Below are 65,842 nucleotides of genomic sequence, written 5' to 3'. Positions count from 1 at the left end.
ACAGTCTTCCGTATATGTGGCAGGGTAGCCTATTTCAGGTAGCCTAGCCTAGCCTAGGGTAGCCTATTTCAGGGTAGCCTATTTCTACCATTCTTAACCCCATGTTTTCGGCAGCAGGGTAGCCTAGTGGTTAGAGCGTTGGACTAGTAACCGGAAGGTTGTTCCTAGACCAGTTAACCCACTGTTCCTAGACCAGTTAACCCACTGTTCCTAGACCAGTTAACCCACTGTTCCTAGACCAGTTAACCCACTGTTCCTAGACCAAGTTCTTAACTGACTTGACCAGATTTAAAAAATGACAGTCTTCTGGGTTTCATTGGGTCTGTCTTTGACTCTGCGTTTCAATGTTAATTAACCTGTCCACTACTTTTCAATAACAAGAAATTCAAAAATAGCAAGCATTTGAAACAATGCTCAGTTGCACAGTCTTGTCCTGTGCCCCCTGGTTAGAGAAGTTGCTCTATAATTAGAGGTCTTGTCCTGTGCCCCCTGGTTAGAAAGGTGGATCCATAATTAGAGGTCTTGTCCTGTGCCCCCTGGTTAGAGAGGTAGCTCTGTAATTAGATAGATCTTGTCCTGTGCCCCCTGGTTAGAGAGGTGGCTCCATAATTAGAGATCTTGTCCTGTGCCCCCCTGGTTAGAGAGGTGGCTCCATAATTAAAGAGATCTTGTCCTGTGCCCCTGGTTAGAGAGGTGGCTCCATAATTAGAGAGATCTTGTCCTGTGCCCCTGGTTAGAGAGGTAGCTCCATAATTAGAGAGATATTGTCCTGTGCCCCCTGGTTAGAGAGGTGGCTCCATAATTAGAGGTCTTGTCCTGTGTCCCCTGGTTAGAGAGGTGGCTCCATAATTAGAGATCTTGTCCTGTGCCCCCTGGTTAGAGAGGTGGCTCCATAATTAGAGAGATCTTGTCCTGTGCCCCCTGGTTAGAGAGGTGGCTCCATAATTAGAGAGATCTTGTCCTGTGCCCCCTGGTTAGAGAGGTGGCTCCATAATTAGAGATCTTGTCCTGTGCCCCTGGTTAGAGAGGTGGCTCCATAATTATAGGTCTTGTCCTGTGCCCCTGGTTAGAGAGGTGGCTCCATAATTAGAGGTCTTGTCCTGTGCCCCCTGGTTAGAGAGGTGGCTCCATAATTAGAGAGTCCTGTCTTGTCCTGTGCCCCCTGGTTAGAGAGGTGGCTCCATAATTAGAGAGATCTTGTCCTGTGCCCCCTGGTTAGAGAGGTGGCTCCATAATTAGAGGATCTTGTCCTGTGCCCCTGGTTAGAGAGGTGGCTCCATAATTAGAGATGTCTTGTCCTGTGCCCCCTGGTTAGAGAGGTGGCTCCATAATTAAAGAGATCTTGTCCTGTGCCCCTGGTTAGAGAGGTGGCTCCATAATTAGAGAGATATTGTCCTGTGCCCCTGGTTAGAGAGGTAGCTCTGTAATTAGAGAGATCTTGTCCTGTGCCCCCTGGTTAGAGAGGTGGCTCCATAATTAGAGAGTCTTGTCCTGTGCCCCCTGGTTAGAGAGGTGGCTCCATAATTAGAGGTCTTGTCCTGTGCCCCCTGGTTAGAGAGGTGGCTCCATAATTAGAGAGATCTTGTCCTGTGCCCCCTGGTTAGAGAGGTGGCTCCATAATTAGATAGGTCCATAATTAGAGAGATATTGTCCTGTGCCCCTGGTTAGAGAGGTGGCTCCATAATTAGAGAGATATTGTCCTGTGCCCCCTGGTTAGAGAGGTGGCTCCATAATTAGAGAGGTATTGTCCTGTGCCCCTGGTTAGAGAGGTGGCTCCATAATTAGAGGTCTTGTCCTGTGCCCCTGGTTAGAGAGGTGGCTCCATAATTAGAGAGTATTGTCCTGTGCCCCTGGTTAGAGAGGTGGCTCCATAATTAGAGAGATCCATTGTCCTGTGCCCCCTGGTTAGAGAGGTGGCTCCATAATTAGAGGATATTGTCCTGTGCCCCCTGGTTAGAGAGGTGGATCCATAATTAGAGGTCTTGTCCTGTGCCCCCTGGTTAGAGAGGTGGCTCCATAATTAGAGAGTCTTGTCCTGTGCCCCTTGTCCTGTGGTTAGAGAGGTGGCTCCATAATTAGAGAGATCTTGTCCTGTGCCCCTGGTTAGAGAGGTGGCTCCATAATTAGAGAGATCTTGTCCTGTGCCCCCTGGTTAGAGAGGTGGCTCCATAATTAGAGAGATCTTGTCCTGTGCCCCCTGGTTAGAGAGGTGGCTCCATAATTAGAGATCTTGTCTTGTCCTGTGCCCCTGGTTAGAGAGGTGGCTCCATAATTAGAGAGATCTTGTCCTGTGCCCCTGGTTAGAGAGGTGGCTCCATAATTAAAGAGATCTTGTCCTGTGCCCCCTGGTTAGAGAGAGGTGGCTCCATAATTAGAGGATCTTGTCCTGTGCCCCCTGGTTAGAGAGGTGGCTCCATAATTAGAGAGATATTGTCCTGTGCCCCTGGTTAGAGAGGTGGCTCCATAATTAGAGAGATCTTGTCCTGTGCCCCCTGGTTAGAGAGGTGGCTCCATAATTAAAGAGCTCTTGTCCTGTGCCCGCTGGTTAGAGAGGTGGCTCCATAATTAGAGAGATCTTGTCCTGTGCCCCCTGGTTAGAGAGGTGGCTCCATAATTAGAGAGATCTTGTCCTGTGCCCCCTGGTTAGAGAGGTGGCTCCATAAGAGGTATTGTCCTGTGCCCCCTGGTTAGAGAGGTAGCTCTGTAATTAGAGATATATTGTCATGTGCCCCCTGGTTCGAGGGGTGGATCCATAATTAGAGGTCTTGTCCTGTGCCCCCTGGTTAGAGAGGTGGCTCCATAATTAGAGAGATCTTGTCCTGTGCCCCCTGGTTAGAGAGGTGGATCCATAATTATAGGTCTTGTCCTGTGCCCCCTGGTTAGAGAGGTGGCTCCATAATTAGAGAGATCTTGTCCTGTGCCCCCTGGTTAGAGGGGTGGCTCCATAATTAGATAGGTCTTGTCCTGTGCCCCCTGGATAGAGAGGTGGCTCCATAAGAGGTATTGTCCTGTGCCCCCTGGTTAGAGAGGTAGCTCTGTAATTAGAGAGATATTGTCCTGTGCCCCCTGGTTAGAGAGGTGGCTCCATAATTAGAGAGATATTGTCCTGTGCCCCCTGGTTAGAGAGGTGGCTCCATAATTAGCGAGATATTGTCCTGTGCCCCCTGGTTAGAGAGGTGGCTCCATAATTAGAGAGATATTGTCCTGTGCCCCCTGGTTAGAGAGGTAGCTCTGTAATTAGAGAGATATTGTCCTGTGCCCCCTGGTTAGAGAGGTGGCTCCATAATTAGAGAGGTATTGTCCTGTGCCCGCTGGTTAGAGAGGTGGCTCCATAATTAGATAGATATTGTCCTGTGCCCCCTGGTTAGAGAGGTGGATCCATAATTAGAGGTCTTGTCCTGTGCCCCCTGGTTAGAGAGGTGGCTCCATAATTAGAGGTCTTGTCCTGTGCCCCCTGGTTAGAGAGGTGGCTCCATAATTAAAGAGATCTTGTCCTGTGCCCGCTGGTTAGAGAGGTGGCTCCATAATTAGAGGTCTTGTCCTGGTTAGCCCCCTGGTTAGAGGGTGGCTCCATAATTAAAGAGATCTTGTCCTGTGCCCGCTGGTTAGAGAGGTGGCTCCATAATTAGATAGATCTTGTCCTGTGCCCCCTGGTTAGAGAGGTGGCTCCATAATTAAAGAGATCTTGTCCTGTGCCCCCTGGTTAGAGAGGTGGCTCCATAATTAGAGAGGTATTGTCCTGTGCCCCCTGGTTAGAGAGGTGGCTCCATAATTAGAGAGATATTGTCCTGTGCCCCCTGGTTAGAGAGGTGGATCCATAATTAGAGGTCTTGTCCTGTGCCCCCTGGTTAGAGAGGTGGCTCCATAATTAGAGGTCTTGTCCTGTGCCCCCTGGTTAGAGAGGTGGCTCCATAATTAGAGAGGTATTGTCCTGTGCCCCCTGGTTAGAGAGGTGGATCCATAATTAGAGATACTGTCCTGTGCCCCCTGGTTAGAGGGTGGATCCATAATTATAGTCTTGTCCTGTGCCCCCTGGTTAGAGAGGTGGCTCCATAATTAGAGAGATATTGTCCTGTGCCCCCTGGTTAGAGGGGTGGCTCCATCTTCATAATTAGAGAGGATCCATACTATTGTCCTGTGCCCCTGGTTAGAGAGGTGGATCCATAATTAGAGGTCTTGTCCTGTGCCCCTGGATCCATAGAGAGTAGCTCCTGTAATTAGAGAGGTGGATTACACACTCAAGATCTTGTCCTGTGCCCCCTGGTTAGAGAGGTGGCTCCATAATTAGCCCTGTGCCCCTGGTTAGAGAGGTGGCTCCATAATTAGAGATAATATCTGTCCTGTGCCCCCTGGTTAGAGAGGTGGCTCTGTAATTAGAGAGATATTGTCCTGTGCCCCTGGTTAGAGAGGTGGCTCCATAATTAGAGAGGGTATTGTCCCACTGTGCCCCTGGTTAGAGAGGTGGCTCCATAATTAGAGGATCTTGTCCTGTGCCCCTGGTTAGAGAGGTGGATCCATAATTAGAGGTCTTGTCCTGTGCCCCTGGTTAGAGAGGTGGCTCCATAATTAGAGGTCTTGTCCTGTGCCCCCTGGTTAGAGAGGTGGATCCCATAATTAGAGAGATCTTGTCCTGTGCCCTGGTTAGAGAGGTGGCTCCATAATTAGAGGTCTTGTCCTGTGCCCCTGGTTAGAGGTGGCTCCATAATTAGAGGTATTGTCCTGTGCCCCCTGGTTAGAGAGGTGGCTCCATAATTAAAGAGATCTTGTCCTGTGCCCCCTGGTTAGAGAGGTGGCTCCATAATTAGAGAGGTATTGTCCTGTGCCCCTGAGAGGTTGTCCATAATTAGCCCTGTCCTGGTTAGAGAGGTGGCTCCATAATTAGAGAGATATTGTCCTGTGCCCCCTGGTTAGAGAGGTGGCTCCAGGTAATTACATTTCAGACATTTCATTATAGTACAACGGTTTGTCCTAATCTTAGCCCCTGGCTAGACATAGAGGTTGGATCCATAATTGAGGTCTCCTCGCAGTCTGTGCCCCCTGGTTAGAGCTAGCTAACGTCCCACCGTCTCATTAGACAACTATTACATCCTTGTCCTGTTAGCTAGCTACCTTTGCTGGTGTAGTTTAGAGTGTGTAGTTTTATGCTCTCCTAACATAGAGAGATCTGCCTGTGCCAACAGGTTAGAAGGTGGCAGAACTCTGCATAATCCGGTCTTCCCTCCCAGGTAGTATCCCCCTGGCTTTCAGAGGTTACATCCATTTGTTTGATCGTAATTAGCTAGCTAGCCGTCTTTGTATCAAAGATAATTGTGTAGTCTAGCCCCCTAGGTTAGCTAGCCAGCTATTGTCGTGGCTCCATCAACTGCTAGCTAGCTAGCTATAGTCTTGAAACTCCTGTACTCCTGGGAACGACTTGATTAGTGTAGTGTCAGGCCACTTAGTCAACAACGCCAGCTCCTAGTAACAACGCAGCCTTAGAGAGGTACTGTCCTGTGCCCCTGGTTAGAGAGGTGGCTCCATAATTAGAGAGATATTGTCCTATGTGTCCCCCTGGTCTGACCATACAAACGAGGTGGATCCAAATCTGGTGGTCCCAGAGAGGTCTCCGTCCTCTGGAACTGCCCCTGGTTAGAGAGGTCTCCCTCCAGTCCCTCGATCTTGGCACTGAAAACATGGAGGTACTTGTCCTGTGCCCCGTGTTGGTTCTGGTCAGCTCGGATCCTCATCTCTCCCAATTCATTCTCTCTTTCTCCCCTTACCCATCTGATCGCCTCCTTTGAATCCATGCTGTCACAGTTACCAGCCCTTTCAAGACTAATCCTTATCATTTATCGCCCTCCAGGTTCCTCGGAGAGAGAGCTTGATCCATAAGCTCCTTTCCTGGGTCTTCACAGTCCTGGGCGACTTTAACCTCCCCTCGCCTCCTTGACTCATCCTCTCTGACTCCTGACCTCACCCTCTCACCTTCCCCCTACTCACAAGGCAGGTGGCTCTGACCTCATCTTTACTAGACTGTTCTTCCATTCAAGTCTCTCCAAGTGACCACTTCTGGCTCTCATCCAACACTTCCCACACTGACTCATGGTGGCCGTCCAACCTTCGCCTCTCTCCCCCGCTATCCTATCATCTCTTCCCTCTGCTCAGATTCTGCCTCCTCATCCTCTCCTCCCTTCTGCATCCTTTGACCCTGTGCCCCTATCCTCCAGGTTCCTCCCCTCCCGCTCCGTGGCTCGGCGACTCAAGCTAGATTCAGGGCTGGGCAGCCTGATGGGAATCGCACTCCAAGAGGACTGACATCTTTCACTCCTCTGCCTCTACATTTTCCTCTTCTCTCTCTGCTTAGAGACTTTCTACCACTCTAATTCCAGATCTGGGAAGCTCTTGGCCTCCCTGCCTCCCCTCTGCCATTAAAAAGAGGTGATCCTGGCATCCTACCTTCTCGTTTGCGTAATTAGAGGTCTGTTCTCCCTTATCACCTGCATACACCTGTCTGTGCCCCCTGGTGATGAGCGTGGATCCACCCAATTGTGTCTTCTCCAGACCATTTCCGGTCTTGCTCCTCCGCTCCCTTCCGTCTTCATTGCACCCCTTCTGAAAAAACCTCCTGGATCCGATGTCAACAACTACAGACCAGTATCCCTTCTTTCTTTTTCTCTCCAAAACTCTTGAGGTCTTTGGCCAGCTCATCTCAGCCTTCTTGATCCAAATGTCAGTTTCAGACTAGTCATTCAACTGAGACTGGCCATGGCTAAAGCTAACTTGTCCTACCTATCGGCTGCCTTGATACTGTGAGAGAGCATCTCCGGCGCGGCCCACGCTGGCGTCCTACCTGACAGGTTCCTAAGGTCTTGGCGAGAATCCTTTCCTCACCACTGGTGTCCCCCAGGGCTCTGAGAGGTCATAACCTCACATGGTCTCTCCTATCATTGCTATGCAGATATTAATCCTCCAGGTGGCGAGCCTCTCTGCATGTCTGGCAGACATATCCGTGTGGATGACGGATCACCACCTCAAGCTGAACCTCGGCAAGACGGAGCTGCTCTTCCTCCCGGGGAAGGACTGCCCGCCCATGATCTCGCCATCACGGTTGACAACTCCATTGTGTCCTCCTCCCAGAGCGCCAAGAACCTGGCGTGATCCTGGACAACACCCTGTCGTTCTCAACTGGCGGTGGCCCGTTCCTGTGGTTCATGCTCTACAACATCCGCAGAGTACGCCCCCTCACACAGGAAGCGGCGCAGGTCCTAATCCAGGCACTTGTCATCTCCCGTCTGGATTACTGCAACTCGCTGTTGGCTGGGCTCCCTGCCTGTGCCATTAAACCCCTACAACTCATCCAGAGAGCCCGTCTGGTGTTCAACCTTCCCAAGTTCTCTCACGTCACCCCGCTCCTCCGCTCTCTCCACTGGCTTCCAGTTGAAGCTCGCATCCGCTACAAGACCATGGTGCTTGCCTACGGAGCTGTGAGGGGAACGGCACCTCAGTACCTCCAGGCTCTGATCAGGCCCTACACCCAAACAAGGGCACTGCGTTCATCCACCTCTGGCCTGCTCGCCCCCTACCACTGAGGAAGTACAGTTCCCGCTCAGCCCAGTCAAAACTGTTCGCTGCTCTGGCCCCCAATGGTGGAACAAACTCCTCACGACGCCAGGACAGCGGAGTCAATCACCACCTTCCGGAGACACCTGAAACCCCACCTCTTTAAGGAATACCTAGGATAGGATAAAGTAATCCCTCTCACCCCCTCTCCCTGAAAAGATTTAGATGCCTAGGATAGGTAATGCAATGCTGCTCCACCTCTTTAGACCCCCTTAATCCCTCTCATCCTTAAAGATTTAATTACTGTTCCAGGTCATAAGGTGAATGCACCAATTTGTATTGGATAAGAGCGTCTGCTAAATGACTTAAATGTAAATGTAAATGTAAAGGTGGATCCATAATAAGAGGGAAAGGATGTGGAGGGGGAGACAACATGTTCCTCCTGTAATTTACTTAAACACACACACACCATAAGATCATATGACTTGTTTGTGCTCGCCATTTGTCTATGTTCTACTGGTACAGACCGTAGTGCATCTCCCCACAGTCAATGACCACGGCAATGTGAACTGAATCCACTCTGTGAGAGATTGATTTCCATAGCCTACTGCGCTCTCATAACCCGGCGCCGCATACATTTTATTTTATTTATTTTAAATTGAATGACTTGTTAGTTTGTGTTTTCTCCAGTTGAATGAGAAGACGAAAATGTCCCAAATATATGTTGTTGTATTTTTTTGCTCCCAGATAGCGTGTATAGTGCCGTGAGGTTTTCCTGGTGGAAATCCGACCTCCACGTGGTTGGTTGTTTACGTCTTCCAGGAACCGGCCGCAGCGGAACAGCGCTGATTGGGAAACATCATTCCTGGATACAATTTCATTGCAACAAGTTTGGACGGCTGGAAAATATATCCGCTGCCTCATCCACAAAGAGGTGCTGGAAGAAAAAAAACACTGACTCCTGTTTTCAACTTTCTCTGGCTTTATTAAAGTAAGAGCTCGACGTATGTCTCCGTCTTTTGTTCTAACGCTAGTATTAGTCTCCGTCTTTTGTTCTAACGCTAGTATTAGTCTCCGTCTTTTGTTCTAACGCTAGTATTAGTCTCCGTCTTTTGTTCTAACGCTAGTATTAGTCTCCGTCTTTTGTTCTAACGCTAGTATTAGTATCTTTTGTTCTAACGTATTAGGCTGCTCCGTCTTTTGTTCTAACGCTAGTATTAGGCTCTCCTAACGCTTTTTTGTTCTAACGCTAGTATTAGGCTCCGTCTTTTTTGTTCTAACGTTCTAACGCTAGTATTAGTCTCCGTCTTTTGTTCTAACGCTAGTATTAGTCTCCGTCTTTTGTTCTAACGTTCTAACGCTAGTATTAGTCTCCGTCTTTAGTGTTTTAACGCTAGTATTAGTCTCCGTCTTTGTTCTAACGCTAGTATTAGTCTCCGTCTTTTTGTTCTAACGCTAGTATTAGTCTCCTTTTGTCTTTTGTTCTAACGCTAGTATTAGTCTCCGTCTTTTTTTTTTCACTGCTAAGTCACGTTCATTTTCGAGTGTTTTTGTCGTGAACAAACACGTTTGTTGACATTGGCAATATAGAAGTTGTAGCTAAAATACAGCGAGAAAATGTAACGTAAATGACGTGTTGTCCAAAGATAGTTTTAATTATCTAGGACATGCTGTGCCTGCTTCCTCCAAGTCGCACAGTCAAAAACGGCTGGGAATAATGTGCAACAGGAATCTCTATTCAATAACAACGTTTCCAACATACAACAGAGTTGTTTATCGGCAGAATAAGATACCAGGTAGGGAAGTGGGCTACGTGGTGAGTTGATGCCTTTTCGACAGCTAGTTTAACTAGGTGAACTGATCATGCTACTTTGTATACGTTGTTTTTTTTCGGCATCCTTGTTATTTACGAAGTTTTTGGATACAGATTCCGGTTGGAACGTAAACACAAATTATACCCAGCCGTCAAAAACACGTTTTCTAAATGTTTTTTTTTTTTTTAAATTTACTTAGCTATATAGTCTTGTTGTTTTAAGATGTTGCTGTCTAAATGAGCTTTTAGTTTCCTGTAGTGTGATGCGGTTTGATGTCAACATATAGCTACACCTCTCCGTTTCTATAGTTACATACACAATCCATTAGCAACACCTTCCTGATATTGAGTCGCTGCATCCCCTCCCCTCCATTTTGCCCTCAGAACAGACTCAGTTCGTCGGGTCATGGACTCGACAAGGTGTCTTAAAGAGTGACACAGGGATGCTGAGCCATGTTGACTCCAATGTTTCCCCCACAATTGTGTCAAGTTGGCTGGATATTCTTTGGGTGGTGGACCGTTCTTGATACACACAGGGGAAACTGTTGAGTGTGGAAAAACCCAGCAGCGTTGCAGTTCTTGACACACACAAACCGGTGCGATTGGCACCTAATTACTACCACACCCCCTTTCAAAGGCACTTAAATCTTTTGTCCTTCCCCATTCACCCTCTGAATGAGACACATACACAATACACTTCTCGAGGATTATAAATCCTTAATTAACCCCGTCTCCTCCCCTTCATTTACACTGATTTGAAGTGGATTTAACAGGTGACATCAATTAGGGATCATAGTTTTCACCTGGCCAGTCCTATGTTCCTAATGTTTTATACACTCAGAGTTGTTCCACTTATTTTCAAGTTTGATTCTGGTTGTTTCAGATCCACAAGAAGAATGTTTCAGCTTGGGAGCCAGCTGGCCCAGTTTCACTTCTCCACAGGACCCAGTACTGCTATTGCAGGTGCCACAGGAGACAGTACACAGCCTACCCTAACAGTGCAGGACTTTATCCAACGTGTCAGGTAGGCCTGAATGATTGATTTAACACGTCAGGGACTTATACAAGTGTGTTCTGTACGTATGGTGAGGTCGTATGGTGAGGTCGTATGGTGAGGTCGTATGGTGAGGTCGTATGGTGAGGTCGTTGGCTCAGGTTGTACGTAGCTAGCTAGACTACATTATGGGGGGGGTCAGGTTGTACGTAGCTAGCTAGACTACATTATGGGGGGGTCAGGTTGTACGTAGCTAGCTAGACTACATTATGGGGGTCAGGTTGTACGTAGCTAGCTAGACTACATTATGGGGGGTCAGGTTGTACGTAGCTAGCTAGACTACATTATGGGGGTCAGGTTGTACGTAGCTAGCTAGACTACATTATGGGGGGTCAGGCTGTACGTAGTTAGCTAGACTACATTATGGGGGGTCAGGTTGTACGTAGCTAGCTAGACTACATTATGGGGGGGTCAGGCTGTACGTAGTTAGCTAGACTACATTATGGGGGAGGTCAGGCTGTACGTAGCTAGCTAGACTACATTATGGGGGGTCAGGCTGTACGTAGCTAGCTAGACTACATTATGGGGGGTCAGGTTGTACGTAGCTAGCTAGACTACATTATGGGGGGTCAGGCTGTACGTAGCTAGCTAGACTACATTATGGGGGGGGTCAGGTTGTACGTAGCTAGCTAGACTACATTATGGGGGGTCAGGTTGTACGTAGCTAGCTAGACTACATTATGGGGGTCAGGTTGTACGTAGCTAGCTAGACTACATTATGGGGGAGGGTCAGGTTGTACGTAGCTAGCTAGACTACATTATGGGGGGTCAGGCTGTACGTAGCTAGCTAGACTACATTATGGGGGGGGTCAGGCTGTACGTAGCTAGCTAGACTACATTATGGGGGGGTCAGGTTGTACGTAGCTAGCTAGACTACATTATGGGGGGTCAGGCTGTACGTAGCTAGCTAGACTACATTATGGGGGGTCAGGCTGTACGTAGCTAGCTAGACTACATTATGGGGGGGTCAGGTTGTACGTAGCTAGCTAGACTACATTATGGGGGGGTCAGGTTGTACGTAGCTAGCTAGACTACATTATGGGGGGTCAGGTTGTACGTAGCTAGCTAGACTACATTATGGGGGGTCAGGCTGTACGTAGCTAGCTAGACTACATTATGGGGGGGGTCAGGCTGTACGTAGCTAGCTAGACTACATTATGGGGGGGGGGGTCAGGTTGTACGTAGCTAGCTAGACTACATTATGGGGGGTCAGGTTGTACGTAGCTAGCTAGACTACATTATGGGGGTCAGGTTGTACGTAGCTAGCTAGACTACATTATGGGGGGTCAGGTTGTACGTAGCTAGCTAGACTACATTATGGGGGGGTCAGGTTGTACGTAGCTAGCTAGACTACATTATGGGGGTCAGGTTGTACGTAGCTAGCTAGACTACATTATGGGGGTCAGGCTGTCCGCTAGCTAGACTACATTATGGGGGGTCAGGTTATATAGCTCTTTACTACTTTATGGGGGGTCAGGTTGTAAGAAAGCTAGACTACATTATGGGGGGTCAGGTTGTAAACGTAGCTAGCTTACATTATGGGGGGTCAGGTTGTACGTAGCTAGCTGTGACTACATTAAACTAACAGGGGGTCAGGTTGTACGAGCTAGCTAGACTAATTATGGGGGTCAGGCTGTATAGCTAGCTAGACTGTCCATTATGGGGGTCAGGCTGTACGTAGCTAGCTAGACTACATTATGGGGGGTCAGGCTGTAACCTAGTAAAAACACAATGACCTTGGATTATATCCCTCTTTATTGTCTTTAGGAAACTTGGCGGACTGAAGAAAGAGAACATTTTCTGCGACCTACGAGTCCCGACCCAGTTTCAAACCACTGGCAGACGACATCGACCTCGTCATCCTCACAGGTGCCTGTGTACGATTATTAAACTAACTGGGCCTATGTACTGTCCAGTATTAAACTAACTAGGCCTATGTACTGTCCAGTATTAAACTAACTGGGCCTGTGTACTGTCCAGTATTAAACTAACTGGGCCTGTGTACTGTCCAGTATTAAACTAACTAGGCCTATGTACTGTCCAGTATTAAACTAACTGGGCCTGTGTACTGTCCAGTGGTATTAAACTAACTGGGCCTGTGTACTGTCCAGTATTAAACTAACTGGGCCTGTGTACTGTCCGGTATTAAACTAACTGGGCCTGTGTACTGTCCAGTATTAAACTAACTGGGCCTGTGTACTGTCCGGTATTAAACTAACTGGGCCTGTGTACTGTCCAGTATTAAACTAACTGGGCCTGTGTACTGTCCGGTATTAAACTAACTGGGCCTGTGTACTGTATTAAACTAACGGTATTAAACTAACTGGGCCTGTGTACTGTCCGGTATTAAACTAACTGGGCCTGTGTACTGTCCAGTATTAAACTAACTGGGCCTGTGTACTGTCCGGTATTAAACTAACTGGGCCTGTGTACTGTCCAGTATTAAACTAACTGGGCCTATGTACTGTTCGGTATTAAACTAACTAGGCCTATGTACTGTGTGGTTGACTCGACTCCCAACCAATGTTCCTTCTCTTTTCTTTTTTTTTGAGCACTGAGCAAATTTCACTTCTTCTGAGCGCAAACTTGAAAATTCTGTGCAGCTTCCAGCTCTCGTTCACTGTGAACACTGAGGCTGTACCTGCTTTAAGTTAGTTTTAATAGTGGCCAAGTAGGCTACTGTGGCTATGTGATCATAATGTAGGTCTACCAGAGTGGCCTGCCATCAAAAACAATGGCGAAAACCTGTAGGTGTTCACTCCAACCCTGTTCCTGGAGAGCTACCGTCCTCTAGGTGTTCACTCCAACCCTGTTCCTGGATTAAGCTACTGTCCTCTGGTGTTCACTCCAACCCTGTTCCTGGAGTACTGTCCTGTCTAGGTGTTCACTCCAACCCTGTTCCTGGAGAGCTACTGAGTCAGCTCAACTGTCCTCTAGGTGTTCAGCTCTTTTCAACCCTGTTCTTGGAACAGTGTAGCTGTCCAGGAACTAGGTGTTGGCCGACTCCAACCCTGTTCAGGAACAGGACAGTAGCTCAACAGGACAGGGTTGGAGTGAACACCAAGAGGACAGTAGCTCTCCAGGAACAGGGTTGGAGTGAACACCTAGAGGACAGTAGCTCTCCAGGAACAGGGTTGGAGTGAACACCTAGAGGACAGTAGCTCTCCAGGAACAGGGTTGGAGTGAACACCTAGAGGACAGTAGCTCTCCAGGAAACAGGGTTGGAGTGAACACCTAGAGGACAGTAACTCTCCAGGAACAGGGTTGGAGAGCCCTGTTGTAAACTCAAAGCTCTTCTCACAACTCAAAGCTCTTCTCACAACTCAAAGCTCTTCTCACAACTCAAAGCTCTTCTCACAACTCAACCCTCTTCTATCTGTCTTCTAAGGTCACGGGGTGTTCTGCATCGACGTGAAGCCCTGGAGAGGAACGGTGTCTTCCCAGCGGCAGCAATGGCACGTCCAGCTCAAAGAACAGCACCACAACTTTACCAACACCTCCGTAGAACAGGTGGCTGACCCCATTGAGGCCGTCATGGTAAATATGTCATAACATCTTTTTAGTTAATAAAATAAATCCATATCAAATGTCGCCAAGTCTTTCACATGGACCAGTGGTCCAAAAGACTACAGTATGACGTCTAGATCAGGGGGTTATCACTTAATGGGGGGGGGGGGCCCCAATAACCTGATTGAGATAATAAATGGCCTATAGTTTTACTATGACTGTGGCAGGGCATGGTCGGACAAGTCTAAGGCCCTGGAAGGAACATTTTTAAAGGCCCACCTCTTAGGCATAGGAAAACACATTTCCTGCAATTCTATAAATGTATCATTGGGCAAAGCAATGTTATTTAAATGGGGGCAAAGCAATGTTATTTAATGGGGGCTCTCCAGGCAAAGGGTTGGGGAATGTTATTTAATGGGGGGCAAAGCAATGTTATTTAATGGGGGCAAAGCAATGTTATTTAATGGGGGCAAAGCAATGTTATTTAATGGGGGGGGCAAAGCAATGTTATTTAATGGGGGGGCAAAGCAATGTTATTTAATGGGGGCAAAGCAATGTTATTTAATGGGGGGGCAAAGCAATGTTATTTAATGGGGGGCAAAGCAATGTTATTTAATGGGGGCAAAGCAATGTTATTTAATGGGGGGGCAAAGCAATGTTATTTAATGGGGGGGGCAAGCAATGTTATTTAATGGGGGCAAAGCAATGTTATTTAATGGGGGCAAAGCAATGTTATTTAATGGGGGCAAAGCAATGTTATTTAATGGGGGGCAAAGCAATGTTATTTAATGGGGGGGCAAAGCAATGTTATTTAATGGGGGGGCAAAGCAATGTTATTTAATGGGGGGCAAAGCAATGTTATTTAATGGGGGGGGCAAAGCAATGTTATTTAATGGGGGGGCAAAGCAATGTTATTTAATGGGGGGGCAAGCAATGTTATTTAATGGGGGGGCAAAGCAATGTTATTTAATGGGGGGGGAAAAGCAATGTTATTTAATGGGGGGCAAAGCAATGTTATTTAATGGGGGGCAAAGCAATGTTATTTAATGGGGGCAAAGCAATGTTATTTAATGGGGGCAAAGCAATGTTATTTAATGGGGGGGCAAAGCAATGTTATTTAATGGGGGGGGGGGCAAAGCAATGTTATTTAATGGGGGGCAAAGCAATGTTATTTAATGGGGGGCAAAGCAATGTTATTTAATGGGGGGGCAAAGCAATGTTATTTAATGGGGGCAAAGCAATGTTATTTAATGGGGGGCAAAGCAATGTTATTTAATGGACTGGGGGGCAAAGCAATGTTATTTAATGGGGGCAAAGCAATGTTATTTAATGGGGGCAAAGCAATGTTATTTAATGGGGGCAAAGCAATGTTATTTAATGGGGGCAAAGCAATGTTATTTAATGGGGGGGCAAAGCAATGTTATTTAATGGGGGGCAAAGCAATGTTATTTAATGGGGGGGCAAAGCAATGTTATTTAATGGGGGCAAAGCAATGTTATTTAATGGGGGGGCAAAGCAATGTTATTTAATGGGGGGCAAAGCAATGTTATTTAATGGGGGGCAAAGCAATGTTATTTAATGGGGGGCAAAGCAATGTTATTTAATGGGGGCAAAGCAATGTTATTTAATGGGGGCAAAGCAATGTTATTTAATGGGGGGCAAAGCAATGTTATTTAATGGGGGCAAAGCAATGTTATTTAATGGGGGGGCAAAGCAATGTTATTTAATGGGGGGGCAAAGCAATGTTATTTAATGGGGGGGGGGCAAAGCAATGTTATTTAATGGGGGGGGCAAAGCAATGTTATTTAATGGGGGGCGGGCAGAGCAATGTTATTTAATGGGGGGGAAAGCTTTAAAGCTAATATCCTGTAACTCTACACGTTTTGCCATGAGACAGACTTTTGCAGTTTAAAATCTTAAATTGTATTAATATTATAACATTGTATTACACCCTCAACTTATTCCAGAGATCCTTTGAAATGAGTTAAATCTGTTAAATTAGTTGTTTTTTATTTAAAAGGGTATATACTTTTTATTTTAATTTTTTATGTCTGGCCACGGACCCCACTTTGAGAACCCCTCGCCTAGATGGCATCAGTTCCTGTCAGTTTAGGCTAAGTGTTAGCCTAGTTGTCAGTTTAGGCTGAGTGTTAGCCTAGTTGTCAGTTTAGGCTGAGTGTTAGCCTAGTTGTCAGTTTAGGCTGAGTGTTAGCCTAGTTGTCAGTTTAGGCTGAGTGTTAGCCTAGTTGTCAGTTTAGGCTGAGTGTTAGCCTAGTTGTCAGTTTAGGCTGAGTGTTAGCCTAGTTGTCAGTTTAGGCTGAGTGTTAGCCTAGTTGTCAGTTTAGGCTGAGTGTTAGCCTAGTTGTCAGTTTAGGCTGAGTGTTAGCCTAGTTGTCAGTTTAGGCTGAGTGTTAGCCTAGTTGTCAGTTTAGGCTGAGTGTTAGCCTAGTTGTCAGTTTAGGCTGAGTGTTAGCCTAGTTGTCAGTTTAGGCTGAGTGTTAGCCTAGTTGTCAGTTTAGGCTGAGTGTTAGCCTAGTTGTCAGTTTAGGCTGAGTGTTAGCCTAGTTGTCAGTTTAGCCTAGTTGTCAGTTTAGGTGTGTTAGCCTAGTTATTGTAAGCCTTTGCAGTCTGGTACTTCATTCTGCCAGCCAAGCTCCCTCTTATCCAACCTCTGCCCCAACATAGCATCTACAGCAGGGTTGTTCATTTTGCCCCGTGGCCTGCCTACGGTGTTCACCGAGGTCCGGAGGGCCGCACTTAAAATGGATGATTATTTACTCTATCCATAGCTTCTGGAATCTGCTCCCTGACTGCTATGCTCCCTGACTGCTATGCTCCCTGACTGCTATGCTCCCTGACTGCTATGCTCCCTGACTGCTATGCTCCCTGACTGCTATGCTCCCTGACTGCTATGCTCCCTGACTGCTATGCTCCCTGACTGTCTCTCTTTCGTTTAGATGACTGTTAGTAAGCTGGACAGTGAAGGCTATAAATGTAGGGCTGTTATTTCTACAGAGATTCAGTTTTATTTTGGTAATAGTCTCCCCCCCCCCCCCCCCCCCCCCAGATTGAAGGGGTTCGCAGGCCAGATCTGGCCCATATGTTTGACATCCCTGAGGCTCTTGCTCTATACAGTGAATGTGACAGCTGTGTTGAGGCACCTGCTTTCCCCTCTATAAACACAATTACAGCCGTTAAGAATCAAGAGGCCCTGGGAAGGGAATTCACCCGAGCCCTGGGAAGGGAATTCACCCGAGCCCTGGGAAGGGAATTCACCCGAGCCCTGGGAAGGGAATTCACCCGAGCCCTGGGAAGGGAATTCACCCGAGCCCTGGGAAGGGAATTCACCCGAGCCCTGGGAAGGGAATTCACCCGAGCCCTGGGAAGGGAATTCACCCGAGCCCTGGGAAGGGAATTCACCCGAGCCCTGGGAAGGGAATTCACCCGAGCCCTGGGAAGGGAATTCACCCGAGCCCTGGGAAGGGAATTCACCCGAGCCCTGGGAAGGGAATTCACCCGAGCCCTGGGAAGGGAATTCACCCGAGCCCTGGGAAGGGAATTCACCCGAGCCCTGGGAAGGAATTCACCCGAGCCCTGGGAAGGGAATTCACCCCCTGAGCCCTGGGAAGGGAATTCACCGAGCCCTGGGAAGGGAATTCACCCGAGCCCTGGGAAGGGAATTCACCGAGCCCTGGGAAGGGAATTCACCCGAGCCCTGGGAAGGGAATTCACCCCCTGAGCCCCGAGCCCTGGGAAGGGAATTCACCCGAGCCCTGGGAAGTGTTCATCAACTCATTTCCATATAAATCTACTACTCTGACTCAGTCAAGATCCAGGACAAAGCTGACAGTTTGGTTTAGAATCCAAAACTACAGTTTGGTTTAGAATCCAAAACTACAGTTTGGTTTAGAATCCAAAACTACAGTTTGGTTTAGAATCCAAAACTACAGTTTGGTTTAGAATCCAAAACTACAGTTTGGTTTAGAATCCAAAACTACAGTTTGGTTTAGAATCCAAAACTACAGTTTGGTTTAGAATCCAAAACTACAGTTTGGTTTAGAATCCAAAACTACAGTTTGGTTTAGAATCCAAAACTACAGTTTGGTTTAGAATCCAAAACTACAGTTTGGTTTAGAATCCAAAACTACAGTTTGGTTTAGAATCCAAAACTACAGTTTGGTTTAGAATCCAAAACTACAGTTTGGTTTAGAATCCAAAACTACAGTTTGGTTTAGAATCCAAACCTACAGTTTGGTTTAGAATCCAAACCTACAGTTTGGTTTAGAATCCAAACCTACAGTTTGGTTTAGAATCCAAAACTACAGTTTGGTTTAGAATCCAAACCTACAGTTTGGTTTAGAATCCAAACCTACAGTTTGGTTTAGAATCCAAAACTACAGTTTGGTTTAGAATCCAAAACTACAGTTTGGTTTAGAATCCAAAACTACAGTTTGGTTTAGAATCCAAAACTACAGTTTGGTTTAGAATCCAAACCTACAGTTTGGTTTAGAAGGATATTTTATCATCAAATCCTTCCAATGGTGATTTTTTTGGGGGTAACACAATTTTTCCTAAACTGTGCTTTCCATTTCCATAGTGGGTCAGAAGAACATAACCCACCAAAAACATACATTATGAGTTATTATTTGTGGTGAATAATGATATACTATACTTGACAGACTTGCTAATGATTAGGTCTCTGATTATTAGCTAATGATTTATATCTATACACTTAGATTTTACATTCACTCTTTAGTTATTTGGGAGGGGGGGTAGTTGAGTGTCATCCTCATAGCAACAATAGGAGAGACCATGTGAGGATATGACAGAGCTGTGTGACTTGGTGTAATGAGAGAAGAGGGCCTAGAACCGAGCCCTGGGGGACACCAGTAGTGAGAGTATGTGGTGCAGATACAGATCCTCTCCATGTGACCTGGTAAGAGCGGCCAGCCGGGTAGAATGCAGTCAAGAGTGTGCAGAGCCTGAGACGCCCAGCCCTGAGAGGATGGAGCCTGAGACGCCCAGCCCTGAGAGGGTGGAGAGGAGGATCTGATAGAGCCGGAGACGCCCAGCCCTGAGAGGGTGGAGATGAGGATCTGATAGAGCCTGAGACGCCCAGTCCTGAGAGGGTGGAGAGGAGGATCTGATAGAGCCTGAGATGCCCAGCCCTGAGAGGGTGGAGAGGAGGATCTGATAGAGCCTGAGACACCCAGCCCTGAGAGGGTGGAGATGATAGAGCCTGAGACGCCCAGCCCTGAGAGGGTGGAGGGAGGATCTGATAGAGCCTGAGACGCCCAGCCCTGAGAGGGTGGAGAGGAGGATCTGATAGAGCCTGAGATGCCCAGCCCTGAGAGGGTGGAGAGGAGGATCTGATAGAGCCTGAGATGCCCAGCCCTGAGAGGGTGGAGAGGAGGATCTGATAGAGCCTGAGACACCCAGCCCTGAGAGGGTGGAGAGGAGGATCTGATAGAGCCTGAGACGCCCAGCCCTGAGAGGGTGGAGATGAGGATCTGATAGAGCCTGAGACGCCCAGTCCTGAGAGGGTGGAGAGGAGGATCTGATAGAGCCTGAGATGCCCAGCCCTGAGAGGGTGGAGAGGAGGATCTGATAGAGCCTGAGACGCCCAGCCCTGAGAGGGTGGAGAGGAGGATCTGATAGAGTCTGAGACACCCAGCCCTGAGAGGGTGGAGAGGAGGATCTGATAGAGCCTGAGACACCCAGCCCTGAGAGGGTGGAGAGGAGGATCTGATAGAGCCTGAGACGCCCAGCCCTGAGAGGGTGGAGAGGAGGATCTGATAGAGCCTGAGACGCCCAGCCCTGAGAGGGTGGAGATGATAGAGCCTGAGACGCCCAGCCCTGAGAGGGTGGAGAGGAGGATCTGATAGAGTCTGAGACACCCAGCCCTGAGAGGGTGGAGAGGAGGATCTGATAGAGCCTGAGACACCCAGCCCTGAGAGGGTGGAGATGATAGAGCCTGAGACGCCCAGCCCTGAGTGGGGGGGGGAGGAGGATCTGATAGAGCCTGAGACACCCAGCCCTGAGAGGGTGGAGATGATAGAGTCTGAGACTCCCAGCCCTGAGAGGGGGGGGGGGGAGGATCTGATAGAGCCTGAGACGCCCAGTCCTGAGAGGGTGGAGAGGAGGATCTGATAGAGCCTGAGACGCCTAGCCCTGAGAGGGTGGAGAGGAGGATCTGATAGAGCCTGAGATGCCCAGCCCTGAGAGGGTGGAGGGGAGGATCTGATAGAGCCTGAGACACCCAGCCCTGAGAGGGTGGAGATGATAGAGCCTGAGATGCCCAGCCCTGAGAGGGTGGAGAGGAGGATCTGATAGAGCCTGAGACACCCAGCCCTGAGAGGGTGGAGATGATAGAGCCTGAGACGCCCAGCCCTGAGAGGGTGGAGAGGAGGATCTGATAGAGCCTGAGACGCCCAGCCCTGAGAGGGTGGAGATGAGGATCTGATAGAGCCTGAGACGCCCAGCCCTGAGAGGGTGGAGATGAGGATCTGATAGAGCCTGAGACGCCCAGTCCTGAGAGGGTGGAGGGGAGGATCTGATAGAGCCTGAGACACCCAGCCCTGAGAGGGTGGAGATGATAGAGTCTGAGACACCCAGCCCTGAGAGGGTGGAGAGGAGGATCTGATAGAGCCTGAGACACCCAGCCCTGAGAGGGTGGAGAGGAGGATCTGATAGAGCCTGAGACACCCAGCCCTGAGAGGGTGGAGATGATAGAGCCTGAGACGCCCAGCCCTGAGAGGGGGGGGGAGGAGGATCTGATAGAGCCTGAGACACCCAGCCCTGAGAGGGTGGAGATGATAGAGTCTGAGACTCCCAGCCCTGAGAGGGTGGAGAGGAGGATCTGATAGAGCCTGAGACGCCCAGTCCCTGAGAGGGTGGAGAGGGAGGATCTGATAGAGCCTGAGACGCCCAGCCCTGAGAGGGTGGAGAGGAGGATCTGATAGAGCCTGAGATGCCCAGCCCTGAGAGGGTGGAGGGAGGATCTGATAGAGCCTGAGACACCCAGCCCTGAGAGGGTGGAGGATCTGATAGAGCCTGAGACACCCAGCCCTGAGAGGGTGGAGAGGAGGATCTGATAGAGCCTGAGACACCCAGCCCTGAGAGGGTGGAGATGATAGAGCCTGAGACGCCCAGCCCTGAGAGGGTGGAGAGGAGGATCTGATAGAGCCTGAGACGCCCAGCCCTGAGAGGGTGGAGATGAGGATCTGATAGAGCCTGAGACACCCAGCCCTGAGAGGGTGGAGAGGAGGATCTGATAGAGCCTGAGACGCCCAGCCCTGAGAGGGTGGAGATGAGGATCTGATAGAGCCTGAGACGCCCAGTCCTGAGAGGGTGGAGAGGAGGATCTGATAGAGCCTGAGATGCCCAGCCCTGAGAGGGTGGAGGGGAGGATCTGATAGAGCCTGAGACACCCAGCCCTGAGAGGGTGGAGATGATAGAGTCTGAGACACCCAGCCCTGAGAGGGTGGAGAGGAGGATCTGATAGAGCCTGAGACACCCAGCCCTGAGAGGGTGGAGATGATAGAGCCTGAGACGCCCAGCCCTGAGAGGGTGGAGAGGAGGATCTGATAGAGCCTGAGACGCCCAGCCCTGAGAGGGTGGAGATGATAGAGCCTGAGACGCCCAGCCCTGAGAGGGGGGGGGGGGAGGATCTGATAGAGCCTGAGACACCCAGCCCTGAGAGGGTGGAGATGATAGAGTCTGAGACTCCCAGCCCTGAGAGGGGGGGGAGGAGGATCTGATAGAGCCTGAGACGCCCAGTCCTGAGAGGGTGGAGAGGAGGATCTGATAGAGCCTGAGACGCCTAGCCCTGAGAGGGTGGAGAGGAGGATCTGATAGAGCCTGAGATGCCCAGCCCTGAGAGGGTGGAGGGGAGGATCTGATAGAGCCTGAGACACCCAGCCCTGAGAGGGTGGAGATGATAGAGCCTGAGATGCCCAGCCCTGAGAGGGTGGAGAGGAGGATCTGATAGAGTCTGAGACTCCCAGCCCTGAGAGGGTGGAGATGATAGAGCCGGAGACGCCCAGCCCTGAGAGGGTGGAGAGGAGGATCTGATAGAGCCTGAGACGCCCAGTCCTGAGAGGGTGGAGAGGAGGATCTGATAGAGCCTGAGACACCCAGCCCTGAGAGGGTGGAGATGAGGATCTGATAGAGCCTGAGACGCCCAGCCCTGAGAGGGTGGAGAGGAGAATCTGATAGAGCCTGAGACACCCAGCCCTGAGAGGGTGGAGAGGAGGATCTGATAGGGCCTGAGACTCCCAGCCCTGAGAGGGTGGAGAGGAGGATCTGATAGAGCCTGAGACGCCCAGCCCTGAGAGGGTGGAGAGGAGGATCTGATAGAGCCTGAGACTCCCAGCCCTGAGAGGGTGGAGATGATAGAGCCGGAGACGCCCAGCCCTGAGAGGGTGGAGAGGAGGATCTGATAGAGCCTGAGACGCCCAGTCCTGAGAGGGTGGAGAGGAGGCAGAGCCTGAGACTCCCAGCCCTGAGAGGGTGGAGAGGAGGATCTGATAGAGCCTGAGACACCCAGCCCTGAGAGGGTGGAGAGGGGGATCTGATAGAGCCTGAGAGGGTGGAGAGGAGGATCTGATAGAGCCTGAGACGCCCAGCCCTGAGAGGGTGGAGAGGAGGATCTGATAGAGCCTGAGAGGATCTGAAGGATCTGAAGGTTCACAGTGTTGAAGGCAGAGGATGGATCTAGGAGGATGAGAACAGAAGAGTCAACTTTGGCAGTGTGACGAGCCTCTGACACACAGAGAGGAGCTGTCTCAGTTGAGTAATCAATCTTGAAGCCTGACTGATTAGGGTCCAGAAAATAATTCCTAGAGAGTTGGTCAGAGACGGCACGCTCAAGTATTTTTGGAAAGAAAGCGGGGATACAGGTCTGTAGTTTCTGACGTCAGAGGGTTTCAGGACGAGGGGTGCAACTCTGGACATTTTGAGGTTAGAGGGTCAGCCAAGGGTCGGGGATGAGTTGCCGAGGGAAGTGAAGGTCTCCAGTGATGGTCTGTGGGGAAGGGGATGGGGTCGGGCAGGCAGGTTGTCGGGGTGGCCGGACCTCACTATTTGCTGGATGTCATCTGGAGAGAGAGAGAGAGGTCAAGGCGACAGGTAGTTTTCATGGAACAGTTTCATTTAAAATCTAATAGTATCTCAAAGTCATTGTCTGTGATTAATCTACGTTCTATCTAAGTCTAATTTAAAATTATAGATATAAACTGCTGCTACTGTTCTGCCTTATTATTATTCGACCATGCTGGTCATTTATGAACATTTGAACATCTTGGCCATGTTCTGTTATAATCTCCACCCGGCACAGCCAGAAGAGGACTGGCCACCCCACATAGCCTGGTTCCTCTCTAGGTTTCTTCCTAGGTTTTGGCCTTTCTAGGGAGTTTTTCCTAGCCACCGTGCTTCTACACCTGCATTGCTTGCTGTTTGGAGGTTTTTAGGCATGTGTTTCTGTACAGCACTTTGAGATATCAGCTGATGTACGAAGGGCTATATAAATAAATTTGATTTGATCTAAAAGTAACTTTTTATTGCCATTGCCACCTATGTTAAATAATATAGCCTTCTTCAATATGTGTTGAGGGGATGTTGTCAAACTTCTTGGAAGGGAAGGTGGAAAAGTGTTTCCTTGGTTTAGAGGCAGAACCTTGACATTATAGATTGATAAAGTGTACCTATACTAGCATACTGTGTACTCATTGTCGTATTTAACATGTCCCATTTAGTAGAAATTATGCAGTGTGTCTCAGCCGCAATGCAAGAGTGGATCCTGAGTAGGTGGGGTGGGGGTTGAGTGGGGGTGCATTTTTTTTTTCTCTCCCAAATTCAACAGACAGTGCATCACATTAACCAGCCTGATAATAGCTCATTTCCTATACGATCAATTTGTCTAAACTCTGAATATAAAATGAATCGGGTTATAGGCCTACTCAGGCTGGTTATAACCAAGCGTATCACATTCAACTTATACCACAGCCCTTCTATCTTATTTTAGAAAGGACTGAAGACAGAAACGGCTCATTTGGTCCCATTTCAACATGTTTATTAGTGAAGCCAAAGTGCACACACACTTTCTCATGTTCAAATCAAAAGGCCATTTCACCGGCCGGCCGGGCGCATCGCGAGTTCAGAACCGTTGCATAGCAACATAAACTATGTCACTGATCATTGGGAACGAGATCAGAATGACTACGAAGGATTGATCTATCAATTCAGTTATTAAATAGGTAGGCCAGCTTTCAGAACCGGTTAACATGACCTCAATAACAGCCCAGTCCATCAATTCAGTTGTTAAATAGGTAGGCCAGCTTTCAGAACCGGTTAACATGACCTCAATAACAGCCCAGTCCATCAATTCAGTTATTAAATAGGTAGGCCAGCCTTCAGAACCGGTTAACATGACTTCAATAACAGCCCAGTCCCCGGTGCCGACACATTCAGAAATCAAAAAATGGTTTGGCATTTTAGTTTAAATACTCTGACGAAGGCCACGAGAACAGGAAACGCTTTTCAATGAGAAAACAGAAATCCTCTTTGGTCAAATGTTTTATTTTACCTTTATTTAACCAGGCAAGTCAGTTAAGAACAAATTCTTATTTTCAATGGCGGCCTAGGAACAGTGGGTTAACTGCCTTGATCAGGGGCAGAACGACAGATTTGTACCTTGTCAGCTCGGGATTTGAACTTGTAACCTACTAGTCAAACGCTCTAACCACTAGCCTACCCTGCCGCCCCTCTCTAACCACTAGGCTACCCTGCCACCCTCCACTCTAACCACTAGGCTCCCTGCCGCCCCTATACTCTAACCACTAGGCTACACTCCGCCTCTAACCACTAGGCTACCCTGCCGCCTCTACACTCTAACCACTAGACTACCCTGCCGCCTCTACACTCTAACCACTAGACTACCCTGCCGCCTCACACTCTAACCACTAGACTACCCTGCCGCCTCTTTACGCTCTAACCACTAGGAAACCCTGCCGCCTCTACGCTCTAACCACTAGGCTACCCTGCCGCCTCTACGCTCTAACCACTAGGCTACCCTGCCGCCTCTACGCTCTAACCACTACAGGCTACCCTGCCGCCTCTACGCTCTAACCACTAGGCTACCCTGCCGCCTCTACGCTCTAACCACTAGGCTACCCTGCCGCCTCTACGCTCTAACCACTAGGCTACCCTGCCGCCTCTACGCTCTAACCACTAGGCTACCCTGCCGCCTCTACACTCTAACCACTAGGCTACCCTGCCGGAGGATACAGAGGAAGAGAAGGTAGAGAGGAGGGAGTGGAGGGATGATAGAACATGACTTTAACAGCAGATACAGAGGAAGAGGAGGGAGTGGAAGGATGATAGAACGTGACTTTAACAGCAGATACAGAGGAAGAGAAGGTAGAGAGGAGGGAGTGGAAGGATGATAGAACGTGACTTTAACAGCAGATACAGAGGAGGAGGGAGTGGAAGGATGATAGAACGTGACTAACAGCAGATACAGAGGAAGGTAGAGAGGAGGGAGTGGAAGGATGATAGAACGTGACTTTAACAGCAGATACAGAGGAAGGTAGAGAGGAGGGAGTGGAAGGATGATAGAACGTGACTTTAACAGCAGATACAGAGGAGGAGGGAGTGGAAGGATGATAGAACGTGACTTTAACAGCAGATACAGAGGAAGAGAAGGTAGAGAGGAGGGAGTGGAAGGATGATAGAACATGACTTTAACAGCAGATACAGAGGAAGGTAGAGAGGAGGGAGTGGAAGGATGATAGAACGTGACTTTAACAGCAGATACAGAGGAGGAGGGAGTGGAAGGATGATAGAACGTGACTAACAGCAGATACAGAGGAAGGTAGAGAGGAGGGAGTGGAAGGATGATAGAACGTGACTTTAACAGCAGATACAGAGGATAAGAGAGGGAGTGGAAGGATGATTTAAATGTAAATGTAAATACAGTAAGGTAGAGAGGAGGGAGTGGAAGGATGATAGAACGTGACTTTAACAGCAGATACAGAGGAAGGTAGAGAGGAGGGAGTGGAAGGATGATAGAACGTGACTTTAACAGCAGATACAGAGGAAGGTAGAGAGGAGGGAGTGGAAGGATGATAGAACGTGACTTTAACAGCAGATACAGAGGAAGGGAGTGGAAGGATGATAGAACGTGACTTTAATAGCAGATACAGAGGAAGGTAGAGAGGAGGGAGTGGAAGGATGATAGAGAGAGAGGTAGAGAGGAGGGAGTGGAAGGATGATAGAACGTGACTTTAACAGCAGATACAGAGTCGAAGGTAGGAGGGAGTGGAAGAGATAGTGCTAAAGATTTAAATGTAAATGTAAATGGCAGATAGAGAGGAGGGAGTGGAAGGATGATAGAACGTGACTTTAACAGCAGATACAGAGGAAGGTAGAGAGGAGGGAGTGGAAGGATGATAGAACGTGACTTTAACAGCAGATACAGAGGAAGGTAGAGAGGAGGGAGTGGAAGGATGATAGAACGTGACTTTAACAGCAGATACAGAGGAAGAGGAGGGAGTGGAAGGATGATAGAACGTGACTTTAACAGCAGATACAGAGGAAGAGGAGGGAGTGGAAGGATGATAGAACGTGACTTTAACAGCAGATACAGAGGAAGGTAGAGAGGGAGTGGAAGGATGATAGAACGTGACTTTAACAGCAGATACAGAGGAAGGTAGAGAGGAGGGAGTGGAAGGATGATAGAACGTGACTTTAACAGCAGATACAGAGGAAGGTAGAGAGGAGGGAGTGGAAGGATGATAGAACGTGACTTTAACAGCAGATACAGAGGAAGGTAGGGAGGAGTGGAAGGATGATAGAACGTGACTTTAACAGCAGATACAGAGGAAGGTAGAGAGGGAGGAGTGGAAGGATGATAGAATGTGACTTTAACAGCAGATACAGAGGAAGAGGAGGGAGTGGAAGGATGATAGAACGTGACTTTAACAGCAGATACAGAGGAAGGTAGAGAGGAGGGAGTGGAAGGATGATAGAACGTGACTTTAACAGCAGATACAGAGGAAGGTAGAGAGGAGGGAGTGGAAGGATGATAGAACGTGACTTTAACAGCAGATACAGAGGAAGGTAGAGAGGAGGGAGTGGAAGGATGATAGAACGTGACTTTAACAGCAGATACAGAGGAAGGTAGAGGAGGGAGGGATGATAGAACGTGACTTTAACAGCAGATACAGGAAGGTAGAGAGGAGGGAGTGGAAGGATGATAGAACGTGACTTTAACAGCAGATACAGAGGAAGGTAGAGAGGAGGGAGTGGAAGGATGATAGAACGTGACTTTAACAGCAGATACAGAGGAAGGTAGAGAGGAGGGAGTGGAAGGATGATAGAACGTGACTTTAACAGCAGATACAGAGGAAGAGGGGGAGTGGAAGGATGATAGAACGTGACTTTAACAGCAGATACAGAGGAAGGGAGTGGAAGGATGATAGAACGTGACTTTAATAGCAGATACAGAGGAAGGTAGAGAGGAGGGAGTGGAAGGATGATAGAACGTGACTTTAACAGCAGATACAGAGGAAGGTAGAGAGGAGGGAGTGGAAGGATGATAGAACGTGACTTTAACAGCAGATACAGAGGAAGGTAGAGAGGAGGGAGTGGAAGGATGATAGAACGTGACTTTAACAGCAGATACAGAGGAAGGTAAGAGAGGGAGGGAGTGGAAGGATGATAGAACGTGACTTTAACAGCAGATACAGAGGAAGGTAGAGAGGAGGGAGTGGAAGGATGATAGAACGTGACTTTAACAGCAGATACAGAGGAAGAGGTAGAGGGAAGGATGATAGAACGTGACTTTAACAGCAGATACAGAGGAAGGTAGAGAGGAGGGAGTGGAAGGATGATAGAACGTGACTTTAACAGCAGATACAGAGGAAGGTAGAGAGGAGGGAGTGGAAGGATGATAGAACGTGACTATAACAGCAGATACAGAGGAAGGTAGAGAGGAGGAGTGGAAGGATGATAGAACGTGACTTTAACAGCAGATACAGAAGGAAGGTAGAGAGAACGAGGGAGTGGAAGGATGATAGAACGTGATAGAACTATAAACAGCAGATACAGAGGAAGAGAAGGTAGAGAGGAGGAGTGGAAGGATGATAGAACGTGACTATAACAGCAGATACAGAGGAAGGTAGAGATAAAGGGAGTGGAAGGATGATAGAACGTGACTTTAACAGCAGATACAGAGGAAGGTAGAGAGGAGGGAGTGGAAGGATGATAGAACGTGACTTTAACAGCAGATACAGAGGAAGGTAGAGAGGAGGAGTGGAAGGATGATAGAACGTGACTTTAACAGCAGATACAGAGGAAGGTGGAAGGATGAGGAGGGAGGACACAGGAGCGGAAGGATGATAGAACGTGACTATAACAGCAGATACAGAGGAGAGGTAGAGAGGAGGGAGTGGAAGGATGATAGAACGTGACTTTAACAGCAGATACAGAGGAAGGTAGAGAGGAGGGAGTGGAAGGATGATAGAACGTGACTTTAACAGCAGATACAGAGGAAGGTAGAGAGGAGGGAGTGGAAGGATGATAGAACGTGACTTTAACAGCAGATACAGAGGAAGGTAGAGAGGAGGGAGTGGAAGGATGATAGAACGTGACTTTAACAGCAGATACAGAGGAAGAGAAGGTAGAGAGGAGGGAGTGGAAGGATGATAGAACGTGACTATAACAGCAGATACAGAGGAAGGAAGAGAGAGGAGGGGAAGGATGATAGAACGTGACTTTAACAGCAGATACAGAGGAAGGTAGAGAGGAGGGAGTGGAAGGATGATAGAACGTGACTTTAACAGCAGATACAGAGGAAGGTAGAGAGGAGGGAGTGGAAGGATGATAGAACGTGACTTTAACAGCAGATACAGAGGAAGAGAAGGTAGAGAGGAGGGAGTGGAAGGATGATAGAACGTGACTATAACAGCAGATACAGAGGAAGAGAAGGTAGAGAGGAGGGAGTGGAAGGAAGATAGGTCCTCCGGGAAGTTTAGTTTTCCTCCATTTTCACTCAGCTGCCCACCTCCCTGTTCTGTAAGCTATACCCCCTCTAGACCAAGACAGGTAACCTGTGATCTCTATATATATCCTCTAGACCAAGACAACTAACCTGTGGTCTCTATATATATCCTCTAGACCAAGACAACTAACCTGTGGTCTCTATATATATCCTCTAGACCAAGACAACTAACCTGTGATCTCTATATATATCCTCTAGACCAAGACAACTAACCTGTGGTCTCTCTATATATATATATCCTCTAGACCAAGACAGGTAACCTGTGATCTCTATATATATCCTCCAGACCAAGACAACTAACCTGTGATCTCTCTCTCTATATATATATATATATATATATATATCCTCTAGACCAAGACAACTAACCTGTGGTCTCTCTATATATATATATCCTCTAGACCAAGACAGGTAACCTGTGATCTCTATATATATCCTCTAGACCAAGACAACTAACCTGTGGTCTCTCTATATATATATATATATATCCTCTAGACCAAGACAACTAACCTGTGGTCTCTATATATATCCTCTAGACCAAGACAACTAACCTGTGATCTCTATATATATCCTCTAGACCAAGACAACTAACCTGTGATCTCTATATATATCCTCTAGACCAAGACAACTAACCTGTGGTCTCTCTATATATATATATCCTCTAGACCAAGACAACTAACCTGTGATCTCTATATATATCCTCTAGACCAAGACAACTAACCTGTGATCTCTATATATATATATCCTCTAGACCAAGACAACTAACCTATGGCAGTACCTGAGGAGGAGCGGCCTGTCGGTGCGTCAGGAGCTCTTCCTTCCCAGGCTAGTCTTCCTCGCCCCAGACTGCCAGCTGGATGAAGAGTTGCGGAAGAGGAGGGAGCTGGTCTCCCACAGTCAAATAGATGAGTTCCTCCGCTCCTTCAGAGAGGGCTATGTAGCCTGGATATCAGACGCCCTGACTCCTGCCTGGCTGTCTGGTGAGTGGAGGAGGCGTTGTGACTTTTTGGGTCACAAATACTTTTTTTTTCTAATTTTTTTGTAAATAAAAATGGATGTGTTGGATAAGAAAAGACTTTAAACTGTCATATTTCCCCAAAATATAGTGAAATAAGGGAGCTTTTCAATATTTCTAAGCTAATCCATATTTACTACTGTTAGCCTAGTCTGCCCTTCATTGCTTGCTGTACTGCTGAAGGTAGACAGAGATGCACATTTGCATGTGTTTTAAGCGTTTTGTAAATCCTGTGTTTTTTTGTTGGTTTCCTCCATGTCCTGCAGGTCACCTGTCGTACCGTCAGATAGGTGAGCTGAAACAAGTGGTGAGGAAAATGGGGACCTGGGACCTGGTCAGACTACAGGGAGGAGAGCAGCTCAAGGTGGCTTTTACAACTTGATAGATATTAATAATAATAATTAGTATCTGACATTTCGCAGACGCTTTTATCCTAAACCACAAACAGGTGTGTGTGTGTGTGTGTGTGACTGTGTGTGTGACTGTGTGTGTGACTGTGTGTGTGACTGTGTGTGTGTGTGTGTGTACATTATAAATATGGTTGGCCCCGGGAATCGAACCCACAATCCGGGAGGTACCAGCGCCGTGCTCTACCAACGGAGTCACTCAGGACTCCCATAGCCTTGTATTTCTACATTTTATTAATAATTGATTATAATACAAATAATTAGTAATAATTAGAATAATAATTAGAATAAAAATAATAATGTGAAAGCTACTTTCTAGTGCTGTACTGAAACCAAAAGACACCTATTACTTTTTTTGTTTTACCGTGAAGTGTGTCATGAATGTGTTTAAATTAAAGTTTGTCTGTACTTGGTTTGAAGGGAGACTTCCGGAGCTGTCCTTACATCGCTCTGAACCGCCAGGAGACTGACACCATGGAGTTCTTCAAGATCAAAACCCTGTCTGCTAATTCGCTGTGGGCTCTGCTGGGACACGCCCCTCAGGTTGGTGCACCCCGCCCCGCTGCCGTCGTGACAACTAGTATTGAGCTGTGATTGGTTGATGCTGTTGTGATTCTGCTCACTGACTGAAAGACCCAATACAAGGGCTTAGAAAGAGGAGTGGCTTGCCTCTACAACTCCTTGGCCAGACTAGGATCTGAAATCGGGGGCAGAGAAGAGTGAAAAGCCTGTGTTAGGGATGGGGGTTTTAGGGTTCCCGAGTGACTCAGCGGTCTAAGGCACTGCATCTCAGCGCAAGAGGCTTCACCACAGACCCTAGTTCGATCCCGGGTTGTATCACAACCGGCCATGATCGGGAATCCCATAGGGCGGCGCACAATTGGCTCAGAGTCGTCTGTGTATTTTCTGCTGCTCCAGTTGGCCTTTATCCAAACCTGATAGTCATTCTGACCGAGTGCTTAGGAACCCTTACTGCTGTACTAAGATGGAACAGGAATTCAAATACATTTCGACTGTGGAATTCAGTTGCACTTCGACTGTGGAATTCAGTTGCACTTCGACTGTGGAATTCAGTTGCACTTCGACTGTGGAATTCAGTTGCACTTCGACTGTGGAATTCAGTTGCACTTCGACTGTGGAATTCCGTTGCACTTCGACTGTGGAATTCAGTTGCACTTCGACTGTGGAATTCAGTTACATTTCGACTGTGGAATTCAGTTGCACTTCGACTGTGGAATTCAGTTGCACTTCGACTGTGGAATTCAGTTGCACTGTGGAATTCGACTGTGGAATTCAGTTGCACCGCTGCACTCGACCGTGGAATTCCGTTGCACTTCGACTGTGGAATTCCGTTGCACTTCGACTGTGGAATTCCGTTGCACTTCGACTGTGGAATTCCGTTGCACTTCGACTGTGGAATTCCGTTGCACTTCGACTGTGGAATTCCGTTGCACTTCGACTGTGGAATTCCGTTGCACTTCGACTGTGGAATTCCGTTGCACTTCGACTGTGGAATTCAGTTGCACTTCGACTGTGGAATTCAGTTGCACTTCGACTGTGGAATTCACGCAACATATTGCAGTGATTGCTTCATTATTTTATTTTAAATGATATTTGCTCAGTTGGCAGTATTATGTTGAATATTTCTGCTTCTTGATTCAGATTTCCGACTTACACAATACAACTAACAGAAATGTATTTTATAGCTGATATAGCTTTTTTGGTGGGAAGGGTAGGGCTGTGGCGGTCACCAAATTTCGTTGAACGGTGATTGACCCGTTAATTAACATAAACCCATTTAGCATCTCCTGGCTTCCACACAGCCCACAAGCCACTGATGCAGACCTTTGGAAGGAACATCTACATTTTAAAAAGTCTAATAAATCCATGTAATATAGTCGACCTACACCATAAATCCATGTAATATAGTCTACACCATCACAATAAATCCATGTAATATAGTCTACCTACACCATCACAATAAATCCATGTAATATAGTCTACCTACACCATCACAATAAATCCATGTAATATAGTCTACCTACACCATCACAATAAATCCATGTAATATAGTCTACCTACACCATCACAATAAATCCATGTAATATAGTCTACACCATCACAATAAATCCATGTAATATAGTCTACACCATCACAATAAATCCATGTAATATAGTCTACCTACACCATCACAATAAATCCATGTAATATAGTCTACCTACACCATCACAATAAATCCATGTAATATAGTCTACCTACACCATCACAATAAATCCATGTAATATAGTCTACACCATCACAATAAATCCATGTAATATAGTCTACACCATCACAATAAATCCATGTAATATAGTCTACCTACACCATCACAATAAATCCATGTAATATAGTCTACCTACACCATCACAATAAATCCATGTAATATAGTCTACACCATCCCAATAAATCCATGTAATATAGTCTACACCATCACAATAAATCCATGTAATATAGTCTACACCATCACAATAAATCCATGTAATATAGTCTACACCATCACAATAAATCCATGTAATATAGTCTACCTACACCTTCACAATAAATCCATGTAATATAGTCTACCTACACCTTCACAATAAATCCATGTAATATAGTCTACACCATCACAATAAATCCATGTAATATAGTCTACACCATCACAATAAATCCATGTAATATAGCCTACACCATCACAATAAATCCATGTAATATAGTCTACACCATCACAATAAATCCATGTAATATAGTCTACACCATCACAATAAATCCATGTAATATAGTCTACACCATCACAATAAATCCATGTAATATAGTCTACACCATCACTATAAATCCATGTAATATAGTCTACACCATCACAATAAATCCATGTAATATAGCCTACCTACACCATCACAATAAATCCATGTAATATAGTCTACCTACACCATCACAATAAATCCATGTAATATAGTCTACACCATCACAATAAATCCATGTAATATAGTCTACACCATCACAATAAATCCATGTAATATAGTCTACACCATCACAATAAATCCATGTAATATAGTCTACACCATCACAATAAATCCATGTAATATAGTCTACACCATCACAATAAATCCATGTAATATAGTCTACACCATCACAATAAATCCATGTAATATAGTCTACACCTTCACAATAAATCCATGTAATATAGTCTACACCTTCACAATAAATCCATGTAATATAGTCTACACCATCACAATAAATCCATGTAATATAGTCTACACCATCACAATAAATCCATGTAATATAGTCTACACCATCACAATAAATCCATGTAATATAGTCTACCTACACCATCACAATAAATCCATGTAATATAGTCTACACCATAAATCCATGTAATATAGTCTACACCATCACAATAAATCCATGTAATATAGTCTACACCATAAATCCATGTAATATAGTCTACACCATCACAATAAATCCATGTAATATAGTCTACACCATAAATCCATGTAATATAGCCTACACCATAAATCCATGTAATATAGTCTACACCATAAATCCATGTAATATAGCCTACACCATAAATCCATGTAATATAGTCTACACCATAAATCCATGTAATATAGTCTACACCATCACAATAAATCCATGTAATATAGTCTACACCATCACAATAAATCCATGTAATATAGTCTACCTACACCATCACAATAAATCCATGTAATATAGTCTACCTACACCATCACAATAAATCCATGTAATATAGTCTACACCATCACAATAAATCCATGTAATATAGTCTACACCATCACAATAAATCCATGTAATATAGTCTACACCATCACAATAAATCCATGTAATATAGTCTACACCATCACAATAAATCCATGTAATATAGTCGACCTACACCTTCACAATAACTCCATTATTTATTTTAGACAAGTCTAAAGAAACGGCTGTGGGCTAGAATTCCATGGCTTTATTTTATTTTATTTTATAGTATGAAGAAAACAATTGAACGTAGCTGAATGAAATGGAAAGGATATTTTCTCCAAACCGTTTGAGGAAGGCGCACGTAGCAGTAAAATGGAAAGGATATTTTCTCCAAACCGTTTGAGGAAGGCGCACGTAGCAGTAGGCTTACGAGCGCGAATGTTTCATTAGCGGGATAACGCCATTTATCAGAAGAGACCGCAGATGTGATTATGCATCTCATGCTTTGTTATAAAGGTGCATTTTAATGGTGAAAATGATCTTCCCCCAAACTGGAAACTCACGTGCTGCATATGTATCCCAGTTAGGCTCTACACCCCCTTGTTAGGCTCTACACCCCCTTGTTAGGCTCTACACCCCCTTGCTAGGCTCTACACCCCCTTGTTAGGCTCTACACCCCCAGTTAGGCTCTACACCCCCTTGTAAAGCGGATTAACGTATGCCAGTTAGGCTCTACACCCCCAGTTAGGCTCTACACCCCATTGTAAAGTGGATTAATGTATCCCAGTTAGGCTCTACACCCCTAGTTAGGCTCTACACCCCCTTGTAAAGCAGATTAATGTATCCCAGCTAGGCTCTACACCCCCAGTTAGGCTCTACACCCCCAGTTAGGCTCTACACCCCCTTGTTAGGCTCCTTGTTAGGCTCTACACCCCTTGTTAGGCTCTACACCCCCTTGTTAGGCTCTACACCCCCAGTTAGGCTCTACACCCCCAGTTAGGCTCTACACCCCCAGTTAGGTTCTACACCCCCAGTTAGGCTCTACACCCCCTTGTTAGGCTCTACACCCCCTTGTTAGGCTCTACACCCCCAGTTAGGTTCTACACCCCCAGTTAGGCTCTACACCCCCTTGTTAGGCTCTACACCCCCAGTTAGGCTCTACACCCCCTTGTAAAGTGGATTAATGTATCCCAGTTAGGCTCTACACCCCCAGTTAGGCTCTACACCCCAGTTAGGCTCTACACCCCTTGTTAGGCTCTACACCCCTTGTAAAGTGGATTAATGTATCCCAGTTAGGCTCTACACCCCCAGTTAGGCTCTACACCCCAGTTAGGCTCTACACCCCTAGTTAGGCTCTACACCTCCTTGTTAGGCTCTACACCCCCAGTTAGGCTCTACACCGCCAGTTAGGCTCTACACCCCTAGTTAGGCTCTACACCCCTTGTAGCAGATTAATGTATCCCAGTTAGGCTCTACACCCCCAGTTAGGCTCTACACCCCTTGTTAGGCTCCTTGTTAGGCTCTACACCCCTTGTTAGGCTCTACACCCCTTGTTAGGCTCTACACCCCCAGTTAGGTTCTACACCCCCAGTTAGGCTCTACAACCCCTTGTAAAGTGGATTAATGTATCCCAGTTAGGCTCTACACCCCCAGTTAGGCTCTACACCCCCTTGTTAGGCTCTACACCCCCTTGTTAGGCTCTACACCCCCTTGTTAGGCTCTACACCCCCAGTTAGGCTCTACACCCCCTTGTAAAGTGGATTAATGTATGCCAGTTAGGCTGTACACCCCCAGTTAGGCTCTACACCCCCTTGTAAAGTGGATTAATGTATGCCAGTTAGGCTCTACACCCCCAGTTAGGCTCTACACCCCCAGTTAGGCTCTACACCCCCTTGTTAGGCTCTACACCCCCTTGTTAGGCTCTACACCCCAGTTAGGCTCTACACCCCCTCGTTAGGCTCTACACCCCCAGTTAGGCTCTACACCCCCTTGTTAGGCTCTACACCCCCAGTTAGGCTCTACACCCCCTTGTAAAGTGGATTAATGTATCCCAGTTAGGCTCTACACCCCCAGTTAGGCTCTACACCCCCAGTTAGGCTCTACACCCCTTGTTAGGCTCTACACCCCCTTGTAAAGTGGATTAATGTATCCCAGTTAGGCTCTACACCCCCAGTTAGGCTCTACACCCCAGTTAGGCTCTACACCCCTTGTAAAGGGGATTAATGTATGCCAGTTAGGCTCTACACCCCCAGTTAGGCTCTACACCCCCAGTTAGGCTCTACACCCCCAGTTAGGCTCTACACCCCCTTGTTAGGCTTTACACCCCCAGTTAGGCTCTACACCCCCTTGTAAAGTGGATTAATGTATCCCAGTTAGGCTCTACACCTCCTTGTTAGGCTCTACACCCCCAGTTAGGCTCTACACCGCCAGTTAGGCTCTACACCCCTAGTTAGGCTCTACACCCCCTTGTAGCAGATTAATGTATCCCAGTTAGGCTCTACACCCCCTTGTTAGGCTCTACACCCCCAGTTAGGCTCTACACCCCCAGTTAGGCTCTACACCCCCTTGTTAGGCTCCTTGTTAGGCTCTACACCCCCTTGTTAGGCTCTACACCCCCTTGTTAGGCTCTACACACCCAGTTAGGCTCTACACCCCCAGTTAGGTTCTACACCCCCAGTTAGGCTCTACACCCCCTTGTAAAGTGGATTAATGTATGCCAGTTAGGCTCTACACCCCCAGTTAGGCTCTACACCCCCAGTTAGGCTCTACACCCCCTTGTAAAGTGGATTAATGTATGCCAGTTAGGCTCTACACCCCCAGTTAGGCTCTACACCCCCAGTTAGGCTCTACACCCCTTGTAAAGTGGATTAATGTATCCCAGTTAGGCTCTACACCTCCTTGTTAGGCTCTACACCCCCAGTTAGGCTCTACACACCCTTGTTAGGCTCTACACCCCCTTGTTAGGCTCTACACCCCCAGTTAGGCTCTACACCCCCTTGTAAAGTGGATTAATGTATGCCAGTTAGGCTCTACACCCCCAGTTAGGCTCTACACCCCCTTGTAAAGTGGATTAATGTATCCCAGTTAGGCTCTACACCTCCTTGTTAGGCTCTACACCCCCAGTTAGGCTCTACACCCCCAGTTAGGCTCTACACCCCCAGTTAGGCTCTACACCCCCTTGTAAAGTGGATTAATGTATCCCAGTTAGGCTCTACACCTCCTTGTTAGGCTCTACACCCCCTTGTTAGGCTCTACACCCCTTGTTAGGCTCTACACCCCCTTGTTAGGCTCTACACCCCCTGTTAGGCTCTACACCCCCTTGTTAGGCTCTACACCCCCAGTTAGGCTCTACACCCCTTGTAAAGTGGATTAATGTATGCCAGTTAGGCTCTACACCCCCAGTTAGGCTCTACACCCCCAGTTAGGCTCTACACCCCCAGTTAGGCTCTGCACCCCCTTGTTAGGCTCTACACCTCCTTGTTAGGCTCTACACCTCCTTGTTAGGCTCTACACCCCCAGTTAGGCTCTACACCCCCAGTTAGGCTCTACACCCCCTTGTTAGGCTCTACACCCCCTTGTAAAGGGGATTAATGTATGCCAGTTAGGCTCTACACCCCCAGTTAGGCTCTACACCCCCAGTTAGGCTCTACACCCCCAGTTAGGCTCTACACCCCCAGTTAGGCTCTACACCCCCAGTTAGGCTCTACACCCCCAGTTAGGCTCTACACCCCCTTGTAAAGCGGATTAATGTGCTTCATTTTAAGAAGTGATTTGGACACATTTATGGACTAGACTACATGAGGTGTGATACTAACCTTATAGGACTATGGACTAGACTACATGAGGTGTGATACTAACCTTATAGGACTATGGACTAGACTACATGAGGTGTGATACTAACCTTATAGGACTATGGGCTAGACTACATGAGGTTTGATACTAACCTTATAGGACTATGGACTAGACTACATGAGGTGTGATACTAACCTTATAGGACTATGGACTAGGCTACATGAGGTGTGATACTAACCTTATAGGACTATGGACTAGGCTACATGAGGTGTGATACTAACCTTATAGGACTATGGACTAGACTACATGAGGTGTGATACTAACCTTATAGGACTATGGACTAGACTACATGAGGTGTGATACTATGATACAATTTTAAAGGCTATTGTCACCCATCAGACTATTCTTGATTTGATCTTGTCTTTACATGTACTAAATAATACATGTGTGGAATTAGTTTTGATTTAGAATGGACCATTATCATGCACCTGTCTCAGAACAGGGGGTAAAATACATGTGGCCGCTACCTCACTGTGGCCGCTACCTCACTGTGGCCGCTACCTCACTGTGGCCGCTACCTCACTGTGGCCGCTACCTCACTGTGGCCGCTACCTCACTGTGGCCGCTACCTCACTGTGGCCGCTACCTCAGGTCCTGGAGATTACAGCTGTCCTCACTGTGGCCGCTACCTCACTGTGGCCGTTACCTCAGGTCCTGGAGATTACAGCTGTGCTCACTGTGGCCGCTACCTCACTGTGGCCGTTATCTCAGGTCCTGGAGATTACAGCTGTCCTCACTGTGGCCGTTACCTCAGGTCCTGGAGATTACAGCTGTCCTGTGGCCGTTACCTCACTGTGGCCGCTACCTCAGGTCCTGGAGATTACAGCTGTCCTCACTGTGGCCGCTACCTCAGGTCCTGGAGATTACAGCTGTCCTCACTGTGGCCGCTACCTCAGGTCCTGGAGATTACAGCTGTCCTCACTGTGGCTGTTACCTCAGGTCCTGGAGATTACAGCTGTCCTGTGGCCGTTACCTCACTGTGGCCGCTACCTCACTGTGGCCGCTACCTCACTGTGGCCGTTACCTCAGGTCCTGGAGATTACAGCTGTCCTCACTGTGGCCGCTACCTCAGGTCCTGGAGATTACAGCTGTCCTCACTGTGGCCGCTACCTCAGGTCCTGGAGATTACAGCTGTCCTCACTGTGGCCGTTACCTCAGGTCCTGGAGATTACAGCTGTCCTGTGGCCGTTACCTCAGGTCCTGGAGATTACAGCTGTCCTGTGGCCGCTACCTCAGGTCCTGGAGATTACAGCTGTCCTGTGGCCGTTACCTCACTGTGGCCGTTACCTCAGGTCCTGGAGATTACAGCTGTCCTCACTGTGGCCGTTACCTCAGGTCCTGGAGATTACAGCTGTCCTCACTGTGGCCGTTACCTCACTGTGGCCGTTACCTCACTGTGGCCGTTACCTCAGGTCCTGGAGATTACAGCTGTCCTCACTGTGGCCGTTACCTCAGGTCCTGGAGATTACAGCTGTCCTCACTGTGGCTGTTACCTCACTGTGGCCGTTACCTCAGGTTGTCTTCTGTATTTAGTTTGATAGCAGCCCAATTTTTTTTCACTTTCCTGATTTGGAAAAGTTTTCTGAAGAATGTGTTTGGTCCAGTAATAAAACACAAAGATGAAAACCGTGGTGGAAATTACCATCGTTTTCAGATTTATTTTCTTCCCATAATTGGAAAAAAAAGGCTCTTGAAAGAAAAGCCAGTGAGATTTGAAATAATTATCTCCAGTGTGTGTGTATAGAAACCCCTCGCCGCAGAGTGTGTAGGAGTCCTCTGAGCTTGGGCAATTACACGAAGACAAGTGCTGCGGAGTCCCAGGTGTCTGTTCTTCGCTATAGCAGTGTAGCACAGCGGGCACTGTAGTACCCACTCACAGAGCACCAGACCGGTGATGAACGCTACCCTTTTTATGTAACGGTGGCTAATTAAAACTCTGTCGTTCTATTATCTCTGTCGTTCTGTTATCTCCGTCGTTCTGTTATCTCCGTCGTTCTGTTATCTCCGTCGTTCTGTTATCTCCGTCGTTCTGTTATCTCCGTCGTTCTGTTATCTCCGTCGTTCTGTTATCTCCGTCGTTCTGTTATCTCCGTCGTTCTGTTATCTCTGTCGTTCTGTTATCTCCGTCGTTCTGTTATCTCCGTCGTTCTGTTATCTCCGTCGTTCTGTTATCTCCGTCGTTCTGTTATCTCCGTCGTTCTGTTATCTCCGTCGTTCTATTATCTCCGTCGTTCTATTATCTCCGTCGTTCTATTATCTCCGTCGTTCTATTATCTCCGTCGTTCTATTATCTCCGTCGTTCTATTATCTCTGCTGAGCGCATACCTCCATCACTCCAGAGCCACGGTGAAGAGTACGGCGGAGAGATCCCATGTCCGTCTGTATTGAAGATAACTCAATAGGCCTGGTGGATGTTATTCATCTGTCTACTGTGTATTCAGTCCATCCAGGCCCCCTTCTCCTCCTTGTAGTACGATGCCCTCTTTTTGTTCATTGGGTGAAACATTAACATGTGGAAATCCATGTTTTAGATGTAACACAACGGTTAGAAGATGAGGACGTCTGCAGTTGTAGTCAGAATTGACTATTAATATATTTGAATACGTTTTTTTTTTAAATGCCGTCAATTCTCTTTTTTGAACCTTTTTATTTAACTAGGCATGTCTGTTAAGAACAAATTCTTATTTTCAATGACGGCCTACCGGGGAACAGTGGGTTAACTGCCTTGTTCAGGTGCAGAAACCACTAGGCTACCTCCTACCCACTGTCCAGGGGCCACGGGTCTGTATCATATCCTACCCACTGTCCAGGGGCCACGGGTCTGTATCATATCCTACCCACTGTCTAGGGGACACAGGTCTATCATATCCTACCCACTGTCTAGGGGACACAGGTCTATCATATCCTATCCACTGTCTAGGGGACACGGGTCTGTATCATACCCTACCCACTGTCCAGGGGACACAGGTCTATCATATCCTACCCACTGTCTAGGGGACACGGGTCTGTATCATATTCTACCCACTGTCTAGGGGACACAGGTCTATCATATCCTACCCACTGTCTAGGGGACACGGGTCTATCATATTCTACCCACTGTCCAGGGGCCACAGGTCTGTATCATATCCTGTCCTCTAACCACAAGGCTACCTGCCACCCCCTCTAACCACTAGGTCTGTATCATATCCTACCCACTGTCCAGGGGCCACGGGTCTGTATCATATTCTACCCACTGTCCAGGGGACACAGGTCTATCATATCCTACCCACTGTCCAGGGGACACAGGTCTGTATCATATCCTACCCACTGTCTAGGGGCCACGGGTCTGTATCATACCCTACCCACTGTCTAGGGGACACGGGTCTGTATCATATCCTACCCACTGTCTAGGGGACACGGGTCTGTATCATATCCTACCCACTGTCCAGGGGCCACGGGTCTGTATCATATCCTACCCACTGTCCAGGGGCCACAGGTCTATCATATCCTACCCACTGTCTAGGGGCCACAGGTCTGTATCATATCCTACCCACTGTCCAGGGGCCACAGGTCTGTATCATATCCTACCCACTGTCCAGGGGCCACAGGTCTGTATCATATCCTACCCACTGTCTAGGGGCCACAGGTCTGTATCATATTCTACCCACTGTCCAGGGGCCACAGGTCTGTATCGTATCATATCCTACCCACTGTCCAGGGGCCACAGGTCTGTATCATATCCTACCCACTGTCTAGGGGCCACAGGTCTGTATCATATCCTACCCACTGTCCAGGGGCCACAGGTCTGTATCATATCCTACCCACTGTCCAGGGGCCACAGGTCTGTATCATATCCTACCCACTGTCTAGGGGCCACAGGTCTGTATCATATTCTACCCACTGTCCAGGGGCCACAGGTCTGTATCGTATCATATCCTACCCACTGTCCAGGGGCCACAGGTCTGTATCATATCCTGTCCTTTAACCACAAGGCTACCTGCCCCCCCCACACTCTAACCACTAGGTCTGTATCATATCCTACCCACTGTCCAGGGGCCCCAGTCACATGCATACTAAAACACTCGGTGTATTGTAACGTTCTGTTATTGCTCTGAGTTGATGATGTCATCCCCGCAGTTGATTTCTCCATTGTCTGTCTATGCGATCTAGTAGTCCTAGGTTACTACTGGCTCCCAAAATGCCACCCTAATACCTAATTGGGTCCTGGTCAGAAGTAGTGCACTGAATAGGGTGCGGTGTGGGACACACGACGTAGATTCTAATTCAGAACCCTGTTCCCATCTGTTACGTTGAATCCCCACATAAACCAGTTAACAGACACTTTGGCCCATTTCCTTTTTTTGTGTGTGTGTCTGTTGTCTTGATTATCAGCCGTTTAATAATGCTCAGCATCAATATGCTCTTTTTAAACCCCCCATTTTGCTTTAGTTAATGGAGTCGCAGAGAGGCGGTCAGTGAATTGCTCTGGGGGTTAATGACATTAAGATATGTTTGTAAAGGGCTAAATTAAATCAGTCGTAGATTGTAGCTCCGTCAAGTCATGCCAGACAACCAGACAACCCCATTGAAGAAAGAGAGCGGGGGGGAGAGAGGGAGAGGGGGGAGATTCCTACTCTAACCTCCTCCAGTATCCCTGCAGCAAATGCACTTATGTTGTAGGGACATAAAGTAAATGGGTCTGGGACGTGAATGGAGCTAAATGGTTATTGGTGCTAGCTGGGTCTCTACTGGCTTCCGGCTGGTCCTGTTATCCCTGTTGCTTCATCGGTTTACGCTGCTGCTGCTACTGTCATATCCATCACTCCAGTATCCCTGTCCCCTTCCCCCTATACATATCCATCACTCCAGTATCCCTGTCTCCTTCCCCCTATACATATCCATCACTACAGTATCTCTGTCTCCTTACCCCTATACATATCTACCTCCATCACTCCAGTATCCCTGTCTCCTTACCCCCTATACATATCTACCTCCATCACTCCAGTATCCCTGTCTCCTTACCCCTATACATATCTACCTCCATCACTCCAGTATCCCTGTCTCCTTTCCCCCTATACATATCTACCTCCATCACTCCAGTATCCCTGTCCCCTTCCCCCTATACATATCTACCTCCATCACTCCAGTATCCCTGTCCCCTTCCCCCTATACATATCTACCTCCATCACTCCAGTATCCCTGTCTCCTTACCCCCTATACATATCTACCTCCATCACTCCAGTATCCCTGTCTCCCCTTCCCCTCCATATACATATCTACCTCCATCACTCCAGTATCCCTGTCCCCTTCCCCCCCTGTCTCTCCTTACCCCCTATACATATCCATACATATCTACCTCCATCACTCCAGTATCCCTGTCTCCTTTCCCTATACATATCTACCTCCATCACTCCAGTATCCCTGTCTCCTTCCCCCTATACATATCTACCTCCATCACTCCAGTATCCCTGTCCCCTTCCCCCATATACATATCTACCTCCATCACTCCAGTATCCCTGTCTCCTTACCCCCTATACATATCTACCTCCATCACTCCAGTATCCCTGTCCCCTTCCCCTATACATATCTACCTCCATCACTCCAGTATCCCTGTCTCCTTTCCCCCATATACATATCTACCTCCATCACTCCAGTATCCCTGTCTCCTTCCCCTATACATATCTACCTCCATCACTCCAGTATCCCTGTCCCCTTCCCCCTATACATATCTACCTCCATCACTCCAGTATCCCTGTCTCCTTACCCCCTATACATATCTACCTCCATCACTACAGTATCCCTGTCTCCTTACCCCCTATACATATCTACCTCCATCACTCCAGTATCCCTGTCTCCTTCCCCCTATACATATCTACCTCCATCACTCCAGTATCCCTGTCCCCTTCCCCCTATACATATCTACCTCCATCACTCCAGTATCCCTGTCTCCTTACCCCTATACATATCTACCTCCATCACTCCAGTATCCCTGTCTCCTTCCCCTATACATATCTACCTCCATCACTCCAGTATCCCTGTCCCCTTCCCCCTATACATATCTACCTCCATCACTCCAGTATCCCTGTCCCCTTCCCCCTATACATATCTACCTCCATCACTACAGTATCCCTGTCTCCTTACCCCCTATACATATCTACCTCCATCACTCCAGTATCCCTGTCTCCTTACCCCTATACATATCTACCTCCATCACTCCAGTATCCCTGTCTCCTTACCCCTATACATATCTACCTCCATCACTCCAGTATCCCTGTCTCCTTACCCCCTATACATATCTACCTCCATCACTCCAGTATCCCTGTCTCCTTACCCCCTATACATATCTACCTCCATCACTCCAGTATCCCTGTCTCCTTACCCCTATACATATCTACCTCCATCACTCCAGTATCCCTGTCCTCCTTACCCCTATACATATCTACCTCCATCACTCCAGTATCTCCTTACCCCCTATACATATCTACCTCCATCACTCCAGTATCCCTGTCTCCCTTACCCCTATACATATCTACCTCCATCACTCCAGTATCCCTGTCTCCTTACCCCTATACATATCTACCTCCATCACTCCAGTATCCCTGTCTCCTTACCCCTATACATATCTACCTCCATCACTCCAGTATCCCTGTCTCCTTACCCCCTATACATATCTACCTCCATCACTCCAGTATCCCTGTCTCCTTCCCCCTATACATATCTACCTCCATCACTCCAGTATCCCTGTCTCCTTACCCCTATACATATCTACCTCCATCACTCCAGTATCCCTGTCTCCTTACCCCTATACATATCTACCTCCATCACTCCAGTATCCCTGTCTCCTTACCCCTATACATATCTACCTCCATCACTCCAGTATCCCTGTCTCCTTACCCCCTATACATATCTACCTCCATCACTCCAGTATCCCTGTCTCCTTACCCCCTATACATATCTACCTCCATCACTCCAGTATCCCTGTCCCCTTCCCCCTATACATATCTACCTCCATCACTCCAGTATCCCTGTCTCCTTCCCCCTATACATATCTACCTCCATCACTCCAGTATCCCTGTCCCCTTCCCCCTATACATATCTACCTCCATCACTCCAGTATCCCTGTCCCTTCCCCCTATACATATCTACCTCCATCACTCCAGTATCCCTGTCTCCTTCCCCCTATACATATCTACCTCCATCACTCCAGTATCCCTGTCTCCTTACCCCCTATACATATCTACCTCCATCACTCCAGTATCCCTGTCCCCTTCCCCCTATACATATCTACCTCCATCACTCCAGTATCTCTGTCTCCTTACCCCTATACATATCCATCACTACAGTATCCCTGTCCCCTTACCCCTATACATATCTACCTCCATCACTCCAGTATCCCTGTCTCCTTCCCCCTATACATATCTACCTCCATCACTCCAGTATCCCTGTCTCCTTACCCCTATACATATCCATCACTACAGTATCCCTGTCTCCTTACCCCTATACATATCCATCACTACAGTATCCCTGTCTCCTTACCCCTATACATATCCATCACTACAGTATCCCTGTCTCCTTCCCCCTATACATATCCATCACTACAGTATCCCTGTCTCCTTACGCCTATACATATCTACCTCCATCACTACAGTATCCCTGTCTCCTTCCCCCTATACATATCTACCTCCATCACTACAGTATCCCTGTCTCCTTCCCCCTATACATATCCATCACTACAGTATCCCTGTCTCCTTACCCCTATACATATCCATCACTACAGTATCCCTGTCACCCCTATACCCCTATACATATCCATCACTACAGTATCCCTGTCTCCTTACCCCTATACATATCCATCACTACAGTATCCCTGTCTCCTTACCCCTATACATATCCATCACTACAGTATCCCTGTCTCCTTACCCCTATACATATCCATCACTACAGTATCCCTGTCTCCTTACCCCCTATACATATCCATCACTACAGTATCCCTGTCTCCTTACCCCTATACATATCCATCACTACAGTATCCCTGTCTCCTTCCCCTATACATATCCATCACTACAGTATCCCTGTCTCCTTACCCCTATACATATCCATCACTACAGTATCCCTGTCTCCTTACCCCTATACATATCCATCACTACAGTATCCCTGTCTCCTTACCCCTATACATATCCATCACTACAGTATCCCTGTCTCCTTACCCCTATACATATCCATCACTACAGTATCCCTGTCTCCTTACCCCTATACATATCCATCACAACAGTATCCCTGCTCCTTACCCCTATACATATCCATCACTACAGTATCCCTGTCTCCTTACCCCTATACCTATCCATCACTACAGTATCCCTGTCTCCTTACCCCTATACATATCCATCACTACAGTATCCCTGTCTCCTTACCCCTATACATATCCATCACTACAGTATCCCTGTACATTGTTAATATGGTACTGACCCTGTATATAGTCACCTTACCCCTATACATATCTACCTCCATCACTCCAGTATCCCTGTCTCCTTCCCCCTATACATATCTACCTCCATCACTCCAGTATCCCTGTCTCCTTCCCCCTATACATATCTACCTCCATCACTCCAGTATCCCTGTCTCCTTCCCCTATACATATCTACCTCCATCACTCCAGTATCCCTGTCTCCTTACCCCTATACATATCTACCTCCATCACTCCAGTATCCCTGTCTCCTTTCCCTCTACATATCTACCTCCATCACTCCAGTATCCCTGTCTCCTTACCCCTATACATATCTACCTCCATCACTCCAGTATCCCTGTCTCCTTCCCCCTATACATATCTACCTCCATCACTCCAGTATCCCTGTCTCCTTACCCCTATACATATCTACCTCCATCACTCCAGTATCCCTGCCCCTTCCCCTATACATATCTACCTCCATCACTCCAGTATCCCTCGCCCCTTCCCCCTATACATATCTACCTCCATCACTCCAGTATCCCTGTCTCCTTCCCCCTATACATATCTACCTCCATCACTCCAGTATCCCTGTCTCCTTCCCCCTATACATATCTACCTCCATCACTCCAGTATCCCTGTCTCCTTCCCCCTATACATATCTACCTCCATCACTACAGTATCCCTGTCTCCTTCCCCTTATACATATCTACCTCCATCACTCCAGTATCCCTGTACATTGTTAATATGGTACTGACCCTGTATATAGTCACCGTCCCCCTATACATATCTACCTCCATCACTCCAGTATCCCTGTCTCCTTACCCCCTATACATATCTACCTCCATCACTCCAGTATCCCTGTCTCCTTCCCCCTATACATATCTACCTCCATCACTCCAGTATCCCTCGCCCCTTCCCCCTATACATATCTACCTCCATCACTACAGTATCCCTGTCTCCTTCCCCTTATACATATCTACCTCCATCACTCCAGTATCCCTGTACATTGTTAATATGGTACTGACCCTGTATATAGTCACCGTCCCCCTATACATATCTACCTCCATCACTCCAGTATCCCTCGCCCCTTCCCCCTATACATATCTACCTCCATCACTCCAGTATCCCTGTCTCCTTACCCCTATACATATCTACCTCCATCACTCCAGTATCCCTGTCTCCTTCCCCCTATACATATCTACCTCCATCACTCCAGTATCCCTGTCTCCTTACCCCCTATACATTTCTACCTCCATCACTCCAGTATCCCTGTCTCCTTACCCCCTATACATTTCTACCTCCATCACTCCAGTATCCCTGTCTCCTTCCCCCTCTACATATCTACCTCCATCACTCCAGTATCCCTGTACATTTTTTATATGCTACTGACCCTGTATGTAGTCACCTTACCCCCTATACATATCTACCTCTATCACTCCAGTATCCCTGTCTCCTTCCCCCTATACATATCTACCTCCATCACTCCAGTATCCCTGCCCCTTCCCACTACTATACATATCCTATACATATCTACCTCCATCACTCCAGTATCCCTGTCTCCTTCCCCCATATCTACATATCTACCTCCATCACTACATCACTACAGTATCCCTGTCTCCTTCCCGCTATACATATCTACCTCCATCACTCCAGTATCCCTGTCTCCTTCCCCTTATACATATCTACCTCCATCACTCCAGTATCCCTGTCTCCTTCCCCCTCTACATATCTACCTCCATCACTCCAGTATCCCTGTACATTTTTTATATGCTACTGACCCTGTATGTAGTCACCTTACCCCCTATACATATCTACCTCTATCACTCCAGTATCCCTGTCTCCTTCCCCCTATACATATCTACCTCCATCACTCCAGTATCCCTGTCTCCTTCCCCCTATACATATCCATCACTACAGTATCCCTGTCTCCTTACCCCTATACATATCCATCACTACAGTATCCCTGTCCCCTTCCCCCTATACATATCTACCTACATCACTACAGTATCCCTGTACATGTTAATATGGTACTGACCCTGTATATAGTCACCTTCCCCCTATACATATCTACCTCCATCACTCCAGTATCCCTGCCCCCTTCCCCCTATACATATCTACCTCCATCACGACAGTATCCCTGTTCATGTTAATATGGTACTGACCCTGTATATAGTCACCTTCCCCTTATACATATCTACCTCCATCACTACAGTATCCCTGTACATTGTTGATAGAAACTGGGGTTCAGGCTGGGAAACGGTGCAGATAGAAACTGGGGTTCAGGCTGGAAGACGGGACGGTGCAGATAGAAACTGGGGTTCAGGTTGGGAGACGGGACGGTGCAGATAGAAACTGGGGTTCAGGTTGGAAGGCGGACGGTGCAGATAGAAACTGGGGTTCAGGTTGGAAGGCGGACGGTGCAGATAGAAACTGGGGTTCAGGTTGGGAAACGGTGCAGATAGAAACTGGGGTTCAGGTTGGAAGGCGGACGGTGCAGATAGAAACTGGGGTTCAGGCTGGCGGACGGTGCAGATAGAAACTGGGGTTCAGGCTGGGAGACGGACGGTGCAGATAGAAACTGGGGTTCAGGCTGGAAGACGGACGGTGCAGATAGAAACTGGGGTTCAGGTTGGAAGGCGGACGGTGCAGATAGACTCCTTGCAGATAGAAACTGGGGTTCAGGCTGGAAGACGGACGGTGCAGATAGAAACTGGGGTTCAGGCTGGAAGACGGACGGTGCAGATAGAAACTGGGGTTCAGGTTGGAAGGCGGACGGTGCAGATAGAAACTGGGGTTCAGGTTGGAAGGCGGACGGTGCAGATAGAAACTGGGGTTCAGGCTGGGAAACGGTGCAGATAGAAACTGGGGTTCAGGTTGGAACATATCGGACGGTATCAGATAGAAACTGGGGTTCAGGCTGGCGGACGGTGCAGATAGAAACTGGGGTTCAGGCTGGAGACGGACGGTGCAGATAGAAACTGGGGTTCAGGTTGGGAGACGGGACGGTGCAGATTCCCCCTCTGGGGTTCAGGTTGGAAGGCGGACGGTGCAGATAGAAACTGGGGTTCAGGTTGGAAGGCGGACGGTGCAGATAGAAACTGGGGTTCAGGTTGGGAAACGGTGCAGATAGAAACTGGGGTTCAGGTTGGAAGGCGGACGGTGCAGATAGAAACTGGGGTTCAGGCTGGCGGACGGTGCAGATAGAAACTGGGGTTCAGGCTGGGAGACGGACGGTGCAGATAGAAACTGGGGTTCAGGCTGGAAGACGGACGGTGCAGATAGAAACTGGGGTTCAGGTTGGAAGGCGGACGGTGCAGATAGACGGTGCAGATAGAAACTGGGGTTCAGGCTGGAAGACGGACGGTGCAGATAGAAACTGGGGTTCAGGCTGGAAGACGGACGGTGCAGATAGAAACTGGGGTTCAGGTTGGAAGGCGGACGGTGCAGATAGAAACTGGGGTTCAGGTTGGAAGGCGGACGGTGCAGATAGAAACTGGGGTTCAGGTTGGAAGGCGGACGGTGCAGATAGAAACTGGGGTTCAGGCTGGGAAACGGTGCAGATAGAAACTGGGGTTCAGGTTGGAAGGCGGACGGTGCAGATAGAAACTGGGGTTCAGGCTGGCGGACGGTGCAGATAGAAACTGGGGTTCAGGCTGGGAGACGGACGGTGCAGATAGAAACTGGGGTTCAGGCTGGAAGACGGACGGTGCAGATAGAAACTGGGGTTCAGTCTGGAAGGCGGACGGTGCAGATAGACGGTGCAGATAGTGCCGATATGAAAACCACACCACAAATAGAAGTACAAAAAACTAAATGTGTTCAATCAAACAGCATATTAATTATACGTGATATACTCAGCATACAATAAACACATGTTTTATGTGAGAGTTAGACTACATGGAGGAGATTACTGATTACCCTGATTACCCAGGCTTCATGGAGGAGATTCCTGATTACCCAGGCTACATGGAGGAGATTACTGATTACCCTGATTACCCAGGCTTCATGGAGGAGATTACTGACTCGTCTGGGTCATCAGGCTGACCTCCAGGCTACATGGAGGAGATTACTGATTACCCTGATTACCCAGGCTTCATGGAGGAGATTACTGATTACCCTGATTACCCAGGCTTCATGGAGGAGATTACTGACTCGTCTGGGTCATCAGGCTGACCTCCAGGCTACATGGAGGAGATTACTGATTACCCAGGCTTCATGGAGGAGATTACTGATTACCCTGATTACCCAGGCTTCATGGAGGAGATTACTGATTTGTCTGGGTCATCAGGCTGACCTCCAGTCTTCATGGAGGAGATTACTGACTAGTCTGGGTCATCAGGCTGACCTCCAGGCTACATGGAGGAGATTACTGAGTAGTTTGGGTCATCAGGCTGACCTCCAGGCTTCATGGAGGAGATTACTGAGTAGTTTGGGTCATCAGGCTGATCCCCAGTCTTCATGGAGGAGATTACTGAGTAGTTTGGGTCATCAGGCTGACCTCCAGTCTTCATGGTTCATCAGGCTGATCCCCAGTCTTCATGGAGGAGATTACTGAGTAGTTTGGGTCATCAGGCTGATCCCCAGTCTTCATGGAGGAGATTACTGAGTAGTTTGGGTCATCAGGCTGATCCCCAGTCTTCATGGAGGAGATTACTGAGTAGTTTGGTTCATCAGGCTGACCTCCAGGCTACATGGAGGAGATTACTGAGTAGTTTGGTTCATCAGGCTGACCTCCAGGCTACATGGAGGAGATTACTGAGTAGTTTGGGTCATCAGGCTGACCTCCAGGCTTCATGGAGGAGATTACTGAGTAGTTTGGGTCATCAGGCTGACCTCCAGTCTTCATGGTTCATCAGGCTGACCTCCAGGCTACATGGAGGAGATTACTGAGTAGTTTGGTTCATCAGGCTGACCTCCAGGCTACATGGAGGAGATTACTGAGTAGTTTGGGTCATCAGGCTGACCTCCAGGCTTCATGGAGGAGATTACTGAGTAGTTTGGGTCATCAGGCTGATCCCCAGTCTTCATGGAGGAGATTACTGATTACCCTGATTACCCAGGCTTCATGGAGGAGATTACTGATTCGTCTGGGTCATCAGGCTGACCTCCAGGCTACATGGAGGAGATTACTGATTACCCTGATTACCCAGGCTTCATGGAGGAGATTACTGACTCGTCTGGGTCATCAGGCTGACCTCCAGGCTACATGGAGGAGATTACTGATTACCCTGATTACCCAGGCTTCATGGAGGAGATTACTGATTACCCAGGCTTCATGGAGGAGATTACTGACTAGTCTGGGTCATCAGGCTGACCTCCAGTCTTCATGGAGGAGATTACTGACTAGTCTGGGTCATCAGGCTGACCTCCAGGCTACATGGAGGAGATTACTGAGTAGTTTGGGTCATCAGGCTGACCTCCAGGCTACATGGAGATTACTGAGTAGTTTGGGTCATCAGGCTGACCTCCAGGCTTCATGGAGGAGATTACTGAGTAGTTTGGGTCATCAGGCTGATCCCCAGTCTTCATGGAGGAGATTACTGAGTAGTTTGGGTCATCAGGCTGACCTCCAGTCTTCATGGTTCATCAGGCTGATCCCCAGTCTTCATGGAGGAGATTACTGAGTAGTTTGGGTCATCAGGCTGATCCCCAGTCTTCATGGAGGAGATTACTGAGTAGTTTGGGTCATCAGGCTGACCTCCAGGCTACATGGAGGAGATTACTGAGTAGTTTGGTTCATCAGGCTGACCTCCAGGCTACATGGAGGAGATTACTGAGTAGTTTGGGTCATCAGGCTGACCTCCAGGCTTCATGGAGGAGATTACTGAGTAGTTTGGGTCATCAGGCTGACCTCCAGGCTTCATGGAGGAGATTACTGAGTAGTTTGGGTCATCAGGCTGACCTCCAGTCTTCATGGTTCATCAGGCTGACCTCCAGGCTACATGGAGGAGATTACTGAGTAGTTTGGTTCATCAGGCTGACCTCCAGGCTACATGGAGGAGATTACTGAGTAGTTTGGGTCATCAGGCTGACCTCCAGGCTTCATGGAGGAGATTACTGAGTAGTTTGGGTCATCAGGCTGATCCCCAGTCTTCATGGAGGAGATTACTGAGTAGTTTGGGTCATCAGGCTGACCTCCAGTCTTCATGGTTCATCAGGCTGACCTCCAGGCTACATGGAGGAGATTACTGAGTAGTTTGGGTCATCAGGCTGATCCCCAGTCTTCATGGAGGAGATTACTGAGTAGTTTGGGTCATCAGGCTGACCTCCAGGCTACATGGAGGAGATTACTGAGTAGTTTGGGTCATCAGGCTGACCCCCAGTCTTGAAGTTATTGAGGGATGATGTTTTGGCAATGTGGAGATGATAGTTCTAGTGTATGGTACCTCCTGTATCTGATAGAGAATTGACTATGTGAGGTGCGGCAGTGGGGGGGTGAAGGTTATCACAGTGTCTTGTGTTTTATACAGATGGATTTCAGAATTGACCTGGTAGAATCCATTGAAGGGTTTAGGTAAACTGGGACCTGGTAGAATCCATTGATGGGTTTAGGTAAACTGTCTGGGACCTGGTAGAATCCACTGAAGGGTTTAGGGAAACTGGGACCTGGTAGAATCCATTGATGGGTTTAGGTAAACTGTCTGGGACCTGGTAGAATCCACTGAAGGGTTTAGGACTGTCTGGGACCTGGTAGAATCCATTGAAGGGTTTAGGTAAACTGGGACCTGGTAGAATCCATTGATGGGTTTAGGTAAACTGGGACCTGGTAGAATCCATTGAAGGGTTTAGGTAAACTGGGACCTGGTAGAATCCATTGAAGGGTTTAGGTAAACTGGGACCTGGTAGAATCCATTGAAGGGTTTAGGTAAACTGGGACCTGGTAGAATCCATTGAAGGGTTTAGGTAAACTGGGACCTGGTAGAATCCATTGATGGGTTTAATTACACTGGGACCTGGTAGAATCCATTGGAGGGTTTAGGTAAACTGGGACCTGGTAGAATCCATTGAGGGGTTTAGGTAAACTGGGACCTGGTAGAATCCATTGATGGGTTTTAGGTAAACTGTCTGGGACCTGGTAGAATCCATTGATGGGTTTAGGTAAACTGGGACCTGGTAGAATCCATTGATGGGTTTAGGTAAACTGGGACCTGGTAGAATCCATTGATGGGTTTAGGTAAACTGGGACCTGGTAGAATCCATTGAAGGGTTTAGGTAAACTGTCTGGGACCTGGTAGATTCCATTGATGGGTTTAGGTAAACTGGGACCTGGTAGAATCCATTGAAGGGTTTAGGTAAACTGTCTGGGACCTGGTAGAATCCATTGAAGGGTTTAGGTAAACTGTCTGGGACCTGGTAGAATCCATTGAAGGGTTTAGGTAAACTGGGACCTGGTAGAATCCATTGATGGGTTTAGGTAAACTGGGACCTGGTAGAATCCATTGAAGGGTTTAGGTAAACTGGGACCTGGTAGAATCCATTGATGGGTTTAGGTAAACTGGGACCTGGTAGAATCCATTGATGGGTTTAGGTAAAACTGTAAACTCTGGGACCTGGTAGAATCCATTGATGGGTTTAGGTAAACTGTCTGGGACCTGGTAGAATCCATTGAAGGGTTTAGGTAAACTGGGACCTGGTAGAATCCATTGATGGGTTTAGGTAAACTGGGACCTGGTAGAATCCATTGATGGGTTTAGGTAAACTGTCTGGGACCTGGTAGAATCCATTGAGGGGTTTAGGTAAACTGTCTGGGACCTGGTAGAATCCATTGAGGGGTTTAGGTAAACTGTCTGGGACCTGGTAGAATCCATTGGTGGGTTTAGGTAAACTGTCTGGGACCTGGTAGAATCCATTGAAGGGTTTAGGTAAACTGGGACCTGGTAGAATCCATTGAAGGGTTTAGGTAAACTGGGACCTGGTAGAATCCATTGATGGGTTTAGGTAAACTGTCTGGGACCTGGTAGAATCCATTGATGGGTTTAGGTAAACTGGGACCTGGTAGAATCCATTGATGGGTTTAGGTAAACTGGGACCTGGTAGAATCCATTGATGGGTTTAGGTAAACTGTCTGGGAGATATGAGTATTGATGAAAGTACATAATTGGTGCACATTAATGTTGTAAATAAACAAGATTTTGAGTTTCTTAACCAAAGATGCAGATGGCGCCAGGCATTTTCTTTTGTATGATGAGTAATCTGTGTAGGTAGGAGACGTCTGTACTGGCTCAGACAATATTACAGTACATGAGAGATGGGTCAACGCAGGTCTAGTGTAGGAGGAATGGGAAAACATTTCAGTCTCTCGATGTGCAAAACTGATAGAGACATACCCCAAGCGACTTACAGCTGTAATCGCAGCAAAAGGTGGCGCTACAAAGTATTAACTTGAGGGGGCTGAATAATTATGCACACCCAATTTTTCAGTTTTTGATTTGTTAAAAAAGTTTGAAATATCCAATAAATGTCGTTCCACTTCATGATTGTGTCCCACTTGTTGTTGATTCTTCACAAAAAAAATACAGTTTTATATCTTTATGTTTGAAGCCTGAAATGTGTCAAAAGGTCGCAAAGTTCAAGGGGGCCGAATACTTTCGCAAGGCACTGTAGGTCTGTAACAGTTTGGGTCCAGGGTGTCTCCCCCTTTGAAGAGGGGGATGACTGCGGCAGCTTTCCAATCCTTGGGGATCTCAGACTATATGAAAGAGAGGTTGAACAGGCTGGTAATAGGGGTTGGGACAATGGCGGCGGATAGTTTCAGAAATAGAGGGTCCAGATTGTCAAGCCCAGCTGATTTGTACGGGTCCAGGTTTTGCAGCTCTTTCAGAACATCGGCTATCTGGATTTGGGTAAAGGAGAACCTGGAGAGGCTTGGGCGAGTAGCTGCAGGGGGGTGGGGGGGGGCGGCGCTGTTAGCCAAGGTTGGAGTAGCCAGGAGGAAGGCATGGCCAGCCGTTGAGAAATGCTTGTTGAAGTTTTCGATAATCATGGATTTATCGGTGGTGACCGTGTTACCTAGCCTCAGTGCAGTGGGCAGCTGGGAGGAGGTGCTCTTGTTTTCCATGGACTTCAGTGTCCCAGAACTTTTTGGAGTTAGAGCTACAGGATGCAAATTTCTGCCTGAAGAAGCTGGCCTTAGCTTTCCTGACTGACTGTGTGTATTGGTTCCTGACTTCCCTGAACAGTTGCATATCGCGGGGACTATTCGATGCTATTGCAGTCTGCCACAGGATGTTTTTGTGCTGTTCGAGGGCAGTCAGGTCTGGAGTGAACCAAGGGCTATATCTGTTCTTTGTTCTGCATTTTTTGAACGGAGCATGCTTATCTAAAATGGTGAGGAAGTTACTTTTAAAGAATGACCTGGCATCCTCAACTGACGGGATGAGGTCAATATCCTTCCAGGATACCCGGGCCAGGTCGATTAGAAAGGCCTGCTCGCAGAAGTGTTTTAGGGAGCGTTTGACAGTGATTAGGGGTGGTCGTTTGACTGCGGATCCGTAGCGGATACAGGCAATGAGGCAGTGATCGCTGAGATCCTGGTTGAAGACAGCGGAGATGTATTTGGAGGGCCAGTTGGTCAGGATGACGTCTATGAGGGTGCCCTTGTTTACAGATTTAGGGTTGACCTGGTGGGTTCCTTGATGATTTGTGTGAGATTGAGGGCATCTAGCTTAGATTATGGGACTGCCGGGGTGTTAAGCATATCCCAGTTTAGGTCACCTAACAGAACAAACTCTGGAGCTAGATGGGGGGGCGATCAATTCACAAATGGTGTCCAGGGCACAGCTGGGAGCTGAGGGGGGTCGGTAGCAGGCGGCAACAGTGAGAGACTTATTTCTGGAGAGAGTAATTTTTTTAATTAGTAGTTCGAACTGTTTGGGTATGGACCTGGAAAGTATGATATTACTTTGCAGGCTATCTCTGCAGTAGACTGCAACTCCTCCCCCTTTGGCAGTTCTATCTTGACGAAAAATGTTATAGTTGGGTATGGAAATCCCAGAATTTTTGGTGGCCTTCCTGAGCCAGGATTCAGACATGGCAAGGACATCAGGGTTAGCGGAGTGTGCTAAAGCAGTGAGTAAAACAAACTTAGGGAGGAGGCTTCTGATGTTGACATGCATGGAACCAAGGCTTTTTCGATCACAGAAGTCAACAAATGAGGGTGCCTGGGGACATGCAGGGCCTGGGTTTACCTCCACATCACCCGCAGAAACAGAGGAGGAGTAGTATGAGGGTGCAGCTAAAGGCTATCAAAACTGGTCGCCTAGAGCGTTGGGGACAAAGAATAAAAGGAGCAGTTTTCTGGGCATGGTAGAATATATTCAGGGCATAATGCGCAGACAGGGGTATGGTGGGGTGCGGGTGCAGCGGAGGTAAGCCCAGGCCCCGGGTGATGATGAGAGAGGTTGCATCTCTGGACATGCTGGTTGTAATGGGTGAGGTCACCGCATGTGTGGGACAAAGGAGGTATCTGGGGTATGGAGAGTGGAACTAGGGGCTCCATTGTAAACTAAAACAAGTATTCAACAGAATTAGGTCGCCTGGTTGGAAACCTGTCTCTTTGGAAGCTGTTCTCTCCCTGGCAGCTCCAGCTGATCTACTGGGGTCAGAGTGAACGGTACAACAGGGCTTCTCCACCTGATCTACTGGGGTCAGAGTGAACAGACTGCAGTACAACAGGGCTTCTCCACCTGATCTACTGGGGTCAGTGTTTAGCTTGAATGGGATCTCCACCACCAGGGCCTTTTGAAGCCACAGTGTCTGTAATCTATCATCTGATTCCCGGACCAGTGCTTTGTTTCGTCCTCCTTTTCTCTGCTTCCTGCCCCCCCCAGACAGGAAGCAACAGCTTGTCAGTATAGCTAGAGGTCAGAGGTGTCTGTAGAGGTATAGACCCGAGGTCACAGTCCCCACTGACCCCTGACAGAGAGGTTACAGACAGTCAGAGCCAGACTGACCACCATAACTTTAAAACAAAACAATACTTTTTTTGTTCTTTTTTTTTTTGAAAAATATTTTAGTTTGTGAAATTTACACGTGGAGGACCACTGTTTTTGTATGTAAATAAAAATATTTCTCTCCTAAACGAACGGTGACTAACTCATCTCCTCTGTCCTCCCCTGTAGGTGACGGTGAAGATGTATAAACGTGGATCTCCGGGCTGGCTGGGGAAGCCCCTGACGTCCACCAGCACCATCCCCCACAACACACAGGTCATCTTCCGGATCAACGGAGAGGAAACGGACGCCAGGATCCCCGCTAACACCATCCAAAGCATCACACTCAGCATATGACTCTTTTTTTTCCCCCCTTGGTTACGGCCCAAATGTCGCCCTATATAGTACACTACTTTTAGTGTCACCCTATATAGTACACTACTTTTAGTGCGCTGGTATATGGACTAGGGTGCCATTTTGGGATCCATCACAGACAGTGGATCTGTATGAGAAACTAGCCTGTTCTCCACGGTCTGCAGGTTTTAAGTGTGTGTGTGTGCAGTTTTCTAAACTACCAGGTTAGGTATCTGTTGAATCAGACTCTATTTACACTAATTTACCAAACTAGATTTTTTGGGCCCTTAAGACCAGAAGGGTGAAAGGGATTGTTGGTAACTGAAGGACCCTGGAGTCCGGCTTCAGGGACCTCCTTCTATACTAGTTATCACACAACAATAACAATATATACCTGCTGTTTTTAATTATGTATATGAGTACCTTTTTATCACATGGATCACTTAGTTGTGCTCCACAGCATCCTGCAGGCCAGCAAACATCCCTCAACCACAGCCTCCTGCAGGCCACCAAACATCCCTTACCCACAGCTACACAGCCTCCTGCAGGCCACCAAACATCCCTCAACCACAGCCTCCTGCAGGCCACCAAACATCCCTCAACCACAGCCTCCTGCAGGCCAGCAAACATCCCTCAACCACAGCCTCCTGCAGGCCACCAAACATCCCTTACCCACAGCCTCCTGCAGGCCACCAAACATCCCTCAACCACAGCTACACAGCCTCCTGCAGGCCAACAAACATCCCTTACCCACAGCCTCCTGCAGGCCACCAAACATCCCTCAACCACAGCTACACAGCCTCCTGCAGGCCACCAAACATCCCTCAACCACAGCTACATAGCCCCCTGCAGGCCAGCAAACATCCCTCAACCACAGCCTCCTGCAGGCCACCAAACATCCCTCAACCACAGCCTCCTGCAGGCCACCAAACATCCTCAACCACAGCATCCTGCAGGCCAGCAAACATCCTCAACCACAGCCTCCTGCAGGCCACCAAACATCCCTCAACCACAGCCTCCTGCAGGCCACCAAACATCCCTCAAACAGCCTCCTGCAGGCCACCAAACATCCCTCAACCACAGCCTCCTGCAGGCCACCAAACATCCTCAACCACAGCCTCCTGCAGGCCACCAAACATCCTCAACCACAGCCTCCTGCAGGCCACCAAACATCCCTTACCCACAGCTACACAGCCTCCTGCAGGCCACCAAACATCCCTCAACCACAGCCTCCTGCAGGCCACCAAACATCCCTCAACCACAGTATTCTGCTGGCCACCAAACATCCCTTACCCACAGCCTCCTGCAGGCCACCAAACATCCATCAACCACAGCCTCCTGCAGGCCACCAAACATCCCTCAACCACATCTACACAGCCTCCTGCAGGCCACCAAACATCCCTCAACCACAGCCTCCTGCAGGCCACCAAACATCCCTCAACCACAGCCTCCTGCAGGCCACCAAACATCCCTCAACCACAGCCTCCTGCAGGCCACCAAACATCCCTCAACCACAGCCTCCTGCAGGCCACCAAACATCCCTCAACCACAGCCTCCTGCAGGCCACCAAACATCCCTCAGCCACAGCCTCCTGCAGGCCACCAAACATCCCTCAACCACAGCTACACAGCCTGCAGGCCACCAAACATCCCTCAACCACAGCTACCCTGCAGGCCACCAAACATCCCTCAACCACAGCCTCCTGCAGGCCACCAAACATCCCTCAACCACAGCCTCCTGCAGGCCACCAAACATCCCTCAACCACAGCCTCCTGCAGGCCACCAAACATCCCTCAACCACATCTACACAGCCCCCTGCAGGCCACCAAACATCCCTCAACCACAGCCTCCTGCAGGCCACCAAACATCCCTCAACCACAGCCTCCTGCAGGCCACCAAACATCCCTCAACCACAGCCTCCTGCAGGCCACCAAACATCCCTCAACCACAGCCTCCTGCAGGCCACCAAACATCCCTCAACCACAGCCTCCTGCAGGCCACCAAACATCCTCAACCACAGCCTCCTGCAGGCCACCAAACATCCCTCAACCACAGCCTCCTGCAGGCCACCAAACATCCATCAACCACAGCCTCCTGCAGGCCACCAAACATCCCTCAACCACAGCAGCCCCCTGCAGGCCACCAAACATCCCAACAACCACAGCCTCCTGCAGGCCACCAAACATCCCTCAACCCAGCCTCCTGCAGGCCACCAAACATCCTCAACCACAGCCTCCTGCAGGCCACCAAACATCCTCAACCACAGCCTCCTGCAGGCCACCAAACATCCCTCAACCACAGCTCCACTTGTCACCCTGTTGTCAAACCACCTGAAAATCTGTATCATAATCAGCACTTAGCCTAATGTAAACTCCCCCCACTTAGCCTAATGTAAACTCCCCCCACTTAGCCTAATGTAAACTCCCCCCCACTTAGCCTAATGTAAACTCCCCCCACTTAGCCTAATGTAAACTCCCCCAAAGCCTATCCAAACTCCCCACAGCCTCCTCCCCCCCTGCAGGCTCCCCCTTAGCCTAATGTAAACTCCCCCCCACTTAGCCTAATGTAAACTCCCCCCCCCACTCAACCACAAACTCCCCCCACTTAGCCTAATGTAAACCCCCCCCACTTAGCCTAATGTAAACTCCCCCCACTTAGCCTAATGTAAACTCCCCCCCACTTAGCCTAATGTAAACTCCCCCCACTTAGCCTAATGTAACTCCCCCCACTTAGCCTAATGTAAACTCCCCCCCCACTTAGCCTAATGTAAACTCCCCCACTTAGCCTAATGTAAACTCCCCCCCACAGCCTCCCCCCTGCAGGCTCCCCCCTTAGCCTAAACATCCCCCCACTCCTAATGTAAACCACAGCCTAATGTAAACTCCCCCCACTTAGCCTAATGTAAACTCCCCCCCCACCCTAATGTAAACTCCCCCCACTTAGCCTAACTCCCCCCCCCCACAGCCTAATGTAAACTCCCCCCACTGCCTAATGTAAACTCCCCCCCCCTACTTAGCCTAATGTAAACTCCCCCACTTAGCCTAATGTAAACTCCCCCCAGCCTAATGTAAACTCCCCCCCACTTAGCCTAATGTAAACTCCCCCCCTAACTTAGCCTAATGTAAACTCCCCACTCCTAATGTAAACTCCCCCCACCTCCCCCACTTAGCCTAATGTAAACTCCCCCACTTAGCCTAATGTAAACTCCCCCCCCACTTAGCCTAATGTAAACTCCCCCCCCACTTAGCCTAAAAATCCCCCCACTCCTAATGTAAACTCCCCCCACTTAGCCTAATGTAAACTCCCCCCACTGCCTAGGTAAACCCCCCCACTTAGCCTAATGTAAACTCCCCCCACTCCTAATGTAAACTCCCCCCACTTAGCCTAATGTAAACTCCCCCCACTTGCCTAATGTAAACCCCCCCACTTAGCCTAATGTAAACTCCCCTCCCCCCCACTTAGCCTAATGTAAACTCCCCCCCATTAGCCTAATGTAAACTCCCCCCCACTTAGCCTAATGTAAACTCCCCCCAGCTAATGTAAACTCCCCCCCCACTTGTCTCCCCCACTTAGCCTAATGTAAACTCCCCCCACTTAGCCTAATGTAAACTCCCCCCCCACTTGTTAGCCTAATGTAAACTCCCCACAGCCTAATGTAAACTCCCCCCACTTAGCCTAATGTAAACTCCCCCACTTAGCCTAATGTAAACTCCCCCCGTTCACACACGGACTCGCCTTGTTCCATCCGCGGTGGCCTGTCATACTCAACGCCAATAGTATGTTAATGGAGATGGTTCAGAACAATTAGCCTGATTTTAAACTTACTCTTTGTTTTGAATGATAATTCTAGTGTCTGGCCCCTGCCACTAACGTAGACGTTAACTAGCCGTTATGTCAGTTGGTTTGATTGTCACCCACCACTACATGGTTCAGCTGCGGAGTGTGTACCTGACGTGCTAATTGTTACAGTTTAAAAAGCTGTCCCTGTAGAGTTAATGAGGGCTGGGGAAGGTACCTGTATTACTGACTGGCCCCTTAGTGTTAATGGGGGCTGGGGAAGGTACCTGTGTTACTGACTGGCCCCTTAGTGTTAATGAGGGCTGGGGAAGGTACCTGTGTTACTGACTGGCCCCTTAGTGTTAATGAGGGCTGGGGAAGGTACCTGTATTACTGACTGGCCCCTTAGTGTTAATGAGGGCTGGGGAAGGTACCTGTATTACTGACTGGCCCCTTAGTGTTAATGGGGGCTGGGGAAGGTACCTGTGTTACTGACTGGCCCCTTAGTGTTAATGAGGGCTGGGGAAGGTACCTGTATTACTGACTGGCCCCTTAGTGTTAATGAGGGCTGGGGAAGGTACCTGTATTACTGACTGGCCCCTTAGTGTTAATGGGGGCTGGGGAAGGTACCTGTATTATTGACTGGCCCCTTAGTGTTTAATGAGGGCTGGGGAAGGTACCTGTATTACTGACTGGCCCCTTGGTGTTAATGAGGGCTGGAGAAGGTACCTGTATTACTGACTGGCCCCTTAGTGTTAATGAGGGCTGGGGAAGGTACCTGTATTACTGACTGGCCCCTTGGTGTTAATGAGGGCTGGGGAAGGTACCTGTATTACTGACTGGCCCCTTAGTGTTAATGAGGGCTGGGGAAGGTACCTGTATTACTGACTGGCCCCTTGGTGTTAATCAGAGCTGGGGAAGGTACCTGTATTACTGACTGGCCCCTTAGTGTTAATGAGGGCTGGGGAAGGTACCTGTATTACTGACTGGCCCCTTAGTGGTACCTGTATTACTGACTGGCCCCTTGGTGTTAATGAGGGCTGGGGAAGGTACCTGACTGGCCCCTTAGTGTTATTGGGGAAGGTACCTGACTGACTGCCCCTTAGTGGTACCTGTATTACTGACTGGCCCCTTGGTGTTAATGAGGGCTGGGGAAGGTACCTGTATTACTGACTGGCCCCTTAGTGTTATAGAGGGCTGGGGAAGGTACCTTTATTACTGACTGGCCCCTTAGTGTTATAGAGGGCTGGGGAAGGTACCTTTATTACTGACTGGCCCCTTAGTGTTAATGAGGGCTGGGGAAGGTACCTGTATTACTGACTGGCCCCTTAGTGTTAATGAGGGCTGGGGAAGGTACCTGTATTACTGGCGGTTTTGTTTGGACGGCTGAATTGGTTTGATGGCGAGTGGTAAAGTCTGTTTTTCCTGAGTTTCTGTAAGTTTTTTTTGTGTGGGGGGTGCTAATATGCTCTTCTCTCAAGAGGATCTTCAAGAGCTCACGTGTACAGACCCAAACCTGTGTTCAAATACTATTTTAAAATCATTTTCAGTACTTTAGCTGTGCTTGATTTGAGCTTGCCTGTTTCAATAGAAAAGTCCCAAAAGTACAAACCTGGCACCCCAGGCAGGCTTAAGCAAACGCTTGAAGTATTTGAAATATTTGCAAATAGTATTTGAACCCAGGTTTGGCTCAACCAGGCTTGCCCAGTACCATTTTAATTCCTAGCTTTTAGTGGCAAGACCGGTCACTCCGCTGCTTTGCTAACAGCTAGCAATTGTATTTACTGTGTCTGGTGTTGGGCCTAAATAATGTTATTTCTACCAGGATATCAGTGCCTTGAGCTAATTCAGGAGGGAAATCTCTGTGGCATCTCGCTGACTAGCATCTCTCTCTACCTGAAACGACACCATACTCCACTCCAGCTCCTCACTTTCCCAAAGGTCTGTTTTTCTACATGTGCCTGAGGGTTAGGTTTGTTGGGTGTGGGAGCACTGAGCAGCACTACCCCCATATATATATATATATAATACCTACTCTCTATTCTCAGTGAAACCGTGGTTGCCTTGGGGGAGCCATTTTTCCAAGACGTTTTTCATGGTTTGTGTGTTGTGTTTTTGTTGGATACCTATTGGGTGTGCATTCAGAATGGATGTGTCTTGTGTTTTAATATGTAACTATACCTACGTCTTACTTTCTGAATGTGCCGTTGGACTTTGATATATGTTCTCCTACTCAATGGCGTGTTCTCAGGAAAATGTATCTTTTTGAGACCCTATCCTCCAACTAGTTTTACAAAGACAGTAGACCTGCTGTGGGGACTCTAAAAGGAGCTCTACAGTAGACCTGCTGTGGGGACTCTAAAAGGAGATCTACAGTAGACCTGCTGTGGGGACTCTAAAAGGAGATCTACAGTAGACCTGCTGTGGGGACTCTAAAAGGAGATCTACAGTAGACCTGCTGTGGGGACTCTAAAAGACCTGCTGGAGATCTACAGTAGACCTGCTGTGGGGACTCTAAAAGGAGCTCTACAGTAGACCTGCTGTGGGGACTCTAAAAGGAGATCTACAGTAGACCTGCTGTGGGACTCTAAAAGGAGATCTATAGTAGACCTGCTGTGGGGACTCTAAAAGGAGATTTACAGTAGACCTGCTGTGGGGACTCTAAAAGGAGATCTACAGTAGACCTGCTGTGGGGACTCTAAAAGGAGCTCTACAGTAGACCTGCTGTGGGACTCTATAAAAGGAGATCTACAGTAGACCTGCTGTGGGGACTCTAAAAGGAGCTCTACAGTGGACCTGCTGTGGGGACTCTAAAAGGAGCTCTACAGTGGACCTGCTGTGGGGACTCTAAAAGGAGCTCTACAGTAGACCTGCTGTGGGACTCTAAAAGGAGCTCTACAGTAGACCTGCTGTGGGGACTCTAAAAGGAGCTCTACAGTAGACCTGCTGTGGGGACTCTAAAAGGAGATCTACAGTAGACCTGCTGTGGGGACTCTAAAAGGAGCTCTACAGTGGACCTGCTGTGGGGACTCTAAAAGGAGCTCTACAGTGGACCTGCTGTGGGGACTCTAAAAGGAGCTCTACAGTAGACCTGCTGTGGGACTCTAAAAGGAGCTCTACAGTAGACCTGCTGTGGGGACTCTAAAAGGAGCTCTACAGTAGACCTGCTGTGGGGACTCTAAAAGGAGATCTACAGTAGACCTGCTGTGGGGACTCTAAAAGGAGCTCTACAGTAGACCTGCTGTGGGACTCTAAAAGGAGATCTACAGTAGACCTGCTGTGGGGACTCTAAAATGAGATTTACAGTAGACCTGCTGTGGGGACTCTAAAAGGAGATCTACAGTAGACCTGCTGTGGGGACTCTAAAAGGAGCTCTACAGTGGACCTGCTGTGGGGACTCTAAAAGGAGATCTACAGTAGACCTGCTGTGGGGACTCTAAAATGAGATTTACAGTAGACCTGCTGTGGGACTAAAATGAGATCTACAATAGACCTGCTGTGGGGACTCTAAAAGGAGCTCTACAGTAGACCTGCTGTGGGGACTCTAAAAGGAGCTCTACAGTAGACCTGCTGTGGGGACTCTAAAAGGAGCTCTACAGTAGACCTGCTGTGGGGACTCTAAAAGGAGATCTACAGTAGACCTACTCTAAAAGACTCTACAGTAGACCTGCTGTGGGACTCTAAAAGGAGATCTACAGTAGACCTGCTGTGGGGACTCTAAAAGGAGATCTACACTAGACCTGCTGTGGGACTCTAAAAGGAGATCTACAGTAGACCTGCTGTGGGGACTCTAAAAGGAGATCTACAGTAGACCTGCTGTGGGACTCTAAAAGGAGATCTACAGTAGACCTGCTGTGGGGACTCTAAAAGGAGATCTACAGTAGGTTTGCAGATTATACTGAACATTTTTAAAAACAGTCTTGACAATACTACAAGCACCATTTTGTATTCAAAGGCATAATTAAGCCATACTCTGCATGCTTATTTTACCATTTATATATATTTTTTTATATAAATCTTTAGTGATTTTATTAAATGATCTATTCAAATGTTTGTACTACTTTGCTGTTTTAAAAATAAAAGGGTGTGTGAAAAATCTAATCTTGGTAGTGTATCCTGAAGTCTCTCTCTCGGTACATGCACATCTCTCTCGGTACATGCACATCTCTCTCGGTACATGCACATCTCTCTCGGTACATGCACATCTCTCTCGGTACATGCACATCTCTGCACTCATCACAACTACACTGAACAAACATATAAAATGCAACATGTGAAGTGTCGGTCCCGTGTTTCAGCAACGTGTGAAGTTTTGGTCCCGTGTTTCAGCAACGTGTGAAGTGTTGGTCCCTTGTTTCAGCAAAATGAAGTGTCGGTCCCGTGTTTCAGCAACATG

The 65,842-nt window shown here is 48.0% G+C and overlaps 1 protein-coding gene and 1 long non-coding RNA gene across 2 annotated transcripts; both read left to right on the top strand.

Moving 5' to 3' along the window:
- The first annotated feature begins 8,364 nt into the window (after positions 1–8,364).
- Positions 8,365–12,240, top strand: LOC135568152 (uncharacterized). Its single transcript, XR_010462515.1, has 3 exons — positions 8,365–8,530; positions 10,236–10,376; positions 12,174–12,240. It is a non-coding gene; the product is annotated as an uncharacterized LOC135568152 (long non-coding RNA).
- A 1,551-nt stretch (positions 12,241–13,791) lies between these two features.
- LOC135568153 (uncharacterized) lies at positions 13,792–58,633 on the top strand. Its single transcript, XM_065015123.1, has 5 exons — positions 13,792–13,943; positions 29,723–29,951; positions 30,253–30,350; positions 30,814–30,936; positions 57,505–58,633. The coding sequence occupies exons 1-5, from the start codon at positions 13,941–13,943 to the stop codon at positions 57,670–57,672; spliced, it is 621 nt and encodes a 206-aa protein (XP_064871195.1). The 5' UTR covers positions 13,792–13,940; the 3' UTR covers positions 57,673–58,633.
- The last annotated feature ends 7,209 nt before the right edge of the window (positions 58,634–65,842 follow it).

Source organism: Oncorhynchus nerka, unplaced genomic scaffold, assembly GCF_034236695.1.
Source record: "Oncorhynchus nerka isolate Pitt River unplaced genomic scaffold, Oner_Uvic_2.0 unplaced_scaffold_1674, whole genome shotgun sequence".
Taxonomy (NCBI): Eukaryota; Metazoa; Chordata; class Actinopteri; order Salmoniformes; family Salmonidae; genus Oncorhynchus; species Oncorhynchus nerka.
Note: the sequence above shows the minus strand (reverse complement) of the source record. Positions and strands in the feature narration are given on the sequence as shown.

Excerpts from the sequence above, each read along its gene's own strand:
- LOC135568153 (XM_065015123.1), top strand. Across the intron at positions 29,952-30,252 it reads GACTCCTGCCTGGCTGTCTG|GTCACCTGTCGTACCGTCAG; the intron begins GTGAGTGGAGGA and ends CATGTCCTGCAG. Across the intron at positions 30,937-57,504 it reads TGCTGGGACACGCCCCTCAG|GTGACGGTGAAGATGTATAA; the intron begins GTTGGTGCACCC and ends CCTCCCCTGTAG.